Below are 72,089 nucleotides of genomic sequence, written 5' to 3'. Positions count from 1 at the left end.
TAACGCTCACATTAATGAAGTTAACATGCTATTTGACAAGCGACAATTTGGGTGGCCTAATTTAAGCGGTTAATTGATTTGACTGACCTAACAAACATCTGCAAACAATTAACGAAAAATACTGTTATCCCCCAACCCCCATCCATATATGACTTGGGTAACTACATCGTTAGCTTACTGGAGTCATTGAATCAACCCCTGTTTTTCCCATTCCTCACGAATTAAGACAGTTATTTTCTGCCATTTGTTGCCCATAAATAATTAATTTGCTTGCACAGCATAGCAGGCCACGGAAACCAAATTAATAATTTTGTTTATTTTTCATAAACTTTTGTGAAAATGTAGTGTTTAATAAAATATATTAGGACAAGGTCAGTTTAGTAGAGGACCCACTTATGTCACGCGTGTCTGTCGATTATTTACTATTCTAAACCTAAGATAAAGGACACCTCAGACAATTTCAAGCATTTTGGGGGGTTGCACCTGACGTGAGAAAGTGTATTTTCATTCGTCGTTATGACGATTGGCTTTAGTAAACATGCTAGATTACATCCCGTATATGACAAGGACACTACATAAGTAGGCTATGTTATAAACGATCATTAACGATAGCCATCTGTTTACATTGCATATTTGTATTTATTAACGGTAAGCTGCTGCACGTCTCTCTTGAAAATTAGATATTTTATCTCAGGAGACAAGCCTGGATAAATAAATGTTAAATAAATAAAAATATTTAACATGCAAATGTTTGTTCATATTTTTTGTTTTAAAGACATTTTGAACATTTCCGATGAGTGCAGTAGATTCACAGTAAAGACTTTATTTTAAATGACCCACCCAAAAAAGGGTGACATGGATTTTTGAATACTCAGGGTGAATATGTACTGATGTAAATAAGAGCCCCTGTCTGTTCCCACAGTCTGTCAAGTTACCACATTTAGCCTATTGACAGATACATGCAAGAGGCAGACAAATGCAATAGATGGTTTACCTACATTGTATTCTAAATGTTTTCTCTTTTGCTTTCCAGAAAAAGCTACCAGTGAGATGAACACAGCTGAGGACTGGGGCCTGATCCTGGATATTTGTGATAAAGTAGGACAGTCACGCACAGGGTATGCTTGATTTATTTACAGCACCCTATTTTCAGACACTTACCGCAGGAACACTTATCGCAGGAGAACGGTAAATGGTTGGGTAGTGGTGTGCTTAATGTTTTGTTAGATCTGGAATCCTTTGACATCTGACTGTAACATAAAAAGGATCAGCAGATGGATCTGTAGAAAAATGCAATCACTTCCTGAAAGGAGGCAAGTTCATTTTGGGTTTTGAAGGACATTGTAAATGGGAAATCGGGTTTCTCTGAGAACCTAAGGAAGACTGTGATGAATTGCTTTATAAAGCCACTCATGGCAGATGATTGAGGGAAAGGAAAAGTAACACATAACCTGCCGTAGTAGGCCGTTCACTTCTCTTGCTTTGTGTCATTATGTGTGGTTTTGCCGGGATTCATTGCCTATGGGTAAATGAGGATGGAAGTTGATTTCACAGAACTTGCATAGACCACCGAAAAAAGTCTCTAATAAAATAAAGATAGGGTGTTGATTTTACAAGGTCCATCCTGTTAACTCTCTCATCTTTATTTAAATACCTGAATGTCTTTAACAGGATGGATGTCTATGTTTTAAAAAATGAAAAACACTAAATGTGTACTCTATCTGATCTTGTAAACACTGAGATATATGCTATTGAATAAACGAGCAATGCTCTACAGCTTGGCCATAATGGATGAGGTGCACAACGTGTTGGCTGTGTGCTTGTCCAATGTCTCAGTAGTGCATGCTGCCCCTTTGCAATTCCAGTTGTGAGAGGCAATGTTGTAGCTTTTGTCAGCACACTGATCTGAGGTTGACAAAATTTGTATGAGCAAAAGTAGGACAATTAGTTTGCTAGGAAAAATTGAGTGAAATAATTGTGGCACATTGTGATTTTTCCTGCATACAAACAGTGAGAAGTGAAATTTGTATTGGAGGGTGCAAAAATTTATGGGCGTAGCATGCATAATTGTATGCAAGCAGCCTACTATCACTTGCTCTGTGCCTGTGCTGGCACAGTTGCTCTGTGTTGGGAACATCATCTTTGACCTTGTTTGTTCAGGGACGATGTGATCCCCAGCATTCTGAGGTTATCTGCAATATGACTGCCAAAGATGTGTTAAGGTTTCATACGGTAACGGTCTGAATTTAATAAACATGTCATTAATATTGATCTGAATAAACTGCTTATAAACTGTTTAGTGCTTAGAATGTCTGAGACAGCAGTCCTTTAAAATGGGTTAGTCCAGATTCACCTGCAGCTAAAAGCCTAAGTCTGGAGAGGTCTTAGGACAGGAAAAAATTTCAGGAAGATTCAATTCAGTGGTTAATTAAACCTCTCCATGCATACCCCCAGCTGATTCCGGGTATTTGATGTTGCACCTCTAGCACACTGAAGCACAATTATTGAAGCCATTGATTAGTTGCATCATGTGTGCTTGAGCTGGAACACATCAAATACCTGGATTTGGCTGGTGGTACCTGAGGAGAGGTTTGGGAACCCCTGATCTAATGGATTGCCTCTGCAGAGGTTGTTGTTAAAACCTTCTGGCTTTGGTATAGTGAGTGTTACAATCTCGTTTTACTGTTGGACACATTTAGCTTCCTTCAGGGCTTATCCATTTTGGTTCTTTGCGCTGCATTATTTTCTCCATCTGAAGCAGTTTGTCACTGAGTATGACAGTGCAATATAAAAGGCAAGACCGATAATGTCAGTGCTTTTTTAATATGCCGGCCTAATCGTCACATTCTTTTAAAGTATTAACATCATAATAATTTTTAGGTGGACCTATTTCTCATAACATCACTTATAGCTCATAACAAACTATTTGGATCAGTCAACCCCCCCCCCCCCCCCCCCCCAGTCCCAAGTTATGCTCTTAAAATCAGTCCCAAACAGGAATAGGCTACATATTTCTGCTTGTTACATTAATGTAATGGCAGGACAATTTTTTAGAATTACTTGAGTTGGTTTCACTAAGTTCGCATCAGCAGGCCTGATATTCTCTTTGTTAAAGGGATAATGTTGTTAGAGAAAGTGTTAGCCTTGCGCTATGCTGTCGTACAGTACTGTGTAAGCCTGGGCAGCTGAGCGCGAATGAGAGCAGGGTAGCTGGCTACAGTGGCGGGTAGATAGCGCAAGCCTCTTTAGCACCAGGTCCGAATAAGAAAGTGCATCACTGCAGGTTCTATAATTAGCGCCCCTCATAGCTCTCAGTAGAAATTTGTGTAAACCGAAGACACCACCAAATATAGTGCAGCCCAACTAATCCTGATCCAGTTACACACGTTCAGGTTTCCGTCCCCGATATCAAGGCCTCACAATGCAAAGGTGTGGAAGGCTTGTGCCCCCGATGCCAGGAGCTAGTCTGCCATTTAGCCTAGTTCTGAAGTAGGCCTGTGCTTTCACATTTTTCTTTTTCAGTGCAATGTAGCTTATCTTGTCTAATATTGAGCTTGTTTTGCCTTATTTTGTCTTGTGTAAAATTCTAGTTGTTTGCCTTCCCGTATCATAGCTGGTCCATGAACATTTGTTTTTAAAATAAAATCAACATTTATGGGAAGCTGATTTTCTTTGCCTTTGAATTATAAGCTTCATGAACTGTTAAAACCCTCCCTCAGTATATCTTTCATGTGGCTTGTTGCCACTGTAGATTCCATTAAGTAGGACTGTGGCATACTCCTGTGTAGAGGCTACTTGGCCTTATTGCCAGGAGCTTTTGGCTTTGGAAAATGGTAAAAGCGCTTCACTGGTCACTTTCACTTAAGAGCACTTCTTGCATTTTAACGGCTTGTTTAGAATTATACTTGCTTATTCTCGCTGTATCAGAGTTCTACCCAGTGGATACCCAGTGAAGACAATCAGTCATAGCCTGTTTGCTTACGGGGTCATGCAGTGCATTGCTCCATTAAGAATGGCTAGTGATTTTTAATTGGCTTAGTTGGGCAGCATTTTATGATTCAGTGGAGAATTACTTTAATTCTTTTTCTTTTAAAGTTTTATTTATTTTTAAATTCAGATAAGATTACAGTCTCTTGCACTTTTTAAATTAACTCTGTGACACCGTACAACTCTGGTTGTTTAATTGTCAAGAATGTTGCATTCAGACATGAAGTTTTTCAAAGGAATTGCACAGTGTTTTTGGCTGGACTGCACCAGCGGGGCCAGCCCTACAAACGCGAATGTCTGTGACTGACTGAGTGAGTGAGGAAGTTACACCATTGGTTGACCGGATGAAGTGTGTTAGGTCCAGCCATATACTAGGTTTTGACCTGGTCTTGTTATTATATGATCTTACATTTGGCCCTTGAAGCTCACATGTGAGTACATGTGGTAAGTTTTTTGCATGCAGTATTTCTGTCATTAGTTTAAATGTATTATTAGTCATGAACATTTCCATAATGCCACGTAGGACGTTTATTATGTTTAGCTTTGTAGACAAATGAATCCAGTACCTTATTTTGGCACCTGTTGTTGTTTATGCTGTACTATAATTATTCAGCTGGTACATCTCTGCTGCACTGCAGAGCTCAGTGGAAAGGGATTGAGCCTCAAGATCCAGGTATATCCGTGTGGAATATTACCAAATTATGAAATCCTAAGTAGTAAAAACCTAGGCCTATATTATTCAAGAAAATGAAAATCATAGACACTATTAACAGTATAGCGTTGGTGTTTTCTGATAAATATGTTTGTGTGACTTGTTTTACAGGCCCAAAGAATGCCTTCGGTCAGTGATGAGGAGAGTGAACCATAAGGACCCACATGTTGCTATGCAGGCGCTGACAGTAAGTGAACACAGGGCTCACCATAGTCTGCCAGTATTGAGTATAAATATTACAACAGTGTCTTTGTAATACTGCATTTAGAGTGCTCTGTCTGCTCAGTTTCGGCACTGTACAATGAAAATAAACTCTTTATAAGAAAGGTTCATGAGAAAATAAAGAGACAAACTACATTTTATTTTGTTATCCATTTTAATAGGGATTAACAAACTGGACTACTGAAAATATTTCAGGTTGAGTTCTGACACCAGTACAAGAGGATATAGGCCTATGTGGAAGTTAATAAGTATTTTTTCAGGGTGTGGAATTAAAACTTGCGACCAGCCAAATACTGTTAAAATTTTGATTGCGACTGGTACGATTTTCTACTATAGTAGCCGCTTTGGCAGGTAACCAACCAGGTTGTGTTGTATTGCACGGTGATGTTGCTGGTAAAATGTTGATAATGTGTAATTTCCACAAGCCACTCTGGCCCTAGGGAGAAAAAAGTTAATGCACTGATTTTTAAATTTTTTTTTACACAGTTGTCAATACAGAGATAACGTTGCTACTGTAGATTACATAGCAGGCTTCTTGGAGTGTTCAAAACCAGGCATGACTCAGTGCTAGATATTCTGTGGGCAGAAGGAAAATGATGAGTCTAGGAAGGCCGCATGGCCGGGTTTCATCACCGTCTTTATGTTCTTTTGTTGTTGGGATGTGTCAGAGGACAAGAGCAAGCTGTCTGCCATTCTTCTTTATTTCTTCGGCCGGTTTAGACTCAGAGAATGAGCAAGGATGGATGCATAAAGAAAATGTTTAGTTTCTTTTAACTAGGGAATCGCTGCTTGCAATTGCTATCCTCAGAGGAAAGTGTTGCTCGCTAAACTGATACTAGTCATTGGAATGTGGGGTGTATGCCATATATGACACTGGATGCAAGCACAATATTTGTGTTCAAGACGGTAATCTTTGAAACTACCCAGTGCGGACACTGGCCATCTGATCCATCCAGTGAGTCGTTGCTTATAATTAAATACTGAAATCTGCATTGGTATGTCAGCAACTAAGATGCACACCTTTCTGCATTTTTCTTATTGTAGCTTCTTGGGGCATGTGTATCAAACTGTGGTAAAATTTTTCATCTAGAAGTTTGCTCCAGAGATTTTGCAAGTGAAGTCAGCAATGTCTTGAATAAGGTAAGTGTTATTTTCTTTTGTCCATAAGCTCTGTATTACTCGAAATTAATGGAGTTTACATAAATCTGATGGGGTTGGCAAATTGTCCAAGACTAACAATGCTGAGAGCATATAACAGCAAATAATCACACCAGTTTTTCTGATCACAAAACCATGACAGAAGCGTGACTTGTGTTTTATATGTGCAATGTAGACTCGTTTAGATACCGTAGAATTGCAGTTTGCAGTTGTACTTGGATCCCTGTGCTTAAATGCTGATCTGTTCCTCCTATCGGAGAGCTCATCCCTGAATATGACATTGTACCTGATATGTATAGCCTGATATGATAACTTGATATGATAAACCTGTTGGCCAAATGAGTGAGTGATATCAAAATAAATGAGAAGATGCTATGCCAAATAAAGCATAATTAACTGAGGAGAAAGTGAATGAAAGCATGTTCCTTGATAGTACTATCTTACCAATGGAACCTGTTTTCCTGTAATTTATGATAAGATAACATAAGATGTTGATCATATTAGCTTGTTAATGCATAGTATGTATATCATATGTGAAAATAAGCTGATATTTGTTTTTTGCTGATAGTAATATGTTAAAATGAGTTTGAGATTCCTTGACGTACTGTTATTAGGTCGGAACATTTTAGATCTGGACCACACCCTACTGCTGAATACTTAAAACTGAGCTGGAATTTCCTTAAGGGATAGTCGGCCCATTGATCCATTTACACCTCAAGAAATGAGTCTGGTCTATTTCAGGGTCACCCGAAAGTGTGTGAGAAGTTGAAAGCACTAATGGTGGAATGGGCAGAGGAGTTCCGGAATGATCCCCAGCTCAGCCTGATCTCAGCCATGATTAAGAACCTGAAAGAGCAGGGCGTGGCCTTCCCCACGGCGGGATCCCAGGTGGGCAGAACCGCGAGGGCTGTGCGCCTCGCTCATCGATGGTCACAGCAAGGGGTTGCGTTTCTGGTTTTAGTCCGTGATCAGGATGAATGGGTGGGCATTTATTAAAAGTTCATTGAAAAGGGGGGTTTTACATATACAAATGGGACAGTTGACCCTGGGGTGGGGGAAGGTTAAACTCTGTCCACTCTTACTGTATGTATATGACTCTTTAAACATCTTGGTATTGAGTTCATCATTTTAACTGAAGGATTGAACATTGGCTCTTACTAAATGACTACTGCAGACACAATAAGGGAAGTGCTCATGCTGAGAGGCTGAAATGGAGTGTGTAAACAAAATGTACTGCGAATAATGTATTGAGCATTTCAATCTTGTGGAAAATTGTTCATTTCTCATTTTAGGCAGCAGAACAGGCTAAGGCAAGCCCTGCTTTAGTAGCTAAAGACCCCTCTATCACAGTAAACAAAAAGGAAGAGGAGGACTTGGCTAAAGGTAAGGTGTGCTTGCAAATAAATCCACTTCTTAGATGAAAACATAATGTGAGATTCATATTTATCATTTAATTGTGCTGAGTCGGCTGGATGATGATTAAAAAATAATCACCAGCCAGCCTAATACTGTGAAAAAGTATTTACCCCCCTTTCCTGATTTCCTCTATTATTTGTCACACTGAATGTTTTCAGATCTTTAGGCAAAATGTAATATTAGACAAAGGAAACCTGAGTAAACACAAAACGATTATTTTTTTAACGATTATTGCATTTATTTAATGAAAAAAGTAATCAAACTCCCATATCAACCACTTGGAAAAAGTAAACTTAATAATTAGTTGTGCCACCTTTAGCATCAATAACTGCAACCAAATGCTTCCTATGATTGGATCAGTCTTTCCCATCACAGTGGAGGAATTTTAGCCCACTCTTATTTGCAGAACTGCTTTAAATCAGACAATTTGGTGGCTTTTTGAGAATTAACTTCTCATTTCAGGTCCTGCTACAGCCTCTCTGTTGGTTTCAAGACAGGACTTCATCTAGGACACTCCAAAATTTTAATTTTGTTTTTTTTTCAGCTGTGTTCAATCAGTTGAATCTAATTATCAGTTAAATTTGGTTAATTGGTTGATGGAGTAACTAAGGGAGAAATTACTGTTTCACATGGGTGATATGGGAGTTCGATAACTTTTTTTTATTAAATAAACAAAGTAATAATTGTAAAAATGTGTTTTTGTGTTTACTCAGGTTACTTGCATTTTGTCTGAAGGTCTGAAACCATTCAGTCTGACAAATATGCAATAATAGAGGAAATCAAATACTTTTTCATGGTACTATATAAATATCATTTTTATATACAGATCAAAAATATAACAAGAACAAACAGGACAGCCAAGCAAAAAAAATAAAATGAAAAAGAAGGGGGTGGGTGTCAAGTTTTGTTGCAAAAGGCATTAAGCTATATATTGCCATTCCCAACAGCTATTTAAAGAGAAAGGAGAACTTTTCTCTGTTAAAACTAGTTGTTGTCAGGCGCTCCAAAATGAAAACATAAATTAAAATAAGTGACAGGTTGCACCGGTCGACAGTGACGTACCTAAGTGAAATTGGGAGCGTGTGAGTGCTGTGGCTGTTATTTCACACACTGCTACATTGTAATCCTGGAAAAGTGCAGTGCAGGGGGCGGCTCGGTTGTTTATGCTACAGTACCTTGGGTTTGGCTTAGTCGGCAGAATCGTGGACACCACCAGTAATCCAACTTCACGCTGATTGCGTTTCGGTGCTGCCAGCATTTGAGGACAAGGGGAGGGGCGCTTATCTTTCACTAGAGGTGGCCGGGACTACTGTGCGGACGCATTTTAAACCCATGTACTGTATGAGCTTTTATGTGTGGAGAAAGTCCACTGTGGGAAAGGTATATCCCTAAGGGAAAAGCTGAGCCAGTAATCCTTTAATATTTCTTTAAAAACACGAAGGAGGGGTGGATGTGACGTGGCTATCCATTACACAAAATACAGTCGATTATGTTGGATCTGAATATGTTGAAAATGCTGAACTTAAACTAAACAGAAGCCTTGAATTTTTTTAATTTTTAAACTGTTATGGTGTAGATCCCAAATATGTGCTTAGAATGCTCTACTGGTAATTTAAAGCAGTGGAGTGCTTCCACACTTAGAATTTAAAAAAAAAACAGTCAGAAAGACTTAGCTGCTGTTTAAAGGGTTAAAAAGGCTTGAGTGATAAGCCACAGATTCCTGTGTCACCTTCATTGACATGAGTTGGCAGAAGAGGAGGTAGCCAGTGGATTGCTGCAGCATGTACAGACTCGTCAGCTTGTGCTCCTCTCTGTCCTCCAGCCATTGAGCTGTCCCTGAAGGAGCAGAGGACCCCCCAGGCCCCCCTCTCCTCCCTCTACCCCAGCACCTCAGGCCTGGTCTCCAACCACAAGCCCGAGGGCAGGAAGGTGCGGGCCATCTACGACTTTGAAGCTGCTGAAGACAACGAGCTGACGTTCAAATCGGGAGAGATCATCACCATCCTGGATGACAGGTAGACTCCACCAACCAACCAACCCCGTTTACTTTCAACGTTCTGTCAGTCTATCAGTGATTATTGTAGTAGAGTGCTATTGCGAAACCACTTGTCAGACAATATTTTGCAATTGGCATGGTTACTATAGTAGTTTTTATATTGTTGTCTCATTTTACTGTGTGCTGTTCCTGACCTGTTAATCAAGATGATAAGGAATGACCCTTTTGGTTTCATTGTCAAAGAAAAAGTAGAAAAGTATTTTTTCCAAGTTTTGAATTTGGTATAATTCATATTGCACTTTTCACAAAGGGCCCATATGTCGAAGCACTGCACAGACAGTCCATAGCGATCATTCTTGTTGCTCCAGTAATTTGGTCGATGTTCAGTTCTTTTTTTTTTCCTGTTGTGTTTTTTCCTCTATTTTCCTTTTCTTCACATAGTGACCCCAACTGGTGGAAGGGGGAAACGTATCAAGGAGTGGGCCTGTTCCCCTCTAACTTTGTGACCGCAGACCTCACGGCGGAGCCTGAGATGAGTGAGTGTGCGCCTTCCTGGCTTCCTCTGCGCCTGCGCTGGGCTCCGCCCTGCCCTTCATCCCTCTCACCCTCTCTGTCCGTCTCGCTGCAGTGAAAACGGAGAAGAAAACGGTGCAGTTCAGCGACGAGGTGCAGGTGGAGACCATCGAACCCGAACCAGAACCCGTGTACATCGATGAGGTGAGAGAAATCCAGTCTTTTTGTATCTTGTGAAATGAAGCGCCGTCCAATAAGTTAATCCATCTCGCGTGGCCAGGGCCAGCTTTGCCAGTTATTTGCATCAGCTTAGGGTGGACAAAGTGTATTTGGTGGACAGGTGTGACTATTATTCACAGCAAGGATGGACTAACATTTCTTCTCTCTCAGTGACTCCATGCTATGCATGTTAGTGGCCAGTGGTGTTTAAAATTACACAGCTCTACGAAGGTCAGTTGTGACTGTGTTTTATCCTCTAGGAAAAAATGGACCAGTTGTTGCAGATGATCCAAAGTGCCGACCCCACAGACAATCAGCCAGACGCCACCGAACTCCTTCAGCTGGAGGGTAGGACACGTCTCCATCATCTAGCACTAAAACCCACCTCTGACTACATTACATTACATTCATTTGGCAGATGCTTTTATCCAAAGCGACATACAGTAAGTGCATACCGAAGGTCATTGTTCAATAATCATTTTGTAACAGTTATTCATAGCCATGAATACATTAAGTCCAGTTCACACAGTAAAAATTACTCTGACCTAACCTATGCTCAAACTAGGAGGCATGGCGAGGTACAACATCAAGATATTGATACAAAGTACAATATGAGTGCTGGATGGATGTACATGTAAAATGAAAGTGGCACAGGAGGTGCATGTGTAACATGAAAGTGCTATAGGAACAAAGTAGGGGGATTTCAGTGAAAAAAAGTATCCCAGATTAGGAGTGCCTGGCAAGGCTGTGATAGTTAGTCCAGGTATACTCTGAAGAGATGAGTCTACAGACAACGGTGGAAGATGGACAATGACTGAGTGGTTTATAGAGGAACAGGGAGTTTGTTCCACCACTGGGGAGCTAGGGTGGAAACCCACACCTGCAGTACAAACCAGCACTAAACCCACCTCTGACTACCACACACCTGCAGTACAAACCAGCACTAAACCCACCTCTGACTACCTCACACCCACAGTACAAACCAGCACCAAACCCACCTCTGACTACCTCACACCCACAGTACAAACCAGCACTAAACCCACCTCTGACTACCACACACCTGCAGTACAAACCAGCACTAAACCCACCTCTGACTACCTCACACCCACAGTACAAACCAGCACTAAACCCACCTCTGACTACCACACACCTGCAGTACAAACCAGCACTAAACCCACCTCTGACTACCTCACACCCACAGTACAAACCAGCACTAAACCCACCTCTGACTAACTCACACCCACAGTACAAACCAGCATTAAACCCACCTCTGACTACCTCACACCTGCAGTACAAACCAGCACTAAACCCACCTCTGACTACCAAACACCTGCAGTACAAACCAGCTCTAAACCCACCTCTGACTACCACACACCTGCAGTACAAACCAGCACTAAACCCACCTCTGACTACCTCACACCTGCAGTACAAGCCAGCACTAAACCCACCTCTGACTGTCTCTTTGTTTTATCAGGTGCCTGCAATCAGATGGGTCCCCTTATCGACCAGAAACTAGAAGATATTGACAGGTGCTCAAATGCCTTAATGGTTTGAAGAGTTGTGTGAGACCAAGTCCGCCATTTAAATGCTTGAAGCTACGTAGCTGTGTATTTTAAAATGTAGTATTTGAGTAGAAAAGATTTGAAGAAACAAGTGTGTGTATTTTATAGTGTAGGGCAAAGAGAACATTCTGGAACATATTATATGCAACACTTATTAAAATGAGCAATTATATGCAACACTTATTAAAATGAGCAATTCATCTTTTTATACAAATTGAAATTAAATTAGTTTATTAATAGCCACATTTTAACCTTAATTCCACATTTCATATTTATTTGACCTGCAGAATTGGCCGTTTCCTGTTAGGGGGGGTGGGCCTCTGTGCACTCTGTGACAGGCGTGTCCGTGGTCTTTCAGGAAACACTCGGAGCTGTCGGATCTGAACGTGAAGGTGATGGAGGCGCTCTCCCTGTACGCCAAGCTGATGAACGAGGACCCCGTGTACGCCATGTACACCAAGCTGCAGAGCCAGCAGTACTACGTGCAGCAGCCTCCCTCCGGCTCCCAGCAGGTGGGGCCCACTTTACCGCCAGATATGCGGTAGTGCTATCGCCTGTCCTCCGCTAAAAACCAGTCAGCTGTGTATAGGCTTGCTATTCGGTTTTGTCTTTCTTTTAACATAGAGAGATGGACAGACAGATGCTAGAGAGAGAGAGAGATGGACAGACAGCCTCATCAGTGGACGTTCAAATAAGTACTTTGTTTCTGCATATAGTTTTTATATTTATTCATGCATATTTGCTGCACAGAATCTCTACACTAGGCCCTGACAAATGTCTGTTTGTATTATAACAAGATGAAGTAATGACGTTTTACTAACTTCAAAATCTTTATTTTCTAAAATTTCAAATTAAATTGTGTTAGAAAGTGTCCAAAAATCTAAATAAACTAAAGGACGATCATCAGGCCCTAAATTATAGGAGTTATGCTTAATCATTTTAATCACACCAGGGTGGTTTCTTAGACCTTCAGTGTGTAAGTCACACTATACAGTACTTCATTTAATTGCCTCAAGAAGTTTAAAACTTTAAACTATCATCTACCAAGATTTACATTGCAGGAGAAATTGCCTGAGCGGTTTTAATACAAGTTGCATAATTATTCCCATAAACACAGGATCGCCGTATGTTAGAGACACCTAATCCCATTCACCCTTGTGAGGATCGTTTTGCAGCCTGTATAACTGGAAGAATTTTTAACCACCGGTTTACAGCAACATTACGTTTCTAATAATATTAACTTTATTGATGAAGCACCTTTCGTACATGAAATGTAGCTCAAAGTGCTTTACATTCAGAACTAATATCAAAACAATTTCAAAAAATGGAATATAAAATACAACAAAATAAGGCAATGCAAACATAATCTAAAACAATATAAAGCCGATATGAATAAAATAATACAGGATAAAATAAAAAACTGATATTTTATGACAATTTAACAGTGGTCTCTTGCTTTATTAAATTACTGATGGAGGTTACTTTTTCCTAATCATTCAGCTGAATTGACATGGTTCTAAAATTCTGTGTAATTGGGGAAGTGTCTTCAGTTGTGAAATATGTATGAAACGCAGCGTGCTTTTTTGAGGGTGCTTTAGTGTTCCTTTCTTACAGTACGGGACCTGCAGCACATCACGTAACATAACAGAACATAACATAACATAACACAATGAGGAAAACAGGCCATACAGCCCAACAATGCTCACCATTTTCCTGACTAAACTGTACGTGTGCGTACCTGCTGGCTGTACACTCTCTAGTGAATCATACTGAGCTAGAGCTAGTTTCCAGGAATAAAGATAAATCTAAGCTTGTTAGCAGGCATGTACCGCACACATCAATATGAGATAAGCATGCATTTTCTTGAGTGACCTGGATGTCATAACATTGATATAGTTGAGTGAAGTATGATCAGTGCGACTATGAGAGCAGTTGCACATTATTCATAGAGCACTGTGCTTGTGTTTGAGGCCTACACTTTATACCCGTATTTTTTGTCAGCCTAATCATAATATGCTAATATGCTAAAAATAGTGTTATACTCCAGAAGCCTCTAGCGTCATTGTGTCCAGTGCTAAATCTCCACCCACATGGAGCATGAGATGGGCTCTTGATCACTTTGGCAGGAGACAGGCTAACATAGTCAGGAAGCGGTCCTGCTGAAAAGTCCCTTCCCTCTTCAGATAAGGCCGCAACAGCATTTTGGGACCTTTGAACCTGTCTGTCTGCGATATCCTTTCCTCTGCTTGCATGTGACCTGTGACCTCAGGCTGTCAAACATCCAATCGTTTGCATGACAATAAGCTGTTCACCCTGACCATGAAAAGGAAAACAATCCTTTGAATTGTAGCTTAAAGATCAAAGCAACATCAGCCTGTTTGACTAGTGGAGAATGACATGTTGATGATTATCTCACCAATGAGTGTTGTAGTTTGAGCGGGATTCTCCAGTGTGTCTGAAAATGCTCAGTTCAGCATTTGTTGAATTCCTTTATTTCTCTCACTCCCTCTCCCCCCCTCTCTCTCTCTGTCCCTCTCTCACTCCCTCTCCCTGTCTCTGCCTCCCCTTCTCCCTCTCTCTTTCCCTCTCTCTCTCTGTCTCCCCCTCTCTCACTCCCCCTACCTCTCTCTCTCCTGCTCTCCCTCTCTCTCTCTCCCTCTCTCTCTCTCTCTGCAGGTTTACCCAGGCCAGGCCCCTGTGATGGGGTCCCTACCACAGGGTTACAGCATGCCTCCTGAGCAGCTGCCCTCACTCAACCAGACGGGACTGCCCCCAAGTCCTGGCCCCGCCCCCACAATGGCTGGCCAGCCTGCACCCAGGTAAAAGGTCAATGGTGAAAGTCACCATTTTGTGACAGCACACTGGCTTGTGCTCGCTACTGTTGGTTTGTAATTGACAGATGCCATTCATAGACAGACAATATATGTATATACACACTGCAGTCATGTATTCCACTGACTTTTGTTTATAAACCCACCTTGGTTAAAGCCAGCCCTCATGGCATCTTTGTTCTACCACAGCATGATGGTGAATTCGGCCCCAGGTGGCGCGTACCCCACCCAGCCCGCCATGTACAGCCCCCCGCCGGGCACCACGGACCCCGCATACCTGGGGTCCATGAACGGAGCGGGCGGGACGGGCCAGATGCCCAACTACACGGCAGCCTCTCAGAACATGGCGCCCGCTGCTGAGGGCCAGCAGCCCCTGTACTCCCAGAAGGCTCTGCTGTAGGACTTCCCCAGGGACTCTCAATCCAGGAAACCCTCCCTCACCAGAAACCTGCACTGGATTGTCAGCGCCCTCCTTCTCCAGCAGGGGGCAGTGAAGTGAAGCACGGGATGGGATGCACACCGGTGTACAGCACACGGCTGGTCTCTAATGGAAAGGGGTGACGTTAGCAGTTTTGTTTTTTGTTTTTTGTTAAGGAACACTATTTAGTGGAAGGATGCTGACTACACTAGGCTATGTCATTGTGTAACCGTTGCAAGATTTTAAGATTACTAAAGACTCGTTGCCAGTTGCGGTATGGCTGAATAAAAAAATCCATGCATATATTGTATATATAACAGAATTTTTTTTTTGTTTTGTCTATGGCAGGCTCATCTTGTTGGCCTTCCTGTTCTCATTAGCATCTCTTTACTCAGTGTTAATTTGATTTACATTTCAGTATATTTGAATGAGATATAGATATGTTTTTTGTAGTGTATTTTAATTTATATTTGATTTTTATTATCATTATTATGAAATATTCATTTTAATGCACAACACAGTCAGGAATTTTCTGAGGATTGAAAAATAAATCATGTCTACATAATATTCTGCCTAATCCAGTTATAGAATACTTTTCATACAAAAAAAAAAACCTCATTTTCAAAATCTGTGTTGCCACCAGAAATTGTACGTTGGATAGACTTGACTAATAAGTTTTTTATGGGCCATTAACAAAGACTGTTGATATGAGTTTTTCTCCGTAGTTCTTTTTTTTTTCTATTTTTCTTTTAAACAAATCGTGGGACCAGGGATTCACAGTTTTGCACTTTTGTTGAACTTCCAGGCTGCGGCACATTAGTCACTCGGAATGATTCAGGAAAACACTTATGAATTAAGGGTTCCCCTCCCTTATCGTGGAGCTGCACGGATGTTCTCCTCGACTGAACAGTGTTAAAGACTTCCCCCTGAGGCCTGCGCTTACCGTGTGTGACAGTCTGCGGGTCATCCCTTCAGCTGCAGGGTCCACATTACTGTACATTGGCATTGTGCAGAGCTCTCTCGCCTGGCCGTTCACCTCTTTACCTCTCCAGCACGCTGACTCAGCGAGGCCGTGCTGCCGATGAGAAGGAGTAAGGCCAGTCTGTGAGCTCCACATTACACTGCCCTCGGCTGGGAGTCCAGCCCAGGGCCTGCAAACGAGGCGTGGAGCCAGTTTTCTCCGGTTACCACCCTTCCCACCTTTGACCTGGGAGCTGTAAACAGGGCCTCTGATACAGTCCTCATGGTTTAAGTATTAAACGTTAATGGCCCTTAAGCATAGTGAAGCTGTTGGAACCGTGCCCAACTGTTATCATGTGTGCATTTATGGCAAATGCATCATTAGTGTGCATTTACTGTGCGGTAAGACCACATCCGATGCGAGTTACGGCTGTGTTTGAGTTGAAGAAAATCTGAACTTGTGGCTCAAGCTAAAATGTTGAATTTTTGCATCAAAATTGCGGTTTCTGGTGCCGCGTTCCTTGCTAACAGCCTATAATGACTTGAGACTGACTTTTTAAAAACTTGATTTAGAAATGGCAGGATACATTTGAATATTACACTACGAAAACCATCCTGAGATGTCATGGGAAGAGATGGAGATATTGTTGTACACGGTGACTACATACTATGGAGTGAGTACTCTTGATACAAGAAGCATATTACACAGTGATCGCATAATGTGGAAACGGTGTCCATGATAGTTTTCAGAAGCTAGTTCTACTCAAGCTTAGAGTGATTCTTCCGGTTCGGTCTGTGCGCCCTGTGTACGGCCGGGCAATGCTGAACACTTTCAACTTTTTTGTTTCACCGGTGCTCCTTGTGATCGAACACTTTAGGATATACAATATATAAATATGTATGTATACAGTACACTTTTATTATCTATTTAAAATTCTTGTTCATGTGACAAAGGGAATCCTTTATTGTAGCTGGTTCTCGATTAGGCTTCTGTTTCAGCCTTGTCTGTTTAGGTACTGAGGCCTGGTGGGGTTAATGTGATGATCGTTTTTTCTTGCGACCAAGCAATAGTACATGTATGTAAAAAAAAATAAAAAAAAAAGAATAAAAAAAACCCACTGAATCTCCAATCCGAGTTCTTTCTGCATGTATGTACTTTGTAGCAGAGTGTCTCGCTGGACACTACCGTATACAAATAAAAAAGAATATTTAAACAAAAAAAGAAAAGTCAAAAGCAACAGTTGGATGTTGCGTGCTTTCTTTTTGTACAAGTGATATTTATACAGTATGTATGTGTATGTCTCATTCAGAAATTCCCCTGCGTACACGATTCATCTCTTTATTTTTCTCTGACTATGGAAGGTTAATTATCTTGCACTATGTCTCTCTTTAAAAAAAAAACCCAAACTGAAAGCATTGATTGATAGATCTTATGTTAAGAGTTGAATTTGGAACATGGTCATTTGCCTGAATCATGTATTGGGCTTCAATAAAATAAATAGATATGCACATTGAATTGTATGTATGTTTCTTCATAGTTTACGTGTGAGCAAAATTATGGAGTGACTTTTTTGTAATATTAGCTTCAATTGGTTCAATTGTTTTGTTTGTTGTCGTTTCTTTTTTTTAACTACAATGAGCTAATCTACAATGTGTGATTAGTTTAGGGAACAAATATTGAAACCGCCATCATCACAAGCATCAGTTGGATTTTGATCTGATTATATTTTACTAAGAATATTTGATTAGTTGTAGTTCAGGACACAGCAAACCAATGTGGGGTTACATTTCAGTTTATTTGGGCTCATGAAATAGCCCCCACAGTACATGTGTTCAAGAATTAGATGCTGGTGATGAGAAATCAAAATGTCACTTGATACTTTTTAACTGTATATCTTGCAATTACAAAAATATCCTGGTGTTTCTCACAACAGGGCCAAGGGTCTAACACCAGTCCTTATGCAAAATCCTAAACAAAACTGTTGGGGCCTGGGAATGGCTCCATTCACCTATGAAATAAAGCTACACAATCTCCAAGCTTACATGATGTCTCTCTTGTGGTTGCTTTTCATACCAACGGAACAGTTGTGCAGTGTCCTAGTGTAATATAGGATTTCAGCATAAATGAATGGTCAGTTCACTGCAATTTGCACTGGGTTATGAGGGAGAGAATATGATTCTTGACTGGGTAGCTGACATTGTTAACCTGCAACCCAGGGGCCTGTTTTACCAAGCAGGATAACTGCAGTAACACCTGGAACCCTTCTAAATCTGAAACATGGACTAAGGGAGAAAAAAGGCTTTTCTGGGTTTTACTCGGTGCAGTTATCCAGGTAACTCCGTAATCCTGCTTTGTGGTACATGCCCCTGGTCCCTGTTTTCTTTTTTCACCTTGAAATCCACAACCGCTTCAGACTAAGGAAGCCAGGTGATGTAAGTTAATGTAATGTTGATTTACGATGTAAGCAGCTGCTTTAATCGGTCTATTAAGTCCAGAGTAACAACAAAAACCAGCAGGTCCTAATCTGTGGCTCTCTGGGCCTAGGCCTGTAGACCACCCTTGTTCTAAAACACCTGCTAGGATAAAACTACTGTTATCCACTAGGTGGTGCTAGGAATGCACATACAAATGAAATGTCACAAGAAATGTGTGAGAATATTATGGAGTAAAATCGCTGCCAACAATGCATATATACAAATATTAGTTTCCCCTTGTGGAAATACAATACCGTGACTGCATGTCACAAGTTTGCTAATTCCTGTACATACTTAAGTGTCAATTGATTTGACTACTCAATGGAGTATAGACACCCACTCCAGATTTGTATCCAGGGGTCATAGGTGGGATTGCTGTGGTTTTATGTGCGATCGCTGCATTACTTTGGATACAGGCTGACGGTAGCACCACAACACAGTTTATATGTTGACTTTAAACATTAAATTAAGGATGTATCGACTGCACATTTTACAGATAATGTTTTGGCATGAATTGCTGCATTTTGTAACCGTTTCCTGTCCTTATAAATCTTCAACCTCATCAGAAACCTCCCCCAGCGACGTAGACACAAATACGAAAAATTAATCCTTGTCCTGCCCTCTGGTTTAAAAAATGGCCAAGTTAAAAACATGGCATTTCAAGGGGGTTGGGGGAGATATTCTTTAGATACTCAATAAAATACTAGCAACAAGCACTCCAACGTCACGGGGGCCATAAAGGTATACAATGCCTACTGCAGTGTAAGCAGTGTGTGCAGGGTCCAGGACTCTGTCTGCTATGTGGAAAGTGCTAGCAGCTACAGACAATGCGGTGAGGCCAGCACCAGCACAGTGAGGGAAAGGGATTGCCTCGCCTCATAGAGACTGCTCTCTCTCCCTCTCTCTCTCTCTATCGCTCTTTTTTTTTTTTTTTTTGGGGGGTGGCCGCGGGGGGCTACAGAATGGGCTTGGGAAAGAAAATCAAGTTGGCCCTGTGTGAAGTCCTGCAGTTTGCCGGCCTCTGCGTGCCCGTCTTCATCGTCATGCAGAGGTTCGCCTCCATCATCCACCGGATCAAGAGCCAGGCGCAGCCCCCCGGCGACGCCAACACCGCTTACTGGCTGATCGTGGCCTCCTCTATTGCCTATGTGACCTCCGTGGCCCTGCTGATTTGGGTACCCATGAAGTACATGGTCTTCAAAAAGAGGAAATTCTTCGTAGGGAGGAAGAAGTGGTGAGTGAGGCCTGGTTGCTGGGAAACTCGTTGCATTCAAATATGGGCAGAATATGACTGGATGTTGGGAGAGGTAGGGCAAGGTGTAAACAGTGTGAGTGCATCAGGTGGCTATTGCATGCATGTGTTCCCTGGAATGCTAATCCTTTCTGTGCTTATGGATGTTGAGTAAGTGATGTGTTTGACTCTCCTTCACCACTTCATTAGCATACTACCATGTCCTGTCACAAAGTTAAAGAGGAGGCTGTGGTCGTGTAGAATGTAGACTCTGCAACCTTCAAAGGGATTTTGCAGTTAGTCTGTACAGTTACATACTCCGACAGCATAGGACTCACAGCTAATATCAGTTAAGCAGTGGAAGCCTCCACACAAGACCATGGTGACTTGCAGTCACTAACTGGCCTACTAAATCTTTTGCTGCTGAAGTGAATTTGGGTGGGCTGACTGACCTGGTGGTGTGGAGGTCTGGGAGTTACACTGAGACCTAGTAAGAACACTGAGAATGGCTTGTGGTTGGCAGGTTCAGGGGGAATCTGTGTTGATGAGTTGGTGGAAGTGTAGAATAACCCTCAGGGAACTGGGTTGCACCTCTGAAGATTCAGATTCCCATGTGGGGCAGTGCTCTTATACCCGTCAGAATTGTACTGTCTTGCTTCAGTAACTATCCTGTGTGAATTAAGTGCATGCAAAAGATATAATGGAATATCTGCTAAATGCAAAATCTGTAAAAGGAGATGGCGAGGATTAGGTGATGGTGACAGTGTGTTACTGCATGTTTAATGTTTTTTGATACAGAATGGCTTCTTGGAACTTCTACAGAGCACAAAGAACCCGGGTGTCTGGTTTTCTGAAATTGAATGTACTTGTGGTTTTTCCCAGAACATGGATACTCTCAGTTCCTTCACAATAAATGCCACCCACACATGCTGGTAACACACAATGAGCTGCTTCTTTCCCGTGTTCACTTTTTCAATCATTCTGCTGACTCCAGCACTGCCTTCTCACCATGCCACATTAACAAAAAATCTTCATATGTTTATCTTCCAAGAAAGTATGCAGAAGTGAAAATTATACATTATAATTTTAAGTGCTTTTCAGGATTGTGGGCAATTTATGAAAAATCCCCTTCTGTCATTCTTCAACTGCAGTTACACATTACCACAAAGCGTGGGAACATAGGTCAATGCAAAAAAAAAAAAGATCTGATTGGTAGACTAGTCTTTCTCCTTTCTTCTTCATAGTCTTTATTCATCCTGACTGTGTTTTTACATGTGATTTTAAATTAAAAGTATACAGTTTGAGCAATGGCAAATTTGAGGATTGCTAATTTATTGGAATCAGCTGCTGACGGAACTGCCAATTCACAACACTCACCTGAGTGTGTCATTTCATAGCCATAAGGCACATGACATCTGATAAGACACAATTGTACCTGGCTGCACAAACATCCCAGATACTCTGCAGGCTCTTATCTCAATGCCACTGTTCATAGCAGATACACATACACAATAAACTCCTCTACCACACCTATCTCTAAAATGCTGCCCATAACCCCCACTGTCTAACAGGCCCTCAAATAGCAGTGTCAGGCCAGTGCAGTAACATATATAGAGCCTTATGCTGCCCTGATCCTAAAAAAGTTGTTGGTTACTTTCAGCCACCATGGAACCTTTTAGCTCACGTCTGTTGCCATGGTAACTCATACGGTGTGTACTGGTTTAACTGCTGTGAGCTTGCTTTTGCAATGATGTTATTTCACTGGCTTAAATTGCCATATGCTATGTATGTGCTATTGAGACTAGCGCTGTTGAGGCTACCTAGTGTCAGTAAAGGTGCTTGATACAAGTGTGGATCTTCTCTATAACTGAGAAATCACAGGTGTGAGTCAGTAGTAAGGTGGGTTTCATATTAAGCAAGTGTCCTTTTGATTCCCCGTGCATAGGTTCCTGCTAGCACCATGCTAGATATCCATGAGGCTGCCTCTTAGCTACAGGTGATGATATGGCTGTCCTCCAATCAGTAAACGCGCTCTCCTGCAGTAATCTGGGGCCTTCATACAGTGCAACATTATGTAGTGTTTCTGAAGAAAAGTAAAAAAGAGGGCAACAGGCAAGAAAACTCACAGAATAATGCTATTTTACAGTGTACTATTATAGTAGAATAATAATAATAATAATAATAATAATAATGGCAATTGCTACAGCTGAAAAAAGTTATATGGCAGCATGTGCATGATTGTATTTCATATACCAGAAGTGAACAAAAGTAACGATAACCATTTTGGACTATACAAGGGTCACCATATAATTTATAATTTGTTGAAGATAGTTAACTAATTCACAGTATTACACAGGAATATCAAAAGAAGATTGTATTCTGGATTAGGTGGACTACCATTCAGTATATCTAGGGAATGAATGTAAGGTTTAAGCAAGGCCAAGAGAGCTGTTAGTGCTGATATATTAGCGAGGAAGCAGTCCTGTGAGCCCCTTGTCATACATCTGTAAATCATTTTTAAAATACAGTGATACAATCAATAAGCAGATAAAAAGGTTCAAAGGAAAGCTAATGTTTTCATTCCTTTAATTAATGCGACAAACCATTTTACATGATTACCTTATGATCACAATGACAGGTTCATAGATCAAATAATATGACAGGTCAATTAATTTGTCAAATAGGAATACCGAAACAGCACTAATGAGTTCTTTTAAACATTTTTTACCAACCCAAAATGAAGACTTTCACATTATTCTCGATAAAATTATACAGAATTGTTGGAAATGAAAGAAATATTAGTTATCCATATTAATCAATCTGTTTGGTAATGAAAACTTTCTGGATTAACAAAATATTAGTTTTAATATAAACAATTTTTGTGTTATTAATAAGTATATTATTTAATAACACAGTGAGATATATATATATATATAAATATATATATATATATATATATATAGAGGAACAGTTGCATTTAAACATGCAATTTTCAGATGATGTGAGTGAATTGGTCACAGTTATGTTCCTCTTTCAGGAGGCCAGTGACCCTGGCCTATGTCATCCTTTCAACATTGCCCTGCTTCGCCTTTCTGATTGCCAGCTCTGAGGTAATCACACATTGTACACAGCTCTGTCTAAACCATTTGTGTGTTTCAATGCTTTGCAACCTTTAACTTCATTTCTACTGTTACTTATGAGCTTCCTAGTGTTTTGCATGAATGTATTCTGAGTGGCAGTCTAACCTGCTGCCCCACTCAGACGTCTGATTAAAATGGTATAAAATTGGTCTTCAGATACCTGGTTTTTAAACTCCTGTTATATATTTGTTTATTTACTTTTTTGTATGTGTGCTGTATAGTCTCCTGTCTGTATTACAGCATTTTGATAGTGATATATAGAGGTGTGGCCACAGATATGTGTATAGCATATACAGTTGAGGCCAAAAGTTTACATACACCTAGGCTAAAGACATTCAAACTCAATTTTTCACAACTCCACACATGTTACCATACATTTCTTGTGTTAAGTCAATTAGGCTATCTACTTTATTTCCATAAGAGGTCATTTCAAAATAATAGCCAAGAGACAGATTCATTTCAGCATTCATGTACTATATCAGATTTTCAGTGGGTCAAACACTTTGTTAGTATTAGGTGGCATTATCTTTTAATTGCTTAACTTGAATCAAATGCTTTAGGTAAGCTTCCACAAGCTTCTCACAATACTGATGGAATTTTTGCCCATTCCTCCTGACAGAACTGGTGTAACTCAGTCAGGTTCATGGGCCTCCTTGCTTGGACACACTTTTTCAGTTCAGTCCACAAATTTTCTATGGGATTCAGGTCAGGGCTTTGTGATGGCCACTCCAATACCTTCACTTTGTTGTCTTTCAGCCACTTTGTTACAACTTTGGAGGTTAGGCTCATTATCCTGCTGGTAAACCCAATTGCGACTAAGTTTTAACTTTCTAGCTGATGTCTTGAAGTGTTGCTTCTGTATTTCTAGATAATCCTCCTTCCTCATGATGCCACCTATTTTCTGAAGTGCACCAGTCCCTTTTCCAGCAAAACACCCCCACAACATAATGCTGCCACCCCTATGCTTCACAGTTGGGATGGTGTTCTTTGGATTTAAAGGCCTCACCCTTTTTCCTCCATACATAGCGCTCATCATTATGGCCAAACAGTTCCATTTTTTGTTTCATCTGACCAGAGATTCTCTTAATGGTGGATGTAGATACTTTGGTACCTGATGCCTCCAAGTCCTTCATCAGTTCCTTTGTTGTTCATTTGGGGTTCAATTGAACCTTTCGGACTAAAGTTAATTCAGCCCTGGAAGGTCATTTGTGCCTCCATCCTGAACGATGCAGCATCTGTGTGTTCCCAAGATTTTTATATTTGCATACAATTGTTTGAACAGATGCTCGTGGTACCTTCTGTTGTTTGGAAATTGCTCCTAAGGAGGACCGGACTTGTGGAGGTCCACAATTTTTTTCCTGAGGTCTTGGCTGAGTTGCTTGGATTTTCCCATGCTATCAAGGGCAAAAAGGCAGTGGCTCTAAAGGTAGGCCCTTAAATACAGCCACAGGTGCCAATTAACTCCCAGTTAACTCCTAATTATGACAATTAGCCAATAAGAAGCTTTTAAAAAGTAATTACATCAATTTATTGAATCTTCCAGACTGTTTAAGAGACAGTCAGCGGGGTGTATGTAAACTTTTGACCCACTGAAATTCTGATATAGTGAATTAAAGCTGAAATAAACCTTTCTCTAATTGATTGTTTTAAAATTACCTCTGATGTGAACAAAGTATATGCCCTAACTGACTTGCCAAAAGAAATGTATGGTAACATGAAATGTGCAGAGTTGTGAAAAACTGAGTTTGAATATCTTTAGCCTAGGTGTATGTAAACCTTTGGCCTCAACTGTAGGTACTTTATGGGGGAAAAGGGAACGTCAAATACCATCAGGGATACAGATCTGTATCATGAGGAATTTACTTCAGTATTTATGATATCTTTTGTTATTGAGCTTTAGTGAACATTGAAAAATCCTGAGTCTCTACTGGTAAATTAATTGTGACAAATCCAAACAATTAATTAATGTTCTTGGTGTACTATAAATATGTTACTATCAGTATAATAACATTCTCTCATAGATCATTCATTTAATCTCTTGCTGCAAAAAAAATGGGGGGGGGGGGGGGGATGTCAAAGGTCATTGAACAAGATTACACCACACACTTGATATATCCAAAGATTCCAAATATTAATTTCAAACAATTGTTTGATTTAGGTAGTTAATTTTATTACTCTACCAATCACAAACAAAAGTACCACACTAAACAATTTATTTCTGCATTCAACTATGATAACGTATGTTTTAGGACCATTATATTTTACCTGCCTGCCTACAGTTATGCCATCCTACTGCATGCTTTCATTTCTGTTTTTGCTTTTCCTTTTTTTACTTCATGTGCACAGTATTCCAGCTTCTGGGTGACATGAGACTAACGCTTTTAGTGCTTGCAACATCACAGTCTAAGTCCACAATGTTGCTGGCCTCTATTCCTTGTGGGCGGGAACAAACCTCACAGCCTGGGAATGATTATTCCTGATCAGGTGATCTTCACAAGGGTGCAGACATGTGACACTGCAGTAGTTTGGCGAGGTGGCCATTTTGGCCTTTTTGATATTTGCTTGAAGAATACTATGGAGCGCTCCACATGCAGATTTATGATGTATTGTTTTAGCACAGTTGTCACAACTAGGGCCTTTCGGCAAACCAGGTTATTGCAAACTAATCTCATGGCTGTACTTTTTAATATTTTGCTTTGTTTGCTTTTGTTTGCTGGAAGCAAAGGCTTCTTTTGGTGTTCATGTTCATAAAATCTGCTGTGTGAACACTTGTTTCTGGTAATGCTGACCTTATACCATCCCTTCTAAGAAATGCACAGAAGGATGTCTGCTCTAAGTAAAGCAATATTTTACGACCTGGGGGAGCATCAATCAGTCAGCATAATCGGCTGAGAGGCTGGACTAGCAAGCAGCCACAAGACAGTGGATCACTTCCACACTAAACATGGCTTATACACTGAACGTGTGACTGGCTTACAAACATTTGGCTGTCCTCAGTTAACCTCAGTTAAACATTTATTTTGTTACTGGTGCAATGGGAGATGAAAGAACGACATGATGAACAGAAATTCATTTATCAATTAATACATTTAGTTATTTGTAAGTCTGTATCAAGCGTGTAATGTACTGTAGGTGTAGATGCTTTGTTGTTCATTGATGTTTCTGTCAGTGATATCCTTCCAGAACATTTCAGAGCTCACCAACTGCTGTGTTGGTTCGTTGTGGTCTGCTGGCCCTTACAAAATAGCAAAAAAACAAAAAGACTAAATATTTTACCCAGGCTTGGGTGGTCTGTGGAAGGCCTGTCAGGCTACTCAGTAAAGAGGCAGTGGTCGAGACGTGTCGCCAAGGAGACCATAGGAAGATGATGACTCCCTAAGGACTGGTCTGGACAGCTGTATGAGCAGCGTTATCTCACGCTGGGGGTCTGATAAGCAGCTGTGCTCCTCTTCCTGTCACTCTGGCCAAAGGATCGACTCGCTGACTGTCAGCCAGTTTCTGCAGGGTGAATGGTCAACGCAGGTCCCAGGTTTTAAAAAATATTTCATTGTTATTATTCTTGCAAAAGTCGTAAACTCAGGTCAGATCATTCTGTACCATTTGTTCTCAAACTTTTCTGTTTGCCTGGTTTTGACCTGTGGGTAAAATCCAAACTGAAAACCAGTGCACACTTAGACACACCGCTGAGTCTGACACTAGCTCCACTTGAATAAAACCTAGCAAAACCTAAACAACAAAACAATGACAGAGCAAAATGACTCAATTGAATCTAATACCACAGATGAATTGTGGTAAAATGAGAGTAAATTAAGTAAATTAAACAATCCTCTTGGTATGTTCAGAGTTAGGGCCAAGTTTCAATCCTTGCTGTTTTATTAGTCTGTTTTTCAGTCAGCTGTTTCCAACATAAGCCATAAGCAGTAAAATAAAAGGGGCTTATATAACAATATATTTTTCCTGATGGTTTATCCAAAGGTCATCTCAGAGTTTCTCAGAGTGCAGTCCAGTAGTTCTCCTTGGCTTAAGGGTGCTTGCCATATGATTTAATATGATTACTATCATTATCTAATATAGGGCAATAAAAGGATAAAGCTTTTAAGTAGTATATTTAGGCACTGCTTTGGGCATGTACATTTACGTATACCTGGCTTGTATAACAGCTGTGACAAGATGGCCCAAGCGCAGATATTTGCCAGTGGATGCTTACTAGCCCAGGAAATAGAGCATCACTGTGCTATGCATGCCATGTAAGAACGAGACAATTTAAGCCATTCAAGCAACCCCCCCAAATGCTCCCACATCCCATTCCAAAGCAGTATTCCAAGGACAAAGTATTCCAGGAGCCGACTTTCCCCTTCGTTGTTTTAAGAGTAAAAATTACATTATCAGGCCACACAAGACACAGGACCTGCAGGCAGACAGCCTGTTATCAAGAGCAAAGAATGGTCAAAGGGTTTTGAAGCTGAACACTGAAGGAACATCCTTTCAGGAAACCAACATGGAACTGAAAAAACAAACAGGAGCAGTAAGAAAATGTATTTCTTTTTTAAACAAAATAACAATTTTTTTTAAAAAATAGAACATTACCATTGCAGTACACTTGTTATTGTGTATGGATGTTCTATGGGCTTTCCAATTGCATTAACCCTTTTAATTAATTTTTTTTACTCTCTCTTTGCATTTTTCATAATGATCAAAAATGAGAAAGTTTGTGAAATTCCACTGTTCTCTGGCATATCTGTCAAATTGAAATATGGCCCATGACAGCAATTATCACAATTAGGGCAGGAGTGGAGTCCCTTCCCGCCAAACATTTCCTGGATGCCTGGCAGTGATCATCCAAGGTCACGCCCCCTGAAGGTTTGCACAGAAGATACAAACCTCTAACCCACGATGTGTGATCCAGCCTGAGGCTTATATGTCACCACTTCAAGAGGACACAAATATTATTGTTACCATTTCTTGAACTATGCTATTATGGTAAGGTATGTTATCCAGAAAAATGAAAGCCACAACCTGCTGTCCTTTATTTGGTGTAATTGGCAAGGTGTCCATATCAGGGAATTGCTCATTTGTTGTATAAGTTGGTGTTGCATTTTCTTTATTTGACCAGATAGGGCAACTGAGAACAGAATTGTTGTTAGCAGTGACCTAGGGAATTAATCATGGGTAGAGATTGTAAAATTGAGAACTTAACCAGGCACCCATAGCACCCAAAACTTAAAGCCTTTCAGAGACATTTCTGACATATTTCAAAATAGGCATCCATTTTTTTCTCCAAACTTTCCAAATGATCACAAATAGGTCTTATATGCTACAAAACAATACAGCGAGGAGGGTTTTCTGCTGGCAAGGTTTCCTTGTTGCCCTAAGGCCTCTGGTTGATCAAGATTCTCCTGAACTGAAGGCAGATGTTGTAATGAGAGGATGGGCTTACAGCGGTGTTTGGGCATTCTAGACTGGGAGAAAAAAGATAAAAAGATAAACGCACCTCTGCTAACCTGAGTAGTCAGAAGTCACTATGTAGAAGCCACTCTTAGCTATGCTCTGTGGCCTCCAACAACAGATCCACACAGTTCTGTTCATTTTAACCCATTGAAGAACAGGTTCTTTTGGAATTTTTTTCCAAAATTTTAAGTCTGTGTTCTATAACTCCATTACTTTCAAATACCAGTAGTGATTGTTACATCAGCATTAGAATGTTCAGCTAAGAACATTCTAATCACATACTTGTGGTCATACAACTTAAAGGGTTAATATGGGTGTAAGACAAGCAGACAGTGGGCTTCTTATCAAGGTGATGTTCAGTCCAGTAGTTCTTGTGATTCTCCCTCTCTCACAGGTGCAGATCAGTAACAGCATGACATATGACACGTTCACTGAGCTTCCTGTGTCACTGGTCCTGTTCTCACTGATCTGCGTTGACATCATCGAAAGGATCCGGCACTGTCGCCTCACTGGACAAGGTAGGGCACCTCCCCTTACACAGTCTCCCTATCACACCAAGAATAATGTGCCATTCAGAGGCTTGGGATAATATCAGACAACAATGTACTAAGCAGGAGGTACAACTGAAAAACTGAACTTTGTTTAATGTTTTGTAATGGGAAATGTGAACTGGGCAATGAGTCATCAAAATGGCTCATCAAATTTGCGAAGAACCTTTGGGCTAATGCAGTTTACATGACCTCCTGCTTGGAAACTGGTAGGCATTAAGTAACATTTTTACAGTGGAGTTTTTACGCAATGTATCATTTAGAGGTTATATTCCTTGTATTCAAAGAGGATTTGGCAAGAGTATGGCTGAAGCGCGCAAATCGTTTTCTGACCTGCTCACGCCGGTTCCTGTCCTCCAGGAAGTCCGAATCATCACTCACTGCGATGCTGGGACTTTGCAGAATTCTCAGGACAGACCGTCCTTCCTGTGCAGAGTTGCCGTGGTGTGACGGAGCACCATGCTCAAGGCTAATAATACTCACACCATTGTCTCTTTCCTTGTCACCTGCCAGCTAACGAACTTGAGAGAGATGTCGACATCCCCTCCTCTGTCTTAACGCACGTGGAGCAATTGACACCGGTGATGACTGTAGCGGGCCAGCTGAACACCAACAGGGAGCACAACGGTGCCAACCCCAGGCCCGAGGCCAATGGCTCCATGCCGGGTCTTCCGGGCACCCAGGATAGACGGGGCATCTCGGGGGTGAGCTCCCACACAGCCAGCACGGCCTACCACCTGTCCCCATACGCGTACTCTGGGCCTCTCCGGTTCCTGTGCGCTAGCGATGTGAGGGCCGAGATCTTCGTGGAGAGCTTCATCTTCTGGTTCGACACGGTGGAGATGGTGAGGGTTGCGGGACACCCCTCGGTCTACTACTCTGGGTGGGTGTTTCCCATATACATATTCAGCTACCTGTCTGTTCTGCGGCTCATCCTCACGCCCCGGAGCCCCCTGCTCTCCTCCTTAGGGGTGGCCCTGCAAGATCTCCCCTTCCTCTTTGTTCGGATCGCCCTGATCGCCATTTTCGGCTTTGTGACGCCACTGCTGTATCTGATGAAAAACCTGCTGGTCTCCTTGGCGTTCATATACTTCAACTTCATGACCAAGCTTAGAATCTTTAACACACAGAGGATGTTCTGAAGAGTGACGGAAGATTCCAGTTTCTACCCGAATGAGAAACTGGAAGAGCTCAAGAGAGAGGTTCTCCAATGATAAAAGGGAACATGTTGGCAGAGTGTTCCAGAAGGGATACAGAGGCAGTGTTGAGGGACTAGATTTTTTCTCAGTGTCACCTCACGTCCTCATCGGTACCTCCGTCATCTCCAGTGTGTGCATTGGAGGTCATGTGATCGCCCCCTGTGTGTGTGTGTCAGTCAGCACAGTGTGTCTGCCTATGAACGAGATAACTGGAAAAAAGTTATGGATGCAGTTGTTGAAATGATTGCAGATGGGAAAAAAGCTTTCTGTTTGGTCCAAGTTGTTTTTATTCCCCCCCAAATCATAGTACATGGACATGGGAAAGTGCCTCTAATGTCAGTTTCTACTAATTTTCTAACAGGACATGGTTTCTCCATTACCAAAAAAGTGCAGTGAAGGTGTATGAATATAAGTCAATGTTATTATTCATCCCAGGTTTATATTTGCAAATTATATGAAAATATAGGTTGGGTTTAGACCACTTATACATACTTTGTCTGTAAAATAAAATTTAAAAAATCTGTTTCATTTTCTGTTTTCTGTGTTACTCTTTTATCAGAATGGTCTCTGACTGATGTTCCAAGTTGATGGTGCCAAACTCTAACTGAATTACCGAAGACGTATAAATACTGGCTTACAACGGCAAAGTGCCTTCACGGATGATTAAAAACTGAGTTACCAATTTTACCTGTGAAAAGAGTATATGTTTTGCCCTGTAAACAGGTGCCTTGGAACCATTACATTGCAATTTTGGAGGGGTCACATTTGTAGCATCTTAAAAACTACTACAAAACTGCAGTAGTTATTTAACAACCTTGCCCATTGTCTTTATATAACCGTGCTTTTCACAGATACAGTTGGCTGGATTCCATTAACATCCATCATCAGCTTTGACTCATGATTTCGTTTTTTGTCTTTCCCCACAACCACAGCTTGTTCAGCCAAAATTAACTTGCCAAACTAGCTTTGTGAGGAACAACCCAGTCTGAGCCAATGACAACTTGTGATTGAATATTGGCCAAAATATTTCATTTTCATATCAACCAGTTTTTTAAATGAGATTTTTGCAGCTTATCTTTAAAGACTTTGAAATCACAGGGCAGTTTTAAAGGAAAGATGCTTGCAGCACTTACTATAAAATCAAAGTTATCAGGATACGTAACAATGCCAGAACCTTACATCATAAGCCCATTCAGAATGCTTGCAGTTATCTTGTGCCAATAACAGAGGAAGCTATTAAAAAAATCCCCTGTTGTGAAACCAAAAATGTAAGCATCTTTTCCAACAGTGGAGGGTTCTGGTGCTTCCTAGATGGTGTGGGGTGCGTTTTTTGACATGACTCGGAGCATTAGAAGGTAAGGAAGGTAAGGATCATCTTCACTCTATGTAAGCCTTTTCTTTACTGAAGACAGGGGTGTCTGCCTTTCAAGAAGACAATGTTTCTGCCTGCTGAGTGATTTTGTGATAGTTTCGCTGACATTATTCATTTTTCATGGCCCTCTCCAGATCTGAACACATATTTTGGAATGATAATGGAATGAGTAGACAAAATGCACACTGCTCCTCATTTCTGCAGCTTCCTTATGGCTTTAGTGGGCATGGGGTGTACACTGTGTACACCTACTGTATCAAGAAAGACAGTTCCCTGAGTTTCAGTCTTGGGGGTATCAGGCAATAAAGAAAAAGTTTTGATTTACATTGAGGTCAATAAAGCTGACTTATTAAGAATGAAAATACGTTTGAAATACAAAGAGCAGACTCAATATGAAACTAGTTCGCTAGCCATATATGGCTGTCTCTCTCACTAGCAAGCTAGCGATCTCTCCATATCTTTCTCTCACTACTTACTGTAGCTGCGTAGCTACCAATCCTTCTGTCTCTCTCACTTGCTCACAAGCAAGCAAGTTGAAACTTCTGTCCAGCATCATTTTTTAGATGCTTGTCCCTGTACTATTTTTTTTGTGTGTTGTTGTATAACACTGGGTGTGATTGTACATAATAATAAGTTGGCCCTCCATTTTTACTCACTGAGCAGAACAAAAATTCACGAAATGGTATCATATTGGTTGGAGAAATAGGAAGCCCAAAACTCTGATTGGCAGTTGATGGGCGATGCCCGCAAAAAGTTAAACTGTGGGCAACATTTTTCGGGCAACTTTGGTTGCTCCTTTGCCCAGTTGATTGTGTTGCTGGACGTCGCTCAGCTTCAGAGATAATTAATGGGCTTCCGGCAACTCAGTTGGCGAGTTGCTCGCTGTGTGAACACGGGGTAAATGACAGCATTTGTTGCTTTGTGGTAGTGTTGTTAGTCTGTCATTGTCGTTGGAAATCATGGGCATATACTGGATTACTATTGATTTTTTAAAGTTCTTGTGGCAGAATTAATACTAGCTAATGTATTCAGTTTCTTCGGCATGGCTTTCATACTGTTCTTAAATCTCATTCTCGAACATCTAGCTATCTGTCTGTTACTTTAGAGATAGGAGACAAAATATTGTAGGCAACCTTTTGACTCCAAATAATTACATTAATACTGTAACAGGATACACTCGCTAGCCATCATAGGATGCTAGTTACATGAACTGTAAAATATGAAAACACACTTGTCATTAAGCATGCATAACCATGTGGTTATTCAGGTAGGATCTGATTGGACAGTTTTACTGTTATTAACCTGCGGGCTAAAGCATTGTAAGCTAGGTAATTATAGCTAAAGCAAAGCACTGTCAACTAAGTAGTTAGCTAAAGCAAGTGAACTGTAGAAAGGCCTATATGGTAGGCCTAGTGCAAAAAATGAAGCAATCAAAAACTACAATTATAACTGCCATACTGCCAATCTTACAAACAGAAGCGCAACCAAATCTTTACACTGCATTCAAACTGTGAACATTGAGCTGAATTTAACATGGCTCTATCACTTGCAAGTTAGCAGCTAGCCTCAGCTACAGAGCTGCCTTGTTAGCTAGCTTCATAACTGAAACAGCTTCGCACAGGCTTAGTGAACTGGCATACTAGTAACTTCTACATACCCACGTGCAAAACACTGTTCTGAAGTTCATGTGATAGTGTTTTATCCAATAAGGGAGCAGCCAGGATTGACCGGAAGGCAACCGTTATTGCAGGCAGGTAACAGGTTTTGCAGTGACAGGTGCACTAACTATAGAAAATGAATGGGTGATGTCATCTTCACTTTTTTTCTATGGGGCAGTGTGTAATGAAAGAAGAAGTTTGAAGAGAAACCCTCATCCACTGAGTCTTATTATTTGTGGTGCCGTCGACCACTCTGCGTGGAGCTGTCACTCAAAGGTGAGAATGTTTGAATTAATCGAAAATTAAAAATAATGTTACAATAAAATATTTTTGGACATTTCAAGTTGATTTGGAATATTCAGTTAACTGAATTTTAGAAGCTGGAGAATGATTCTTGACTTGTCAAGGTAAGCGAGCTAACTTCTTTTGGCATCCATGAATATGGAATTATGGGTAATACAGTCTCAGTCAAAGTGATTTGTGGTTAGACACACAGATTCTTATTTGGGCTTGTAACCGAAAGGTCGCAGGTTCGATTCCCGGGTAGGACACTGCCGTTGTACCCTTGAGTAAGGTACTTAACCGAAATTGCTTCAGTATATATCCAGCTGTATAAATGGATACAATGTAAAAAAAAAATGCTATGTAAAAGTTGTGTAAGTTGCTCTGGATAAGAGCGTCTGCTAAATGCATGTAATGTAATGTAATGTAATGTTTTGTACTTCAGTTGATCCCTTGCCCTTCTTCCCTTGTTGAGGACCAGAAGGGTTCACTTGTTGTTTGAGAGAAATTGCATCACAAGGGCGCTCATTGACAGGAAGGTATCAAGGGAAGACAGCGTGCTAATGTGGAACCGAATACAACCCCCCATGAGTTACATCTGCAGATCCTTTAAATTTGGGTAAATGACTGTAGTTGTGGGACAGTTGTGTACGCAATGCTGAATCAGCTTACTTATTGGTTGCACCTATGTCATGGCTTTGTCTGTTTATATGCCCTCAAAGCAAGTCTCACTGAAACCTTTGCTGCTTTTTATCTTCCTTATTTTGTGCAGTGTATTACTTTTTAACTTATTATGGAGTAAATCTATCCGGCATTTTATCTCTGCTTCCATGATTGTCTTTTGAGGCTCTTTGCCCCTTTTTTTTGTGTGTGCGGGTACTTTTACACTGAACTTGGCTTCTAGCAACATAGGGTCCTATTCAGCCCTCGACAGCATCAATATCAACTTGTTGAAATATGGAATTTAGTCTGGATACATAATATATACCTGTGAAGAAAAGGGCTCCTTTATTTGTTTCATTTGTGAAATGCAGGATCTAGATTAACAGTGAAACAATCTGGTGTGGTCATTTAAGACAGTGCTTCTTAACCTTTTTTGCCCTGAAGGCCCTCCATATCCTAGGAAATATTCCAGCCCCCCCTCCCACTCCCACTAAAGGACTTATCATCAGGACTCACACACTCCAATGAAGTTCTTAAGCTTATTCCATTTAACCCCATACAAGCATAAAAGTGATTTTTAAAAAATGTGCCACTGTAGTAATCCTCAAATATTTACCAAGCAAAAACCCTTCTTTGTCTTCTTTTCTCTGTTCATAGCTAACAGAGTGTGAGCGTATGATGATCGACAGAAGGTAAAAAGGTTATTGTATACTATAAATTTCTTGCTTTGCATTATTTATTTAGATGAATAATTATGTCTTGAGGTTTTGTGAAGCTTTCAATAATTTCATCTCAATGCCCCCTTTTGTACCTCAGTCCGTACGTTGAGAACCACTTAGAGATTGATATCGCTTCATCAATGTTGAATTTTATTTTATTTTGAGTTAAAAATAAATGAATAAAAGTGTGGGCGTTCACATGTGGGGCTATTTTGGAATCTGCGGACAAAAGTTTGTGGGCCTCAGTTTGGTTGTCCAGATGGGCCCCATGTCATAGCCAATCTATAACCAGTGTGGGCCCCATGGGATTGCGGTGGCTGGGTTAATAGGTCAAGGTATAAAGAATATAAAGATACAGGAGTATTTATTTGTCCAATATTACAACAAATCTGTCTTTGACCCTCTTATTTGTTACTGTTCAACTAAGATGAATCATACAATAGCAAAAGTATGTGCGTTTATGTAGACCCCCAATTTTCCAAAATACATATGTATAAGAATATACCAGGTAATTAAAAACATACCATGAAACTCTTGGAGTACTGGTCCTTTGGAACTAATCACCTGGTAATATAATTTTGCCAACTATTTCATAGCCTCTATGCATGTCTAAAAACCCCTAATAAAGGGTGTAACCATAAACAATTACTTTAAAAGAAAACAACTGATTTCTAAGAATGTACATTCAGAAAATGTACATAATTTGGCTATTACCAACATAAATATTTGGTAACAACAGTTAGTTGAATTTGATTGATAATAAAGGATGGGTTGCCGATAAAGTATGGTCTTATTTCCGAAGAAGTACACTATTAAACTTAAGCTATAACCAACCTAAACCTTGCATCTTAAACCTAAACCTCGATGGGTTATAGAGGAGATGTTTCTGAACATTCCAGTTTCAGTTTTGTCATATTTACCTTTCATACCAGTGGTAATTACCCAATGTTTTACTATTTTTATCATATATTTGCCTGGTAAATAACTAGTACTTAGGGGTCTGTGAAAGGATATGTTACCAGTACTGTAACGGTAATGCTCCTTATGCTAAGCATATTATGCAAGTACTAGCACTTGCAAAAACAACTACTACTGCTGCCACTTCTCCTGCTTTTATTATCATTTTTATTATTATTATTATTATTATTATTATTATTATTAATAATAATAATAATAATAATAATAATAATAATAATAAATACATTCTTCACCAGTTACATCTAGATACATAAACCATCATTGGAGAAATAATTGTCAGTTTGAGCCCTTATAATAGACAAAGGCATATATTTGTATTTTTTATGGATGTTTTCTGTATGGGAATTAAGATAAAGATTTCCGCAGTGAAAACAGTTTTTTGCATTAGGAGCTGCATGTGTTCACATTCCTTACTATTAAAAACACAGGTGTGCAGTATTCTTCTTCAGATGTGCAATTCATATTTCCCCTATGGACTATGACCTCGACACCATATGCAATAATTACAATAGTAGAAGGCTATATTAGCCTTTATTAATGGTGGATATGGGCTTGAATAAAGGCATTGGATTTGCTCTATTATTTTTTTCCTAATTTACCAAACACTGCATTGATCCCACACAACCTCTGCAGGACAGCATTGCTTCTTGAAGGGGTTCAGTGACATGCAGGTCCCTGCCTTCCTAGCTACGAATATGCCGTGGTGGACCCCCCCCCCATGTGTTTCCTCTGGCAGGATGCAGGATTTCCTCTGGACCGTGCCCTCTTTCTGGAGACCCAGCCCCCGAGCTTCCGCCCCGCTGCACCGGGGTTCCTCTTGGACGGCCGATATCGGCGGATCCCCTGCATCAGCAGTCTGTGGGGCTGAGGACCCTCCCACTCCCGCACAGACCGCTCTCCACCACCCTTTCAGGAATCTGACGGGCATCTTTCTCAGAACATGCCATGTTTTGCTCTCTTGTCCTACATCTCCTGCACTTTCCAGTTAGTCATGTGCCTGCCCTGGTCTGCAGTAACCTGCCAATCTTGTGCTTTCCCGAAAATGTTTCAAGAGGACATTCAAAGTCATCAGACCCAATTCCCATTACCTCCCTAGATTCCGCAGAAAATTTTTTTAAGTATCTAAATTTTTTTGACATCATACATTATTTCAAAATATTTCCCAGTGGTGTATGTTGTAATGTACGTTTCAGTTTAGGAGAATATATGGTTCTTGAGGTTAAGACCATGAGTGAGCGAAGCCTGTGTAACCAGTACCTGTTTCTTCATCAGTCATATAGGTGTATTGTAGAAATAAAAGTGACAGTTTGAATGCCTGACATAATTGAATGTTCCTCCAGCCTTCTGTATATACAGCAGAGTCACTCAAATGTATTGGGCCTAAACTGTGGATATACCAACATGTTTCTTGTCTGCTACTATGGGTTTTATTTATTTATTTTTATTATTTATTTATTTAATTTTTTTTTTTTTTGGGGGGGGGGGGTCGTTTTCTCAACCTAAGTATGGTTTCAGTCCTCTGTGGTCAGTTGATCTGCTTGCACACTATTTGTTTGTTGTCTTTTACTGTGGAACCTGTCCCGTCGTGCTCACACTGACGTCGCCAATGCCGAAACATCTGCCACACATCACATCATCCTGTTTCCCTCCGATTCTCCCAATGGAATCATTTCCTGAAAGCCAAGCAAAATGTCTATCACTTGTGTTTTTGCTCCATAGGTTTCCCAGAAGAGTCTTCCCTGTGGGCATATACTAACTTTGACCCAGCCCTCTCTTAGTCTTACGTACTCTACTGTAACTTTTCAATGAATGAAGGAGACCTGACAGTAATCCTCATCCTCATGTCAATCCACTTAAGTAATGACTGATGATACAGTAAGTGTACACAAACTGGTACACAAAGCATCACTGATGCTCTTCATTTGCTCATGCAATGTGCCACTCTACACATTGTATTCATACCAAATGAATGACTGGCTTCCTTTCCACAAATCATGTTTTATCTTTGCTGCAGTCTTGGTATAATGTTGTCCTTCTAATAGTCAGGTTTCCGTGTTCCTCAGAGTGGCACAACACATGTAAAAATCAAATAGCACTGATTTACTGTGTTTGCAGACAGAGAAACTAGTTAGAAAGGAATATTAGGCCTTGGGCACTGTACCCAAAGAGGCATGGAAAGTGTGATTTGTGTGTGATAAATGCTATAATTGTATTGCATAATTTGTAATTCCAGTTAAATTGCTGCCACGGATGTGTATGGAAATGCAATGATTTGGAACCCTGCCCCATGTGTGGGTGGGAGGGGAGGGGGGTGTATCTTTCTCACTTCCCACTTCGCTAAGTTTGAAGAATGTGGAAACACATGCTGCAGGATCTGTTCCTGTTTCATGGATTCCCATGTGACAGGATATTTATTCAGCATTAAGGGAGGAGAGGCATCCCTTTCTCCCTCGCTTGCTGCCAGACATAAAGGACACCTGAACGCACGGACGCAGCCTCGTTTCTCCCATCACTCCTGGGGAACCACTTCAGTTCATTTTACACTGGCTTGGGAGAATTATGCCACATTTATGATGACACACATTTCGTTGGCTATCCTTTTGTGCCTCTTTCAGGCCTTTCCCTGCACTGTTCAAACAGGTATGTTCATTTATCTTTTAATTCTGCACAATGCACACAGACCATCATGATTCCTATTGTATTTGCACTGTTGTCATTGCAGATAACAGCACTGATGCAAACTAGTTGACCTTTTTGGTGAAGTTTATTTAAGGAATATAACATTAAATTAGGGTAAAGGTTATTTCTGTTGGTGCAAAATGACAAATATATTTAACATTGCGCAATGTTCCTTTATTTATCTACTTTTTCATAGTTTGTTTTTTATATTACCTAGTTATTTGTTTATTTACAGAGAAAGATGCTGCAAATGACAGGAGATGCATGATCAGTCAAGTGTTGATAAAATGATTTGCAGTGTCCTGGCATGCTTGTCAGCTTCACATTGGTCTTATGAGGGAATTACAATCAGCAGTTTGCAAATTGTACAATATGCTGTCATTGATTATTTTCAATCCACCACCAAAACATCACTGAGTGAGTAGTATTATATTCATGCATCTTGATAAAACATGCATCTCTTGTCATTTGCTGATACGCAGCAACCAGTAACAGTGCAGCAGAAATAACACTGTTTGCATTTAACTTATTTTGGATTTAAAAAAAATGTTGAACAGAACTTTTTGAATGAAGGCCTTTTTCTGACAGCAAGCTCTTCCCTTGGATTTTCATACATAGTGCCATTAATGGACCATTGCTATCTTTAAACTAAATTTATATTGGTACGAAAATATGATTTACTTGATCAAGGTAAATTGCTGGCAAAATCAGTTACAGTTGTTTCTTGGGCCTCCTAATTCATCTGGTTAATTATTTATAAAACTTGAGAGTGGGGAAATTCTTGAATTGCCATATTCAATTTTTACTTCAAGGAATTTTTTTACAGAAAAACTTACAGAAAAAAGAAGTGGTTTTCACGTTAATGAAGTGCAATCCTTATATTCTTCTTGTGACAACTTAAAGGCCTGTCTGTAAACCAGTGAATCTTGCATATACACCTGCAGGTATTTTATTGAATTCACGTCTGCCATTAGTATGGCTGCATATGGACACACACAAATGTGTGGTTAACGCCAATTTAACAGGAAGCAATCAGGAAATCCTTCTGAAAAACAGTTTGAAAAACAAAAACCCAAAGGGTCCCTAACCCGTCATTATTTCAAATGATTATATTTCTTTCCGTTATATCATAACCAATAACTCCCCACTATGGGCTTAATTCAGCCAATGACTTTGAAGTCAAAGAGTTCTAGCTTATCTACAGGAGATATTATTGGCTGACAGAATGAGACAGCACTTTAACATGTGGAGATGAGGATTAGTTTTGTCCTAACGTGAAAATCATAGAATTTAAAGAAGGTGTACTTTTTCACATCACTATTCATGTTTCCTGAATTAAAGACCCATGCTAAAGCTATTCAATAGGAAGATTTTTCTTTAGCTGAACAGTAATGCGGTTTCCCACAATCCGAGCTTCCCGTAATGGGACGTCCGTTCTTTTTGTGTGTGTTGTTTTTTATATATAAAATATTTCTTCACTGGGGAACACCTTTCATTTCTATGCGACAGACAGCAGTTCCTTCCTGATCTACAATGTGGACCACAACAAGTGCGTGACAGCGGTCAGCTCCAGCGCCGTGGAGACGGCCACCTGCGACCCCAGCGATGACTCCCAGAAGTTCCGCTGGGTGTCACAGTGGCACGTGATCAGCATCTCGCTCAAGCTGTGCATGGGCGCGTCCAGCAATAAGGACTGGGTGAAGGTCGTGCTCTTCCCCTGCGACATGAAGAACGAGCTCCAGCAGTGGGAGTGCAAGAACGAAACCCTCTTTGGGCTCAAGGACCAGCCCCTGCATTTCAACTACGGGAACCGGCAGGAGAAGAACATCATGATGTACAAGGGTTCCGGATCCTGGAGTCGATGGAGAGTGTATGGGACCAAGGGCGACCTCTGCTCTCGAGGATACGAAGGTACGAGGGAAGCCCCTTGGTTTATGATCCCACAGCAACTTGTTTGCAATTAAGCTTCCCGCTGCACATGTTTTGACAGTCTAGTAAACAACGTTAGTCAGTCATCACACATGACTACTGCACACATGCCACTACATGACTTGGTCTGTCTGGCTGGGAATATATCTAATTTCTCCTGAAATTGTGGGACAATCTAATACCCAAACTAATACGTTACGAATCTGGGTAAATTTGTTTCTGAGGCAATGACGTACATATAATCATATCTAGACCAAGTATTTCCATCTTTTGTGTTGTTGAACTGTGGTCTCCTGTATGGTTCATGTCCATGAGCCGTACTGCATGTATTTTCTGCATGATTTCCCTCTACTCTGCATATCTGTACTACAGATTCTTGCATTTCTGCTGGACCATTACACGCCTCAAATGGCTACATTGTAAGATAACATATTTCCACATATGAAACCCAGAAATCCAAAGATTTATATAATTTTCAAGCTTGTCATACACTTTAAGGACACAAACATTCAATGAACTGTAAAAAATTTTTTTTTAAAAACAAGCCATAACAGTTATTATTCAAATCCATACAATCCACAATATATGGATTTTAAATACACAATAACACACGAAACTAAAATGTTTGTATTTATTTTCGGGAAATTATCTTTAATGTACCCTGAACTCATATTCAAATGGTGAAAAATGTCCTTCAGCATGCAATAAGTCAATGTGTATTGGTGCCAATGCTCATGGATTAAAAAAAAAGCATTGCATATAATCGCATGTGTACTTTATTCTGTCATAAAAAGAACAATTGAACCTATATGTCATTAAAGCCTGGTCTCAATCCCATTTATTAACACTTGGTCAGAAGCCCTCAGCATAACTATACAACGCACAAGGACTCCTTTGGCATCATTTCTGGATGCCCCAGGTATCCCCGTAGTCTTCAGTAGAAACCCTCAATGTCTTTATGTTGACGCCAAGGGTAAATGGGAACAGTGTATCTTGCCAGATCGTAACATAACCAAAATTACAATTTAATGAAAATGTAATGATGTCATTTACCATAAAAATGGTAAGGGTTCCTATTGAAGACTATGGGGATACCTAGGGCATTCAGAAGTCACGGCAAAGGACTGCTTGAGCATTGTATAGCGATGCCGAGGGCTTCTGCTCAAATGTCAATATATGACAAGTTGGGAATGAGAACACATTGGTCATTATGATCAAACTGCTACCTTCCTTGTCAGTAATGTACAGTACGCAGGATGTACATGACAAAGGGATGCTTCTATTTCCTGTGTGTTACAAATTTACGATGTAATACAGTCATTAACGCATATTCAGCTATTAATAACATGTCAGTATGTGAATCAGTATGTCAATGTCAGTATTGTTGATTTAAATAAAAATGAGGACAGAGAACTTTGACAGATGGCTACAGCATGCACTGTTGCAATGGTACTGCAATCTGAAGTGCATACTATAATTTTAAGGGGAGTTTTCACTCTGGCCCCCTAACTGTGCTATTATACTATACTACACTATTTTGCATTACTTTCATAATCATGTAATTCCATATTTACTTTCACTCAAATGCTATCAGGAAATTATTTATGAAGATAGTACAACATGTTTCACAAAATACTACTTCTCTTGTTTTTAGTGCAAAAACACTGCCATGCATTTGGCTATGTAAAGTATGTATCTTCATAACCGGTGTTGAAGTGACCTGACTTATTAATGTTTTTTTTTTTTTTTTTTTTTTGGCAGAGGTGTTTACGATCGGTGGCAATGGAATGGGAACTCCCTGCATGTTCCCATTCAAGTTCAATGAGAAATGGTATGCAGAATGCACCGTGGAGGGCAGGTCCGATGGGCTTCTATGGTGCGGAACGGAGACAGACTACGACAAAGACAAAAAATGGGGCTTCTGTCCAACAAAATGTAGGTTATCGCTGAATTTATATACGTGGCATTGTTCTTCCATGAGTATGAAACAGGAAGCCAAACGTAAAATGTCTTTTCCTGTTTTATGTTCAAGGAAAAGTAGCAATATTTTTGTCAGTTCTGGGTCACTTTCTCATGCTCGTCATAACAGTGTAGCTGTTGTACTGTTTCTTAATGGTTACAACAAGTAATATTTTTGAATAATTGAGAAAAAGATCCCAGCAGATTTTGCTCTTGATAAGTGTGGAATATCCACGCTGGCAGGTGTGAATGAGGTCCAACCTCATTAAGTACACTTGGAACTCTGGGAATTACTTCTACACACCTCCAAGTCCAAGTAGACCATGATATGACAGGCTTTCAACATTTAAAAAATTGGTTAAAAAACAGGTTTCCCACTCAGCCACTGGGTTGTTTGTAATTTATGTTGGCGGGGTTAAAAGACCTTAATAGGGTCCAAGGCCAGATACTACAGCAAACTTTGGAGCACAAAGACAGCATCCAGTTCAAACAATGGCATCACTTCTGTGCCCTGGCTGAACACCCTAATCTCATATGAATTTTGTTATCATGTGGAATTATTTGATTTTCCTGTTTTTCTACTGTTTTTGGAAGAGAATTGAGAGGGGGTCAGCGCTGACTGTGTCTGGTCTCTGACCTCCTGACATGAAAATAGAGACTTCCTTGCCTAACGGGGGCATTTTATTGCCTTCCTCCTGCCCCAGCTCAAGCAGTAGAGCCACCACAGTGACAGGAAGAGGAAGGCCTTTTTTTTTTTCTTTTTTTTTAACATTTTCCGGTGAAATACGATGAAGCTGGCTGACATGGAAGCCTTGAGGACAGGCTTCAAAACTGACACCATTGTTTCACAGGGAAGAATAAGCTTTAAATAAGCTAAAGGCACTAGGTTTTGCATTGGATTGGCATACTGACCTAATTGTTCAAATTCTTCTTCATATTTCTCTCCTACTTCATCTTCCTATTTTCGTGTGCTTATCCATGTCTCTACAGCTTCCACTGGCTGGGACACTGACCCAGTGTCTCAAGTCCTTTACCAGAGAAACACCCAATCTCTCCTCACCTGGCACCAAGCCAGAAAGAGCTGCCAACAGCAGGATGCTGATCTGTTGAGCATCGTGGAGCTCCATGAGCAGACATATATCTCAGGTAATGCCACACAGCAAAGGACTGGGGAGGATGCGGCCTTTGCTCAGTCAGAAGCGGTTATGGATTATTATTAGTGTCTGTGGAGACTCATCAATTATATGTTTGAAGAGGCCTGTCAACTCCATAGGTGTACTGTGTTTTTATAAACTGTAGCCTGGGTGGACAGATTTAGTTGGTCTATATCCCAGAAGAAATGATGCATCAGTCTCAGACTTCATATATAATCAAATTAACCTATATAATTAGACTATTTGAGATCATAGTGGTGAGGTCAGAGTTTAAATCATGTGACAGATGCTTCTCGCCAAAGTCACCTCCATCAAGGTGAATACCGCAAGATCTGTTCGATAAATGAGAAGGGTTTGTTTTTTCTTTAAATGAAAACATTGAGCAAGTAGGTTATTACATTTTTGCTGAAATGTTTACCTGAATGTATAAAGATTGTGATATTAAGATTGTATTCAATTTGACAACATCCATGACCACTGGTTTGGAATGTTTAGGAGCTAACTGTGTTGTTTATACTAATTTGAGTTCAAAATGAGGTCATCATCAGTAGGTCAATCTTAGCGAAGCCTAGTGTGAGACTGATGTATGAACACCTACAGGTAGTTCTACTCCAGATTACCAAAATTAACTCACGCAGTCTCACACAATTTCACTCTTTCATTATAGGGGACCTTTCAACAGTATCTGAACAATTCAAGTAAACTCTGACCACAATTGCTCTGGTTTAAAAAAGAAAACAAAAACATTGTCACTGTTGTATACGAGTTCAAAGTAAATACCAGCATCTTTCTTTAACTACCTTACACATCCTTATGCATGCTTTGCATATCTTAAGGGTTAACAAATTCCTTGGGAACACCACTGTGGGTTGGACTGAACAGCCTGGACTTTGAGAGTGGATGGCAGTGGAGCAACGGAAATCCATTCCGATACCTCAACTGGGCCCCGGGTAAGTGACGTTGATGAAGCACAGAATAACATGAGAAGGATGGAGTAAAATCATTACACAAAATGAAAACCATTACAAGTCATGCATGTAAGGATATGACAGAGATCTTCTGATCTGTAATGAGAGGAGATAGACAGTGTATATATATATATATATATATATATATATATATATGCTATTATAACAACAACAAGAATAGCATTGGTATAGTTCATCTGGGTTTTACTGGTGACAACACAAGTTGAGTTATAGTAGTATTGGGAATTTTTTAAGAATCAGTCTCAAACTGGATGGGATTGGAGTCCGGGTTCATATTTTAGTTGACTGGCCATTCAGCAATGGATTTAAGATGAATAGTTTATAGAGAAAGCTTTGTCAAGAATGACCAAAAATGCCCTAAACAATGTGCAAAACATTCTAATTCCACTGGCAGTGACAGAATAAAGGCAACGTTGCTTGGATTACAGATGAGTATCAGCTGTAAGAAGCACAGAAAGATGCAAGTCAAGCAGATGTACATGTACAGTATGTAACACCGTGTCCTGTAAGTCACTGGCACTTTTATACATGAAGGGCATCCTTCTACTGAGCCTGGGCTGAACTGTGCTGTTCTCAACCCTGGAAAAGCATCAAAATGGGAAAGCAGTGCTTGCACAAAAAAGCTGGGGTACATCTGCCGCAAAGGGAACTCCACCAGCAGTAACCCTGTTACCTGGGGTAAGAATTTAACTTTTGTTGCCTGAATTGTTTTTTAATGTTAGAAATATAGTGTGCGTGTGTAAGACCATGTTTGTTATTGATCCTTGTTATTGATATAGCACTCTGTATTGCGTATAGCTATATTTGATGTTGTTTACTAATTTTGTTTGCAGATCATTTTGTTCACTGATGTCTATTAATGTCCAGTTATTACAGTACACATATGAAGAATCTTCAGAACACTGAAACTCATCCCTCCTAGTTCCTTCCTGACTGTCTATTGTATTCACAAGGACCACATGCCATTGGCTTCTGCATTACTATTATGGTAATGTTAGTAGTATTTCTGTTATCCTTAGTTATGGTTGAAAACTTTCTCTCTGTGCGTATTAACAGGGAATGACCAGCGCAACTTCTGTCCTAGCCACTGGGTGCCGTATGCAGGCCACTGTTATTACCTTCAACGCACAAAACAAATTTGGAGGGATGCTCTTTCTGCATGCCATAAGGAAGGGGGTGACTTGGCCAGCATCCACAACATAGAGGAGCAGAGTTTTGTTATTTCACAGCTGGGATACTGTGAGTCAAACCTGCAGCATTCTCTGTCTGTCTCTCTCTCTCTCTCTCTCTCTCTCTCTCTTTATGTCTCTCTCTCCCTCTGTCTGTTTGAGTATGTGTGTGTACATGCTTTATGCAGCCATCTTAGTCTTTAACAACTTTAATTTTCTTATGTGCAATATGAAATTTTTCCCTATCTAGTCTTCGTCCCAGTTTGAGATTTTCCTGCCCTTCTAAGCCAACGATATTGCCATTAAAGTGCTTGAGCAGCAAAAAAACAAGGTTTAAAAAAAAAAAAAAAAAAAAAAAAACCTTCCATGTGAAGAAGCATGAAATGTGGCTACAGCTGATTTTTTTTTATCCCCCTCCACCGCAGTGCCAACCGATGAGCTGTGGATCGGACTGAATGACCAGAGGACTCAGATGCTGTTCGAGTGGGCCGACCGGACCCACGTCACCTTCACAAAATGGCAGGCGGGGGAGCCTACTCATGGGACCAACATGCAAGAGGACTGTGTCCTGATACGGGGAAAGGTACCATATCAAACCATGCACTCCCTCCACAATATAGCATGACAATCTAAAAATAAGGCAATTTACATTCAATTCTACACTTCTGTGACATCATTTAAACTAATCAACATAAGTTGACTGTTTGGAAAGCTGTGTTTTGTTTGGTGATTATCTGTAACATTATGGTAAATAGCAATGGGCTATAAAGAAATTAATGCCAACCAGATGTAATTTCAGTATATAATCTGTAGGTATATTACGTATTATTATATTTTATGTTATCGTGTGTGTATTTGTGTTTGTGCCCTCCAAACAGGAGGGGAAGTGGGCTGACAGCATGTGTGAAAAAGAACATGGCTACATCTGTAAAAAGAAAGCCTCCATTAGACCAGCTGGTGCCACTGAGGAAGCGAGCCCCGGATGCAAATCTGTGAGTGTTAATGGTTCCCATTCAATCAGGGAAAGTGAATCTGACTTTTTTTCTCCTCTGGAATGAAAAAGGGATTTGATCGACTGTAACTAAATATAATATCAACCATGTAGTGCAGTGTTCACCGTCTGAAGTCTTGCATTGTGTATTCAGTGCAACTGCCTGCTTTTGGAATGACTGTCACCTTATTAGACCCTGTAAATTGTCTTGCGGACTATGTGTGAGGCAGTCATAATAGACAGTGCAGGCAGCAGGTCTGTGTTTATGTGGAATCTAAGAGCATGTCAGTACCGCTGATGAAGTGTTATGTTGACTGGGTAGCAAAGTGAATTTTTGCCCTCCAATAGGAGGGGAAGGGAGGCTTTTTTTTCTTGTGCATGGAGGAAATTCAGTGCTGATCAGTGACTTTGGAGACACGATGCTGACACAGATTTATTTAATCACAAAGCATCTTCTGCTTAGTGCTTATTGTTTTCATTTATATCTCATTTCCGTTATGGAGCAATATCCCTACGGGAAAGGTGTTTCAGCTCAGACAGTAAGCTGACAAAGCACTTCATTCTCCGACAGGATATTTTTGTGTTACCGGGTCACTGCTACACTACAGATTGAAAAGAAAGAAACTATTACCAAAATATATATATATATATTTTTTTTTAATGCAGCCACCTTTTGGATTCTTACGCCTTGGTACAAAATAAGTCTCATAATAAGAATAATAAAATTATTTTTAAAGGCCAGGAAAAAAAAAAAAAAAAAAAACAAGCACAGCAATTTTTTTAATTAACATCTGTCAAAGTGATGAAAAAGGTCAGCCAGAAGAGAACAAACACACTGATCACTCTGATTTTGAAAAGTCTATTTTAACACCAACCGCTGAATTCAAACCTTTCCTTGCTTGTGTGTGCAAGTAAAGCACGCATAATAGTGGCACCAAAAGAATATGTTGTGCTTTCCTTGTAATAATGTACTTACTGTACGTAAATATAATAACAAATTGTATGCAGCATTCCCTACACTAGCAAGAATACATTACATAACTTCAAGTCCCCCAGTTAGCTTCCACAATGTAGGATACACCTTGTACTCACAATCCCGTTCTTAATTGATCACACTATCTTGCCTTGCCTCCATCACTACATTAAAGCATACTCTTGTATACTGTGACAAGACATTTCACAATCAAGGCAGACACTTCTTTGAGTAATATTTTAAAACTGAAAACAGGCAGCAGTTCTGTGGAAATTCTATGGAAGTGTTGCTGACAAGTTGTTGCCAAGGAAACTAGCAGCAGCAACCAACCAGTCAATAAATCAAAATTAGTTTGTGCAATTGTTTTAACAGAAATAAAAAAGAAAAAAAACTGAATGTTTAGAAGGGTCAAAAGGGGAAAAGCTGTGAAAGTATGTCCTGACCACAGCAATGGGTGGTGGACAAGGAATTGAAATGAAGATCTAAATTTCTCCCTACCTTAGTCCCTCAGTCAAAAGCCTGCTCATGTTGGCCTGCTTTGGCACCTACCGTTAAACTGAATCTTTAATAATTCTGCAGGGTACAAGGTGTTCTATACAGTAGATTGTCTGGGTAGAATGTACCATAAGCACTGATCAAAAACCAGTTGCTTGTTAATAGCACTGTTTTGCTACAAATGATACCTTTAGTGAATGAATTTAAACTGTAACATACCACTGCCAAGCAATATAGCTGTCCGTTTAGCAGTTATTTTAGTAAAACTGGTCCATAAGAACTGTTTACATGACTGAACACAACAGATCATTTTCAAATTGGAATACAGTGAATGGCATTTCCAGCCTGTTTTAAGTGGGTTGGAAATAATACCGAGTCATTCCTTTTTTATTTATTTATCTATTTTTTGATAATGAGCATAGTACTGACTATGTGTTAATTTTTTTCTGCAGGGCTGGGTCAGATATGAATCATTTTGCTACTTCATCGGCTCTGAAACAAAAACTTTTGATGAGGCTGCACAGACATGCCAGAGCTCTGAGTCATACTTAGTGGATGTGTCAAGCAGGTAAAATCACTATTATTTACCATACACATTATATGCATACTATATATAGATATAAAATAGTATTAATTTTCTTTTGTTTCGCTACATTTCTTTGCCGGACTAATGGACTGTGTTGCATTGTGTCGTAGATATGAAAATGCCTTCCTCATCAGCTTAGTTGGGCTCAGGCCAGAGAAGTATTTCTGGATAGGGTTGTCCAACACAGCGGACCGTGAGACCTTTGTGTGGACCAACACCAACAATGTGAGGTTCACTCACTTCAACGTTGGCATGCCAGGTACAGTGTTGTATTACACCTTACTTTTTGTCCTTAGTGCCACTTCTCTACACTAAAGTCTTATTATTTGCGATTTCAAACACCAAAGACCAAAGACATGCAGGCTAATTGGAGAGTCTAAATTGCCCTTGGGGTATAAGACTGTGAGTGAATGGTATGGGGGCCCTTTGGGGGACCTTCCTGCCTTTCACTCAATGTCTGCTGGGATAGGCTCTGCCCCCCACAACCCTGACCATGAGTAAGCACTTTAGAAAATGGATGGATTATATGGTGAACTATATTTCCTGTATATTTATTTCCTAAATCAAATATTTTAAACAATTTAACTGCTTTATCAACAATTTAGCTTTCTTTTTGCTTTATCTTTAATTTATCAAGCTTTATAGCACACGAGGAGCCTTTCGTTTCACTCTGCATGCTGTGTGGCACAGAATCTGTCTGAAAAAATGTATTTTACTTGGTTTATCTTTGTGCTCCGTGTGTTTGAAAAAAGACAGAAAACAGGGCTGCGTTGCCATGACAACTGGGACATTTGCCGGATTATGGGATGTGGTCAGCTGTACCAGCAAACAGAAGTACATCTGTAAATACATGGCAGAGGGGGTGACATCAACAAAAGCTCCAATGACCACGCCAACCCTCAGTTGCCCCTCAGACTGGAGGCCTCTATCAAGCAGGAATATGTGTTATAAGGTACATACTGAGAAATAATGTACTGGCTTATGCCCATATCTCACATTACCATAGCAACATTTTTTTTTCTTGAAAGGACAGGAATGAGTGGCAAAGGCCTAATGTTTGGACTGTGCTTAGAGCCTCAACACATTTGTTTTTTCTGTCTTAAAGATATACAAGAAAGCAACTAAAAACAAGAAGACCTGGTTTGAAGCTCGGGACTTCTGTAAGGCAATCGGAGGAGACCTGCTCAGTATCCACAGTGAGAGTGACCTTGGCGGTGGGTACATGATGTGAGTCATCCTCAACGATTTCTCTCTGAGACAGAAACTGGCTGTCGTATCCTTTCATTACACCAGCCAGCTTGGGCAAAATACATCTTTTGGAGGTGGGGCGGGAAATCATGGGCAGCCAATCCCCAGCCACACAATGAATGCTGGGCAGAGCAGTCCTTACTGTTGTTAGACCATATCCAAGATTGTTATATTAATGTCTAATGCTTTCCAAATAACCTTTCTTCTAAATCATTGCAGTACCTGATATAGTGCTTCAGAATTAGCTTGAGATACTTACAATTAAATAAAAGTAAAAATCTTTTTCTTATTCTTTTTTTTGTAGGTCATCTGTGGAAAACGCATGGATTGGTCTGAGTGCTCTCGATCCCAATGCTGGCTTTGTGTGGAGTGATGGAAGCTCTGTGAGGCCTACTTCATTTTTTTTACCGCTTTAAGAGACTAATAATTGTATCATTTGAACTAATAGTTTTAAAATCAATTCAGAATTTCTGCCTTGTGATGGCCTTCTTTGACATGTTTGAACCTCATGTTGAGAGAAAACAGCAACAGACTCTGAATGCAAATTCCATACCTAGAATCAACTCTAGACCATTTGTAGGCTTTCTTGAGCATGAGCAAATAATGCAAAGAGACAGCTGGCCAAGAAACAGCTGAGCATCAACTGTCCAATTTATAACCCTACAATGGAGGGACTACATATAAACATGGATATAAATACTGTCCAATTTTTTTTTTCTTCAAATTATTTAAGATACAGTGCAAAAATAACAACAATGGTGTCTATGTCACAAAACTTCTGCATTTGCTGTATATCCTACAAATATATATGTACAATGTTATGCTTTTTCTCAGTTCTCTTATGAAAACTGGGGCTATGGCGAACCAAACAACTACAATAATGTTGAGCTCTGTGGCGAGGTCGGCTTTTACTATGGAAGACCATGGAATGACCGGCACTGTGAATCCTACAGCAACTGGATATGCCAGATCCGCAGAGGTAGAGAACCATTCATCTCACGAAGCTTCCTGTGCTGTAGATGTGATACTCGTGTTTGTTCCAGTAAAATGACTTAGCTCTGGTTTGAATGGTATTGGCTTGAAATTGCCTTGTATTCACAGGGCTTCTGGTGTTTGCCACAGCCTGATGAATGAGTAATATTATAATTGACTTGTCAGTATCATAGTTTCACGTTTTATTAAGCTTACTTAAGTCCCCTGCTGACTGCAGTGCCTAATGAACAGTGTAAGATCATGATACGCATGCAGTGATGCATTTTTTACTGGAGTGAGTGTGCTTGGCTTGAGTTTGTCCTGAATGACTGGGAGTCAGGAGGACCACCAGAGGAGTAGAGCATCACTCACAGAGTATAGTAACTTTACTGGCCGATTATATCATTAACATACTGGTTGATTCATATTTTTCTGCATAACTGAAAAGTACACAACCGCACAAATTTTGATGTACAATTAGCAGGCAATGAGAGTCACATTTATAGTCTTTTAAAGCTGCTTAAAAATATGAGGGTGTTTAAGTACTGTGTAATTGTTTTGCCTCCCTCGGAGGGTTTTGTTGCTTATCTTAATATAAGCATGAATAATTGAACTTTTCATAACCCCAGCATATGCGGACAAATGAGTATGATTCAGGAAGATCCTTCATTTTGAGTATTTTAATGCATTTTTTGTAAAACTGTGGGTGTAGAATTCATTATAACGCATGTAGAAATGATCAATTTGTAATCAGCAAATGTTGAGACATTAACTAGCAGGATTGTCTCATCCTTTTGTGTGATGCTGTTCTTTTCATCCACTTGTTTTCTTCTCTATTCTCTTCGCAGGAGTGACACCCAAACCTGCCCCAACTGGCACTGTGCTAGGTAACATGCTCATTTAATTCAATGGAACAGGAGTCGTGCCTTTTCATTTTATATTCATATATTATCAGGGCAGTGCACAAACCTTGTATCGCTCGGTAGCTACAGTATGTGTCTGGCTCACGAGGTTCTCAAGCTCATCTAGATGACTGTAGGCAATGAAATGCTTCAAAGGTATGCAATGGCAGTTAGACATGTATGTGCAAAGTCTGCAGCCTTCTTTTTTATTCTAATTGTAGAATTTGCTGTTGAATGTATATGTGTGTGTGTATGTGTGTATGTATGTATGTACGTACGTATGTGTAATTGTCTCTCTCTCTCTATTTGCATTGCTATTCTATGTGATATTGTTATGTTCATTATTTACCCTTGTTACTGAAATGTCTCAATCACTGTTTGTTCACATTTCTAAGCCATTTACATGCTTTTTAACTTTCCTTATGTGTATGTAAACACATTATCATCAAGGATAATTCAAATCAATCATGGTCGACCCTCTAGGAAAACTGAGCTGAGCCAGTCAGATAGCAACTTGAGGACTATTGAACAAAGTTAGAAAGTCAGTTCTACTTGTCTTGCATTGCAAACAATGCTTATTTAGCACAAATTTATGCCAAAGAAACAACCATTTCTGGGTAATCCTGCACCAGTGTGTAGAGGTTTAAATTTTTCCCCTTGTTTTAAATGAACCCACCATCTTGTTGTGACATATGCAGCATCCACTAGTATTTGAGTTCTTCTTGAAGTTATTTTATTCATCGTGTTGGAAATATGAAATTTGCTTCCCTGGTGCAATGCTCAAGACATTAAAATAACAGCACTGTTGTTTATACATTACGTAGATGCACCATCAGGAAATATGTCAGAAAGTATAGAAACAACACTGGCACTGGTAGATGCTGAAATAGTGTGCTTTAAATTTGTGTGTGCGGGACAGTGTTTCATTAATAATAGTAATGCCTTTTATCTTTTGCGCCTCTCATTACAAAGTCACATAGCAGATGGAAGAACAATTTATATCTGTTTGCTTGGTGGGAACAATAAAGGAAAAAAATCATTTTAAATTTCCACATGTCGCTCTCTCCTTCCTTCTAGCTGCTGCACTTTATAACTTTCTGTCTTTGCTTCTCTTTGACAGTACATTCCTTCGGGTCCTGAGGCTAGCAGAGAATCCATTATACTGCGTCTTAGCCTAGTTCAGAGTCCTGAATAACAGTGAGCCCCTCTTTCTTCACAGAGTATAATAAGACAAAGGACGGCTGGATTGAATACAATGATACACAGTATTATATTAATACTCAGAGGCTTGCCATGGATGAGGCCAGAGCATACTGTAAGAAGAACTTCGGTGATCTTGTGGTCTTAAATGGGGAAAGTGAAAGGAAGTTTATATGGAAACAGGTGAAGTATAACCATTTATAACATAATTTATAACATAATGTCTTTTTGCAAAAATCTATACATAATAATGTAATCATATCTGTTACAAAATTGTATTTATATTTGATATAATATTGGAAATGTGTTTATATGACTACTATGGTTATTTATGCACTAGTTCATAATATAGGTCATAAAAGAAGAAGAATCTATAATCTATATTTCTGATAGTCTAAAGCCTAGATACTCAAATCTGGTCCTTGAAGCAGGTAGATAAGTGTGAAAGAGAGATTTCAATATTGATGGAAAATGGAAAGAACCTGGGATGTCTTATTTTATAGGTTATTTATACACTAGTTCATAATATAGGTCATAAAAGCAGAAGAATCTATAATCTATATTTCTGAGCCTAGATACTCAAATCTGGTCCTTGAAGCAGGTAGTACTACTGTTTTTTTTCTTTTTTGTTGTTGTTTTTCCCACCAAACAGTTAATTGACTGATTAATGTCATTGATTGGCCAGACATTGTACACACCTAGTGTCCTGGGTCTAAATCAGTTCCTGATTAGAGGGGGAAAACCAGCAGTAGTACTGACCTCACAGGTCAGATTGGAGTCTGACTGATCTAAATGTTAACATGTGACAACATGTGTGGCATCTTCTGTTCTCAAAGATGAAAGTGTCTTTATTTCAGATATCCAGAGATCATGAGGAGCAATATTACATCGGCATGACAGTTGGTCTTGACAAATCCTTTCAGTAGGTACACATTACTATTTCTCAAGTGCATATGATCACTTGTAATCAGATTGTTTACAGATATGATTTTAATGTGAGCAAATTGATATATTTGGGAATAATAATATGAATAGGTCTCCATTGAATCATCAGAACGCTTGTTGCAATACAGTATCTACATTATAAACAAACAGGGTGTTATTCTTTAAATTAGAGGAAAGAGAGTTTCACTTCATGTTTTGGCACTTTTATCATCACCTGGAAGCACCTCCCAATAATCATTCACTGATGAAAATCATGCACAATGTCCTGAAACTACTATGCCACCTCCACCCAAAACACTTTGTATTGGTGCAACATGCCTGCATGGCTGCTGGGCCATTGCTGTAACTAGTTAATATTTGCAGCAATTCATATTCATTTATATTCATTTTAATAAGCGAAAATATGTGAACTGTGCCTTGTGTCAGCTGCAGTTGTTTTGCTCACTGCTTTTGCAGGTGGATGGATGGATCTCCAGTGTCTTATGTAGCTTGGGAACAGAACGAGCCCAACTTTGCCAACAACGATGAAAACTGTGTGACCATGTACAAGAGCATGGGTGAGTACAGCTGTGCTAAGCCAATTCACTAACACTGTCAGCAGACTAACGCTGTCAGTCATACCACTGGGCAGAATTACTTTGTGTAATCCTTTTCACTAATCTGTCCAGAGAACATTATCCCAAAAGGACTGGGGATCATCCAGGTGCTTTTCTGCAAATCTGAAATTAGCATTAATGTTTCTTTTGGTTAGTAGTTTGTTTACTGCCTTGCTACTCTCCCATGAATCCCAGTTTTGCCCAGTGTCTTTCTTATTGTGACATCATGAATACTGAACTTAGCTGAGGCTAGGGAGGCGTCCAGTTTTTTGAATGTTCTTATGGGATCTTTTGTGACTTCCTGGATGAGTTGTCACTGCACCCTTGAGGAAATTTTGGTGGGCCGGTTACTCCTGGGAAGATTCTACACTGTTCTAAATGTTCTGCATTTGGAGATAATGACTCTCATTGTTGTTTGTGGGGTCCCAGAACCGTTTAAATGGCTTTGTAACCCTTTCCAGACTGATATACTTCGCTATGAGTGAGGTTTTATGTTCAATAGAGCTAGCTACAAACAAGCCAGGCTGTGTTAAATGTGTTTAGGTTTACTCAGGTTCCCTTTGTCTAATATAAAATTTTTAGCCAGCAACCATTCCACCGGCAGCCATACCACCACGCACTCTGCTCCTGCGGACTAGTTGAAGCTAAGCAAGTGTGGGCTTGGTTAGTACTTGGATGGGAGACCACCAGGGAATACTGAGTTGCTGCTGGAAGTGGTGCTGGTGGGCCAGCAGGGGGCAATCTTCCCTCTGGTCAAATAAACCGCAATGCCCCAGTGCAGTGATGGGGACACTGTGCTGTAGGAGGTGCTATCTTTCGGATGAGACGTTAAACCGAGGTCCCGACTCACTGTGGTCATTAAAGATCCCATGACACTATTCGCAAAAAGTAGGGGGTTCCCCGGTGTCCTGGCTAAAATCCCAGTTCTCGCTCTCGCAAAAAAAAAAAAAAAAAAACTTGCCACCTAATTATCCCCTGATTTAATTGGCTAAAAAATGTTCTCTCCCTCCAGTGGAGCTGCTCAGCGGCCAATAATAGAGGATTGTGGTTGTACTGGGCAGCTCCCAGGTGTGAATGTGTATGAGTGTGAAGCAGGGCGTTCCTGCAAAAGAGCATCCGTGCTCAGCGAACCTACCGTGGTTAAATAAAAAAAATAATAATAATTTTGTCTAAAGATCTTAAACATCAAGTGGGACAAATATGCAATAATAGAGGAAATCAGGAAGGGAGCAAAAACTTTTTCACAGCACTGTACATTTGTAGCTTTGCAACCATGTCTTTGTGTCTGTTCCATAATTTAAAATGATAGGTGGCAATGCTGTTCATTAAGACTTCAAACATGTCAATCAAACAGCTATAAAAGAATTTGTATATTCGCAGCAGCATTTGACATGACGTTATATTAACATTGCATTTGAACACAGGCTCGTGAAGCTGGCTGGACACTGCCACTATTGGGCCTGATAGCCCCTTAGAATTGCAATAATTCTGGTTGGAATCTGAATCATTATTTGAATTGGCAGGGTTCTGGAATGACATTAACTGTGGTGTGGCCCTGCCATCCATATGTAAAAGAAGCACTGATGTTCCTACTAATGCCACAGCAGCACCTACTATAATGCCTCAGGGAGGATGTCCCCCAGACTGGATAATTTTCCAAGGAAAGGTAAAAACCAATAAAAACGGAGAAAATCAAAGTGATTGATGCTGCCTTGGAGTTCACTTTCATATCTGTGTGGAGACGAACAGAACAACTCAGGAAACAATTACGTGAACTGGCTCAGCTGTTGTGACATTTTGATGATTAATTAAAACATCACAATGCTACATTGTGCCTGCACTTGGTGAATTTACATTGCTATACTCATACCCAGTAGTATTAGTGGTAAAATTGTGAAAAGATTTCATTTATCATTTATGCATTAAACTTTCCTGTTCTCTGAAACAAATATCATTTTACAATTGTGATATGTTTGTATGCCCAGTGCTACAAGCTCATTGGAACCAGTTCTGCAGACAGGAAACCCTGGCAAGAGGCCAGAACCTACTGTATAAACCTGGGAGGAAATTTAGCCTCTATCCTCAGTGAAAAAGAGCAAAGTGAGTGATGAGCTTCTCGTTCCATTCTCACTCATCTCATTTGTGTATCAACACCTGAACTAACACTTTTCATTGTTTTGCCTCTGCATCCATTCAGAAAAGATAATGCCTGACCATAAATGTGGAAACAGTGCATACTTTGAATGTATTTTGTATGTCTTGTAAGCTGTGTCATACTATTTCTTCTTCTACATAAGCAGAGAGACACAAAGCCCTGTCACTGTATGCTAAGAACAGGGAAACTGTCACATCTGACACTTGCACTTGTTACATCAGGTGGCATTGCTTTGAGAGCCAGAGAAAGTTTGAACATTATTTTGTGAGAGCTTCAGCTCAGTGTTTATACTGCCCTGGTGTGCACTGTCCCATTAGATTTCCTGACAACCAAATTGTATGGCCTGGATACGGACATGTGGATTGGCCTGAATGACGTGAACTGGGAGATGCGCTTCCTGTGGACAGACGGGAGAGGGGTCTACTACACCAACTGGGCCAAAGGTCACCCTGTGTCTGTGCCCGACGGCCGTTACATGTTCATGGACGAGGTAATCAGACGGCTCTCACCGATAATGGCATTGTGGAAATGCATTTTTTGTGTGTTTAACGTCCGAAATGCATCATGAAAATGAGGAAACTGATTTTACTGTATGTTGGGATGGCAGGAATGGTGCCTGACAGTTTGTACCATGGTGGGGCATGCCTTATACCTTTACAACACCAAGGGTTTAGCACTGTTCAGGGTTTACCACAACTGCAATGATTTGCAACATGCAGTTTTGTAGGTATGTACTAGCCAGAGATATAATATTCTGAATCATAATCTCAGTGTTTGAATTATGTAAGAATAAAAGCAACTGAGCAAAGAAAGGTGATGTGCAAACATAACACAATCTCTCTCCTATCATAGGACCAGCAATCACTGTCATAACAGTGCATGAAACAAATGACATTTTAACCTAAATGTCCTTTAGAGAAGTATGTGAGATGTCCTGAAACACCAGGCTTAAGCACCTGCCAGCCAGTTTAGCATGTATGAGTGTTCAGGCGGGGCAGCATGGTGGTGGAGTAGATAACACTGTTGCCTCACAGCAAGAGGGTCCCCGGTGCTTTTCTGTCTGGAATTTGCATGTGCCTGTGTGGGTTTCCTTCAGCAGTCCGAAGACATGCAGGTTAGGCCAATTGCAGAGCCTTAATTGCCTGCAGGTATGAGTGTGTGTGAATAGCGTGTGTGCCCTGCAATTGGCAACTACATGTCCAGGGTTTATTCCTATCTCTTTCCCAGTACGTGCTGGGATAGGCTCCAGGATCGAAACCCTGACCGAGAATAAGCAGGCTGGATAATAGATGTATGGATGGATGGTAGGGCTGGGCAATATATCGATATTATATCGATATCGTGATATGAGACTACATATCGTCTGGGATTTTGTATATCGTAATATCGTGATATGGCATAAGTGCTGTCTTTTCCTGGTTTTAAAGGCAGCATTACTGTAAAGTGATGTCATTTTCTGGACTTACCTGACTGTTCTAGCTGTTCTATTATTTGCCTTTACCCACTTAGTTATTACATAGGCATTACTGATGATTATTTATCAAAAATCTCATTGTGTAATTTTGTGATAGTACCAATAGTCATCCCCACAAAATCATCACAATATAAATATCGAGGTATTTGGTCAAAAATATTGTAATATTTGATTTTGTCCATATCGCCCCACCCTATGGATGGAGTATTTAAGGATTTAAGGTCAATATTCCTTATGCACTCTTCCTTTAAACCCCAGGACCAACAATGATAGACAGCTGAGGAAAGTTAGCTGTGACATAATGTGTTTAATCATAAAACAAACAATCCTCTGATCCATAGATCAAATCAAATCAAATCAATTTTATTTGTATAGTGCTTTTTACAGACTGTCACAAAGATGCTTTACAGGGCAGCAGAAAAAGAGAAAGAAACAGGAAACATGAGGTAAAAAGAATAAATCCCAGAGGGGAGAAAAACCCTCAGAGATGAGAAAAAACTCCCCGATGGGACGAAATCTTGGGAGGAAACCGTCTATAGAAGGGGCGCCCGCATTATTTCCTTCCACTGACAAGCACTGGCTAAACAATTTCAGCGCATCTCTTGACAACCCAGCTCAATTGGTCCTGCATCAATGCATCTCTATTTCCTGAAAGGAGTAAAATACATTATTGATGCACTTTTTTTGCTTGTTCAATTATTTTAGTTCACCTGGGATCATCGATACCATGAGATACCGGAACGCATTGTAAGTAGCCTGGAAGCAGAATAAAAAAAACAATGAACGGAGCAGTCAGGCTTCTTTGTCAGTGAGGGAAAACTGGATGTGTAAAGAGGAAAGGCTATTGACTTGGCTTTTGCATCGCGCCTGATCTTGCTCTTGCCCAAACAGTGTGTTCCCTACTGTGCTTTTGGAGTTCGTGTCGTGCTGTCTGTTCTTGTGCTAAGTGAACAGATTTAGAAAATGCAGCTAGTCAAATGTAAGCCCGATTCCTGACTAGATAATGGAGGAGAGGTTTCATGGTTTTGTGGGCTTTCTTTCACTCCAAAGATCAAATCTTATATCGGAGAGGTAGCAGTTACATAACTACTAATCTTTCTGCAAGTGGCTAATTGAAGAGCTAGTTACATGTATGCTGGGGAGGGGGGGTTCCCTGCTCTGCTTCTGTTTGGAGCTACCTTGGCTTGCAAAATGCTTGGTATAGTATCTCTGTCTCAGCAGTAATTTAAACAGTGAAGCTCCATGCGCTTCTTGTATTTTGTTTCTTTTACAGCTTTTTATTTATTTATTACATTTATTCAAGTAAAGTTTTGCTGATGTTTCATATCTAAAAACTAGGGCTGTCAATCGATTCAAATATTTAATCGTGATTAAACGCATGATTGTCCATAGTTAATCGCGATTAATCGCACATTTTTTATCTGTTCAAAATGTACCTTAAAGGGATATTTTTATTTTAAGTGTTTAATACTCTTATCAACATGGGAGTATGCTTGCTTTATGCAAATTAATGTTTATTTATTATTGGAAATCAATTAACAACCCAAAACAATGACAAATATTGTCCAGAAACCCTCAAAGGTACTGCATTTAGCAAAACAAAATATGCTCAAATTATAACATGGCAAACTCAAGCCCAACAGGCAACAACAGATGGGCATATTGACCTGCTAAATTTAACATTAGTTAGTAATATGAGTACTCACACAATGTAGTGTGTCCAACTTCACACTTATAAAGGTTCACTAAAACATACCGTTTTTTTAAGCATTAACACAAAACGATGGACCTCAATGCATCACAACAACAGACACATTGTACAACATTGGTCATCTAAATTTTCTATTACTCAAAGATCATTCCCTGGATACCTTGCACTTCTAAAGAAAATCACACAATGTAATTGTGTCCAACCACACATGGGGAAAATAAAGGCTCACAAAAACATCCCCTTCTACTATGTGGGATCAAAACAGGATGATACAAAATAAAACGAACAATAAATAAAGTGAGCAGGAAACAGTGGAAAGGGAGTATAATACAGAACTAGGACTCAAACTAGGATATTGCAGTTACGGCTATACTTCCATTTCTTTGGATACAACAGTTAGGCTATACTTCTATTAGTCTTGTCTGTTTAAGCCAGTTGCTTAAACAGACAAGCCTGTTTACATTGTCGGACGACAGGGCAGCTCCCTTCTTCTGAACAATATGCCCAGTCAATGAAAAACTGCGTTCGGGCTGTTTTACTCAAGAAAACATGGATTCCCACAGAAAACGCTGCTTTATTTTATTGTTAAGAAGTATATTAAATGAGTAATAGAGTGAAACCGCGAAACTAGTTAGGCTGCAGTATTACGAGTATTACGACCGTTCAGTTGCTTTTTTCACAAGTCGGACCCAGAGACTGTAAAACCATTTTTTTTACTAGTTCCAAGTTGCAGCATAAGGGTCGGGAAAACGTTCATCATAACACAACGTGCGTTAACGTGCGTTAAAAAATTAGTGGCGTTAAAACGAATTTGCGTTAACGCGTTATTATCATGTTAACTTTGACAGCCCTACTAAAAACATCTCATTTACAACACATAGGACATTTATTTGTTTTTAATTATGCTGTTACAGGTCCACCTTTTCTTATTGTTCAAATATAGAATTTTATTTATTTGTTATTTAGAATTAGGCCTATAGATTTTATATTTGATTGGCTCATCATTTTATCACGTGTTTTACTGAACCTCTTACAACCATGGCTAGAAACATTGAAAGGTTTTTTTTTGTTGTAAGCATGTATTGCTTCAACTGAATAGTCTGGTGACTAAAAAAATCTAACCCAGATGTCATGAAAACTAAATAACAATATTGGCTATGATCACATACAAGCACGCACGCACGCACATACACACACACTCTTGGTTTGAGTCAATGTGTTAGTGATAGATCGCCTTGGTGATGGAAATCCCTTCCCTTTCCCCCTGGTTTATTGCACCTCTGAAGGATTTTGCTTTTGGAATCAAGAACAGCGAATGTGTTGCATGTTGTGGAACTTTTTGGACAGCTTTCTCTTGTTTCTGGAGCTCAGGCAAATAACGATGAGCATCAGTCCCATTGCTCTAAATTTCTACATTATTTGTACTAGAACCACTTACTTCATACAAGAGTATGAAGTAAGCGTATGTGACATGTATGTGACATTGTCGGTGTTTCTCACACTATTTAGTAAGAGAGACATTAGCGATGATGTTTCCACAAAGTCATTTGATCTTGAAACTCTTTGTATTTTCTCCTGCTGATCCACACTGTGCTCGATCTTCAGATGTTGAAATGTGTTACAACACTTTGCAGGGCCATCAATGATGGTCCACTCACAATAATGTCATCACTCTATCACAGGAAAGAATGTGACAGAAGAAACTTCCTCACGCGCCAAACTGCATTGTCTGCAAGGCCACTAAACATCCTACAACACTTAATGAGACTAAGCCAATCATGGTTAATATACCTCATGAAACAAGATTTAATTACAAATTAAACCTGTGGTTGCTAATTGATCTGCTGTCCATAAATCATTGCTAACATATAGCTTCTGCTTGTGCATAGGGTTGTCCAGAACATTTCCTGTATCCTCGCTGGTCTTATAAGTGTCCTCTCAACAACAGGAATCTTGAGCCTCTAAATGTCAATCAGTGGGCCCCCTGACAATGTTCTTGACAAATGTAATTTGTGCTCTGTTTTGTCCCTCCCCACCCCACCCCCCTCCACTCCACCCATCACCGTCTTGCTGCTGGTCAGGAGTTTGATTGTGTGATAATGGTGGGAAACACAGCTGCACTAACAGGACTCTGGAAGGTTGAAGACTGCCTTGCTGCCCGAGGTTTCATCTGCAAGAGGAACATTGGTGAGCCTTCAACCCCAACTTAATTAATCTCCACTTTCAGTGTGGTAGCAGGGTATCAAGTGCCACATCTACTGACTGTGAGGTACATTAGACATTGGTCACCACAGATACTAATTTTGTACATATATTGTAACTCTGGAATTCCTGTTCTAGAATTTTAATAGTATACCTGGAAAGAAGGCACTGTCCAGAAAATCGCTACTTTGAGATTGTTTGCTGTCTTATTCAGAGGCCTCAGTCACAAATGTGGTCACACTTACTCCTCTCTCAGATGAGGGGACAAACTCACAGTAGGAGAACGCTTTAAAAAAAATTAAATCATAGACCTGGAAATGGCCTGTTTATGTTATTCTGCCATTGTGCAAATGTTGGCCTGCCCTCATTCTGTCGCTTGTTCAGATCCTTTGCTTTAACCTTGTTTTCTCTAATTCCAGCAAGTTGTTGGGAAGAAGTGAAAAGCAATATTAGTCCGCTGTCTAAGGGTCTCTTATAGCTGTAGCTCTTGAACCTTGCAGTCCTGAGGGACCCCTGTGTATCCTGGTTTCTGTTACAGCCAACCTCTTGCTTAGTTAAAGGCATACTATGCAGGATTTATTTCCTTGCTTCGCTCCTGTATTTGCAATCAAAACCGTCTCCCCCTTCATTCTCAATCCCGCCAACACCACCAAGATGCCAAAGCTAATACACTAACAAAACAACTAGTAGCTAGTATGTATCAGTAGCTGTATAACATCAAATTGCAAAACTACATTTTTTTCACATTGCAAAAATGTCTCTACAGCAATAGCTGCATTCATACCAGTCAGGCAGTCAGAAGTATGCCAAAATACTTGATGACATATCCGATAGCAAAAACTCCCACTTCGCTGTCATATGCAATAAAGTTATGCCATAGTATTTATGGAACATACCTACGCTTGCCTCTGCTAGCGCAGCACCCCCGTGTTTCAGTCTGCTCTAGCCTGCTTGGAAGCGTGGCAAAATTCTGTAACATAAGCACACGTATATACAAACAAATTTTCATTGTCACAAAGTCACAGTCAAGGGACCCCACTCTTCCCCTTTAGCTGATTGGGGAAGTAGCCTAGAAGAGCTCCATGTTGCAGGCTACCAGCCTACCCCCGTGGCAACAAAGGCACACAACCGCATATTCACCTAAGATATCAACTTAGTAAAACATGCATGTCTCTCTAACCAAGGATATTAGTATGTAGTAGTCAAAATGCAGTCACATCCAGAAAAAAAAATCTAACTAATATGGGATGATAGAATTTTCCGACTGGTGGACTCCCTTATTACCAAGCTAATTATAGCTACGTAGCCCATATGAGCTCAGAGAAGTAAATTGGAATCTTATTCTCCAACCTTAAGGTGTTACTTTGAAAAATGTAAAACCCACAGAAAATTCTCAGGCCATCATGGTGAGCCAGCTAATGGTGGCAAACATAAATAAATACATTTAGTTAGCTAATAATGAAAGCTACCTACTGTAACCTGACACACTGACCAGCCACTTGCATGGCCTTAGGTTAGCAACTAAGGCAACTATCTTCTTATATTAGTCACATGCTTTTCAGAAAAAAAAGTTTTTTGAACATCAAATACAGGCAGACAAGCAAAGACTGGGTAGAAGTACACGCACACACAGATTGGTAGTGCATCATAGTAATGAAACATGGTTGTTTTATAATATTTTCAAGATAAAAATCCTGCCTATTTTTGGAGCCTATTGAGTCACCTCAGTCTTTTAAGAGGGTAAATAATTTCTCCAATCATGAAAATTCTGGGATTACAATTGGAGCCTCCCAGGGCCAAGTTTGAGAACCACTGTTTTACAGCATGCTTTCCATGTTTCAGACCCACAGATTAGTCCTCCGGTAACAACAATTTCACCCAAGACTTACTACAAGATTGGCAACAACTCCTATAAGGTGATGACTCAGAAAATGAACTGGGATGAGGCCAGGCGGCAGTGCAAGGCAGACGATGCAGACCTCGCCAGCATCCTGGACCCAATAACTCAGTCCTACCTGGCACTGACAATCTTAAAGCATAAGGAACCCTTTTGGATAGGACTCAACAGCAATGTGGTAAAGTGACCCGATTTGTATATATGCTGATACATCCAGTGCTAAGTGATGTATTGACGTGTCCAAATTCGCTCATTTATTTTTTAATCTGTCTACCTTTTGGCGTATCACTGATACATGCCTTCCCGTATATGTATGTATTGAATTTAGACTAGCGGGTACTTCCGCTGGATAGACAACTGGCGGCTACGCTACACTAAATGGGCAGTTGGGGAGCCGAGGAACAACCTGGCCTGTGTGTACATGGATGTGGATGGACGGTGGAAGACTGGCTCCTGCAGTAGCACATACTACTCTCTGTGCAAGCGCTCTCCAGGTGGGGAAGTGACCCAGTAAAAGCTGTGCAAAATGAACTGTACATCTGTGCTGATGAATTACATTTTAGAGATGGATGTGGTTTCAGACCTAGAGTTGGATGGGTCATGTTTTAATTAAAACATGCTTAAAAAAATGAATGCTGTGTTGAACTTAAAGTGTTGAACTCAACATTTCAGTGAGTTCTGAACACTGAACTTTGAAGAAAACAAAGAATTGCACTCCCCAAGGTTAGATAAATATTTTAAGGAAAATATTATTGGGACCATTGAGTATTAAGGCTATCTAACAACCTACTTTTGGGGTGCAATGCTGTTGTATGAATTGTAAGTGCAGGTTGTGTGCCTCCCCACAGATGTAGCCCCCACGGATCCCCCACAACTGCCAGGAAACTGCCCTGAGCCGAAGAAACGAAAGACCTGGGTGCCTTTCCGGGGTCACTGTTACGCATTCATCGCCTCCTCAGTGGAGAACTGGGCCCATGCTTCCATTGAATGTGTGCGAATGGGTACAGATGGATTTTCCTTCTCTTTTCCTCTCTCTTAATGTGTGATTTTACAAGCTTTACAAGTTTGTGGTATGTTCTCTAGATCTGTTAAACATCTTTCTGATACCCTCCTATAAGACTATCTGACCTGCTTCCTGAGCATGTGAACTGAAATGTCTGAACTGAAAATTTCCATTTTTTGTTGATGAGTATGCATTTACACTATAATGATTTAATGGACAAAAACATGTTGAAGAATGATTTTCCTTTTCTCTTGTCCTTTAACAGGAGCTTCTCTGCTCAGCATTGAAGACCCAGTGGAGGCGAAGTTCATACAGCAAAACCTAGAGCTACTTCAAGATGGCACCAAGTCCTTCTGGATTGGCCTGTACAAGAACCACAAAGGTAAATGACTTTAAAGTGGTTTCTTGAGGAGCACATGCTCAATTTTCAAATTCATTGAAGCTATTTATGAATTGAGGTAATACCAGCTCTCCATGGGGCCAATATGATGTGCTCAGTTAGGATTTGAACAACAACAAACGTCTTTATATGCTTTTTTCCTGACTGGCTATCTCTGAAAATGAAAAATATCCTACAGCAACACCAACACAAACCATGACTTGATGTCCACATAAAATTGTACTGTTACATTTTGACCACAGGGGAATGGTTATGGATTGACAACAAAGTGGTTGACTACACAAACTGGGACACAGATGAACCATCATCTTCCACCGAGGACTGTGTGGAAATCTACTCTGACACCTCCAGATGGAACAATGTAAACTGCCATAGATACAAGTCCTACATTTGTAAAACAGAAAAGGGTAAGTAAGATGATTTGTTCAATTACTGAACCTTTCTCAACCCAAGTCTGGTGATAGTACAGAGCTCTACAGAGCAATAACTTGAGAGTATTGTATAGCTTACACTGACCTCTGGTTTGTTCCAGTTGAATGCATTACTCTCCATCTGGTAACCTTGTATTGTCATTGTTCATGCAAACAGCTTCTATTTCTTTTAACGTAATGTTATAAAAACGTGATATTGATTATTCAGTCTCACATTTAATTTAACTTGTCAGGTGAGAAGTAAACCATTATGGGTATGCTTTTGTTATGTTAGTCCGGCTTTCTGATGACTGGGTATTGGCCTGGAGTTATGACTATCATTTAAAACAGAGAAAAGATTTTTATATTGCTCTCATCATTGACTGAACATACATGATCCTAGTTAATACTTGATTTCTTTTTTAGTAATACCACCGACTGAAAAACATAAACCCATATGTAAGTGTTTTTTATCTTTCATTTCTTCTCTTTCAATATATGCTTTGCAGCAAAACTTCACATTTTGTTGAGTTTTTAACAAATTTATGCCAAGGAATTGTTTTACTTGTCTGTAGGACATTTTGCTAATTCATGTAATATTAAATATTAGAACCCTTCAGCATTAATTCCATGAAGAAGCTACTTATGTAACTGTTAGACAAAGTATATCGGCATAGTCTAGTATATTGGCACCTGACCTTTAAATCATGTATTGTACCCCCTGGGTATAATCATAAAGTGAGTACCACATATGATTCATTTAACGTATACCCACTGCTTCTCTTTTGTGTGCTTTTAGCTCAAGTTGGCGACGAGGCTCCCCATGGCTATGCTGGCGTTGTTGTGGCCGTGTTCATTGTGATAGTAACAGTAGCGGGACTCGCGGCGTTCTTCTTCCACAAGAGAAGACAGCAGACACAGGTGCAGGGCGAGTGCACCTTCGACAACAGCCTGTACTTCAACAGCGAATCCCGCGTCACCACCGTCGACACCAAGGGCTTGGTAGACCACATCGAGCAGAACGAACAGGCCGCCATCTGATGTGTCAGGACAATCTCAGCACCACAGCAACCAAAAAAAAGAACAAAAAAAAAAAAACTTTTCGAAAAACTTTACAAAGTTGCAGTTAGACTATATGGGTGTGGTGAATAACAAAAATATAGCAACGTTTTTGTAAGTTTTCTCCTTTACTACCCACACCACAGCTTTATGGCTGATATTTATACATTTAAAATACTTTTTTGTTGTTGTGAACATATTTAGTGAGTGTGATCTGGAGTAGCTATTGACATCATAGCTGGAAAGTTGTGTTTTGAGCGTTGTAAAAAGGAAACAATGTAAAAATATTGCTACAACATTGTTATTCACCACACATTACACAACCAGTTATAATGTTTGTGATAATATTTTGTGCTCAATGGTAATTCGCTTCTAGTTCACATGCACAGGCATACACCCACGCATGCTCACACGCACACACACACACAAAGCAATCCACTTTGAGGGAAATGGAATCTTATGGTTTATGGAGAGGAATTTGCAAAAACTTGGAATGATACTATTGATCTAAACAGGTGTACTAATAATTGTTGAAAATGTTTTGTCTCTTAAACTACTCACTGCTTATATCCTCATATTTAACCATGGTTTAGGATGTATGCAGCAGCCCTGCTGCACACTGTATAGCAATAATCTGTTTTTAAAATCAAGCAATACTCTGTTTTAATACCATCAAATCATTTTTCAGTATGTTCTAGAAAAGCTTAGATTTTAACTGCAACCATAGAAAAAGATGTGGGAAAATATGCTATTTTATTATTTTTTTATTTTGGATTTGTACAGATTGATATTTTCTTAAACATAAATGTTGACAACTTATTCACCTTTGTGCCTTACTAGCTTGAAACATTTTATAAAAATTTTCTACTTCTTATTTCAGCTGATTATCACACATATGAGGATGCTTGTATTTCATTGACTGAAAGCTGTCGAGTTTGATTGTAAATAAATGTTTTAAAAATGAGAACTATAAATGTGCTGCTGGCCCCAGTGCTTGATGACAGTCCATTTTCAGCCTGACTATGCCCCTCAGGCCCTGAAGATCCAAAGTCGCGACTGGCCCACATTCTTTATGTCTGCTCGAACTGCCCACACTCTCATCAAGACAACTGCTCACAAACGCAAAAGTTTTTGTACTAATCATCACTGCAAAATCTTTCGCAGGTTTCTCTACTCTCGTGACTCAAGAGAAATGCGTGTCTTCCACACAAGGCTGACGAGGACATTTAGTTTATAAATACAATCAGAGAATGGAAGTCATTTTCATAACAGTGAAAAAGAAATTATCGTTTTTTGATGTGCTGTTGAATCTACAATCTGCATCTACATTCAATTCAAAACTTCTTCATGAAGAAGAAAAAATGTTTTTCCTTAACTAACATGAGACAAGAGTCAATTCCTCTAATTAACTTGCACACCTTCAGTGAACATTTGCTGTTCTGTGAAGGCTGTCAACCAAATAACCCTGGTTCAGTGATGAATGATAGGTGCCAAAATGGTGAAGCTCATCTTTTTCAAATGAAATATTAATGCAGTCGCCACAATTATTTTATTCATCTCGCCTCTTTTTTGAATCCATTGCCTGAAATCACCGTTAAGTCTGTCTATTAACAAAAACATATTTAAATATTTTTAAATATATTTAAAAATGCAATATAAAGGAAACAAAGTATTAAAATCAGAATGGTGTTTTAAAAACTGAAATTCCTAGCCATCCTTCAACAGGTACAGCAGGTGATCTACACACTAATTCTTATACTACCGAGAGACAATGGTTTGGAGAATCCAGCAGTCTCAATGCCATTTTAGCTGCAGTCACGAAAGCAATGTAACTGAGGTTCTACACCCTGCTGAGTTCTCGTCGTTATCATTGGCAGAGATGCTGAAGACTGCTTGAGTGCGAGCGAGTTGTTATTTCAGCTCTTTGGCAGGTGTTCAAAGTGAGCCTGCAGGTGAAGCCAGCAGCAAGAAGCATGTTCGCAATCATCAGGAAGCAGAGGAGAGACATGAGTAGCCCACATGTAATGATGGAATCAGACATCATTGAAGTAGTGGTGGACAAATGTGCATTATGAGAGCAGCCTTTAGAAATACCTGATAGAAGCTGCTTCCAAGAGTGTCAAAGTCTGGATTTATTTTCATTCTGTCAAAGATATGCCATAGTTTATTGGCTTAGATTGGGTATACAAAATTGGTCTGCTCCAAATGGTTACCAAAATTCTTACCTGGTCAAAAATGTGCATTTTCAAAACATTGACCTGCAGTTTGTTGGACCAGTCCTCCATCTCCGGTTATGTTGACTTTACTTAGCGTTTCAAACCAACAGCTTAGTCCATGTTTTATGGATTCAATACCTTGTCATGTCCTTTGCAGCCATTTCCTTTTAAATTATTTTAAGGGAAATCCTACCTACATGTGCATGTGGAAGCCAGTTAGCTTAGTGAGAGGTGCTAAAATGTTTCCATGGTAATAAAGAAAATGAGGGATAGAGGCAGCTTATGTTACAGCTTGCATAGAATGGTTTAAGGTTTTTTGGTTTTTTTGAAGAGTTAATAGCAGACATACACAATAGTTCTGCCCATTCATTCTACATTTATATTTTGGCCACTGCATTGCTTTTTTAATGTTTATTAATTAATTAATTTATTTATTTATTCATTTTTACTGTGCTTCAGGAAATAAAACAGGAGCAACAAATAATATGTCAAGAAATTCAAGATACTGTAGGTGTTATTGTGTTCCTTCTTTAATTATAAATCTGTACAGGTGAGTTTCTGTCTCTGTTGGAGGATGTTAGCAAGATGCCTGGGGACATGACACGTTTTAAAGCAGAGTTTTCTGCATTGCTAGATAAACAGTTTTAAAGGCATTTTACAGAACAGTAAATTAATATATAACATAAGAATATATGAATATACATAAAAAACAGATGGTTGTGGCCCTAAAGGACCACATAGAGTGTTTATGCCAGTAGGTGGTTCTGCTCTAGATTTCCGTGACCCTATGGTCTTGATTAAGTGTATCAGTGAAGTTTTCTCCGATATCAGACTCCTAGGAATATCCCTCATACTGTTCCACTAAACCACCAAAATTCATTTAAACTATCTAACAAAGAAACAAAACTGTCGGTCTGGAATGCAGCCCCAATCCACAATAATGTGTGGGTGGATTTATCTAAGGTTCCTTTGCTAGATACTTCCTCATTTAAATACAAGTATAATTGCATGCTGATCTTATGCATATTTTAGATAGTGAACTGATATGAGCCATGTATATAAATGTGGTGCATGGTTTATGGTCAGGTCATGGTATTATAGTCATGGACCTTCCTCTTGTCTACTGTACATCAATGTTAACATAAATGTACAGCATTTTTATTTATTTATTATTTGTTTTGCTTTCCCTCAACTTTTATGCCCATTTTGGAATGCCCAATCATATTAATTGCTGCCACCTCTGATATCGATTAGAGAGAGAGCAGAGAACCATGTAGTCTCTTCCAAAGCATGTGAAATCAGCTATCACTTTGTCTCACACTGTAGTCTGCAGGTCAGGCTTGCAAAGATCTAAGTCAGAGGAAGACACATTGTGTGCAGGTTAACAGGTGGACAGCTGGTAGAATCAGGCGAGCCAAATTAGGCTTGAAATGAAAACCCACAGGCAGTAGATTTCTAAGATCTGGATTGGGCAGCTCTCTTATAGTGTATGGATGGGCCTCGTGGTCAGCAATCTAATCTGACTCATGTGAAAAGGAGCTCAACTAGATCTCTAGTTGTTGAACGAGGTGTGCTTTTTGGGGGTTGGAGTGAAAACGTACAGGACAGTAGATCGCCAGGGACAGGATTGGGCAGCCCTACTCTAGAACATGCGCTACTTTATTAACAACGATGGGTCCCCGAGCAGCTCTCATTTCTCTCTTGTTAAAATGGCAGTCTTGTTAAAATGGCAGCTCAATACATGCCTCATATAACTGTCCAGCACTTTCTATCCCTTTCTATGCTATTTTCATAACTTTAGATCACATTTTACATTCTGACATGCTGTCATATAAAAAGATTTCAGTTCCAAAATAGAATCAGAATGGAGCACAGACATTTAAACAATACATAACTGCTCCTCTCTTATCTGCTATATATGTCACGGTTTATACTCTTCAAATACATTGCATGTCATATATTTTCTTAATAAATATTCATATTAATAGCGTTCCCCTGGGGAGCTTAGCAGATACAGCACATTATCACTGAGTCAAAGTAGGACAAAAAACTGATTCTCCTGTTTGAATGATGTCAGTTTAACACTGAAGAGGCTACAGTTTTTTACGACCATAAGTTTTTTACGCTAAGTTTGATGCCCAGTGGTGTCAAGCTCATCCAGCAATGCAGCATCAATTTCAGCACCAACAGCAACATAATTTCATAAAGATTATAAAACATTATGTTGAAAAACTATATTCTTGAAATAAAGCACAGGACTATCAATTTCAACATTTGTATTTCTAATTTATATTGGTTTTATTATAAAGGTAAGGGAAAATGTGCAATTAATGCGCATAAAATGCGCGTATTACAGGCACATTGAGAAAAGCGCTAAAATGTGCAAAACAAGCAAAGCACAAAATGGAGAGAGTACATTACAAGTGCAATATTGAATAATGAATTCCGCTCACTTCTCCTTTCCCTTTGCAACTGCTGTTTTGATTGAGCTTTTACAAGTGTACTGTCTCATTTCTCTTACTCATCAATTCCACAGCTCTGGTTGTTTGTGTGAGCAGGGACCGCACACAAATCGATTGCATTTCACGCACTTGTCTATAGCCTTATTCCAATTGCATTTGCCTACCTGGCACTGCGTTTTCTTTCCAGGAGTGTGTGAGGTGGTGCTACAACCATGGCTGCTTTGGCGGCTTCTGCTTCTGTCATTGACTTCATGTCATTTTCATCGAATGCCAGGTCCATGATTAATTCATTCATCAGTAATTCCAGTGCTTCCTCTGGTCCCATTCGTGTGATTTTGCCATTCTGTAGTTTACCTGAGGTCAGCGTTTTAGTGAAAAACCGAAAGTATGTTGGAGCCAATCTCCCCGGAGTTATGAATCCATCATTTCTATGACTACAATGCCCACAATCATTGATCCCCTTGCTGAAGTCAATCAAAGTAAATCATCTTCATCAAACGATGAATTAACCTTGTGTGATTATATGTGCGAAATCAGTTTCGATAGCACTTGACCCAGAAATTTGTATCAAAGCGTCGTTGCTGAATAAGTGTGCCGGGGGAGAGA

At 39.9% G+C, this 72,089-nt stretch overlaps 3 protein-coding genes across 6 annotated transcripts in view; all 3 read left to right on the top strand.

Moving 5' to 3' along the window:
* stam (signal transducing adaptor molecule (SH3 domain and ITAM motif) 1) overlaps window positions 1–18,036 on the top strand; it is a 19,140-nt gene extending 1,104 nt beyond the window's left edge. For 2 of the 3 annotated variants that reach the window (XM_035412539.1, XM_035412540.1), the window contains exons 2-14: window positions 1,034–1,118; window positions 4,811–4,886; window positions 5,966–6,061; window positions 6,821–6,967; window positions 7,372–7,462; window positions 9,318–9,510; window positions 9,933–10,027; window positions 10,120–10,208; window positions 10,484–10,571; window positions 11,698–11,752; window positions 12,144–12,297; window positions 14,462–14,604; window positions 14,806–18,036. In XM_035412539.1, coding sequence (XP_035268430.1) covers window positions 1,034–1,118; window positions 4,811–4,886; window positions 5,966–6,061; window positions 6,821–6,967; window positions 7,372–7,462; window positions 9,318–9,510; window positions 9,933–10,027; window positions 10,120–10,208; window positions 10,484–10,571; window positions 11,698–11,752; window positions 12,144–12,297; window positions 14,462–14,604; window positions 14,806–15,016 — 1,523 coding nt within the window. In that variant the 3' untranslated portion in view covers window positions 15,017–18,036. Of the gene's footprint in view, window positions 1–1,033; window positions 1,119–4,810; window positions 4,887–5,965; window positions 6,062–6,820; window positions 6,968–7,371; window positions 7,463–9,317; window positions 9,511–9,932; window positions 10,028–10,119; window positions 10,209–10,483; window positions 10,572–11,697; window positions 11,753–12,143; window positions 12,298–12,409; window positions 14,320–14,461; window positions 14,605–14,805 lie in introns of those variants that run through there. The other variant, XM_035412541.1, reaches the window with a different exon arrangement.
* A 1,202-nt stretch (window positions 18,037–19,238) lies between these two features.
* LOC118225102 (transmembrane protein 236-like) lies at window positions 19,239–30,563 on the top strand. The gene is made up of 4 exons (XM_035413136.1): window positions 19,239–19,703; window positions 22,738–22,810; window positions 28,683–28,806; window positions 29,350–30,563. Exons 1-4 carry the CDS (start codon window positions 19,432–19,434, stop codon window positions 29,976–29,978), a joined length of 1,098 nt encoding a protein of 365 aa, XP_035269027.1. The 5' UTR covers window positions 19,239–19,431; the 3' UTR covers window positions 29,979–30,563.
* Window positions 30,564–38,144: 7,581 nt separating this feature from the next.
* On the top strand, window positions 38,145–67,779 carry LOC118225670 (macrophage mannose receptor 1-like). Of its 2 annotated transcripts, XM_035414461.1 has the most exons (31): window positions 38,145–38,347; window positions 39,896–40,297; window positions 42,077–42,250; window positions 43,265–43,420; window positions 44,265–44,378; window positions 44,952–45,095; window positions 45,474–45,656; window positions 46,012–46,169; window positions 46,465–46,578; window positions 48,498–48,613; window positions 48,742–48,890; window positions 49,384–49,583; window positions 49,737–49,858; window positions 50,184–50,262; window positions 50,714–50,858; window positions 51,700–51,738; window positions 52,973–53,136; window positions 53,811–53,875; window positions 54,355–54,455; window positions 56,018–56,160; window positions 56,480–56,594; window positions 56,967–57,139; window positions 58,829–58,870; window positions 61,916–62,021; window positions 63,879–64,111; window positions 64,262–64,427; window positions 64,782–64,934; window positions 65,202–65,318; window positions 65,579–65,743; window positions 66,173–66,205; window positions 66,546–67,779. In XM_035414461.1, the coding sequence occupies exons 1-31, from the start codon at window positions 38,278–38,280 to the stop codon at window positions 66,785–66,787; spliced, it is 4,383 nt and encodes a 1,460-aa protein (XP_035270352.1). In that variant the 5' UTR covers window positions 38,145–38,277; the 3' UTR covers window positions 66,788–67,779. The 2 variants fall into 2 exon arrangements, with proteins under 2 accessions (XP_035270352.1, XP_035270353.1); XM_035414462.1 differs by lacking the exon at window positions 58,829–58,870 and having other exon boundaries at window positions 38,146–38,347.
* Window positions 67,780–72,089: the final 4,310 nt, after the last annotated feature.

Source organism: Anguilla anguilla, chromosome 4 (genome assembly GCF_013347855.1).
Source record: "Anguilla anguilla isolate fAngAng1 chromosome 4, fAngAng1.pri, whole genome shotgun sequence".
NCBI classification, from domain to species: domain Eukaryota; kingdom Metazoa; phylum Chordata; class Actinopteri; order Anguilliformes; family Anguillidae; genus Anguilla; species Anguilla anguilla.
This window is presented reverse-complemented; position numbering and strand designations above follow the sequence as displayed.

Bases quoted from the DNA above. Each gene is read 5' to 3' on its own strand.
- LOC118225102 (XM_035413136.1), top strand. From the start codon at position 19,432: ATGGGCTTGGGAAAGAAAATCAAGTTGGCCCTGTGTGAAGTCCTGCAG. The intron at 19,704-22,737 runs GTGAGTGAGGCC...TTCCTCTTTCAG, and splicing joins TTCGTAGGGAGGAAGAAGTG to GAGGCCAGTGACCCTGGCCT. The intron at 22,811-28,682 runs GTAATCACACAT...CCTCTCTCACAG, and splicing joins TTCTGATTGCCAGCTCTGAG to GTGCAGATCAGTAACAGCAT.
- LOC118225670 (XM_035414461.1), top strand. From the start codon at position 38,278: ATGATGACACACATTTCGTTGGCTATCCTTTTGTGCCTCTTTCAGGCC. The intron at 44,379-44,951 runs GTAAGTGACGTT...TTATACATGAAG, and splicing joins ATACCTCAACTGGGCCCCGG to GGCATCCTTCTACTGAGCCT. The intron at 46,170-46,464 runs GTACCATATCAA...CCCTCCAAACAG, and splicing joins GTGTCCTGATACGGGGAAAG to GAGGGGAAGTGGGCTGACAG.